The 53,038-nt window shown below is 39.2% G+C and overlaps 4 protein-coding genes across 6 annotated transcripts; 1 reads left to right on the top strand and 3 right to left on the bottom strand.

Moving 5' to 3' along the window:
• Nucleotides 1-2,805: 2,805 nt before the first annotated feature.
• On the top strand, nucleotides 2,806-3,744 carry LOC130990417 (uncharacterized). Its single transcript, XM_057914680.1, has one exon. It carries the CDS (start codon nucleotides 2,806-2,808, stop codon nucleotides 3,742-3,744), a length of 939 nt encoding a protein of 312 aa, XP_057770663.1.
• Nucleotides 3,745-4,649: 905 nt separating this feature from the next.
• On the bottom strand, nucleotides 4,650-12,188 carry LOC131006817 (ubiquitin carboxyl-terminal hydrolase 24-like). Its single transcript, XM_057933970.1, has 7 exons — nucleotides 11,930-12,188; nucleotides 10,130-10,783; nucleotides 9,851-10,038; nucleotides 8,267-8,526; nucleotides 7,525-7,670; nucleotides 6,813-6,989; nucleotides 4,650-5,213 (listed from the first exon to the last, which is right to left on the bottom strand). Exons 1-7 carry the CDS (start codon nucleotides 11,942-11,944, stop codon nucleotides 5,025-5,027), a joined length of 1,629 nt encoding a protein of 542 aa, XP_057789953.1. The 5' UTR covers nucleotides 11,945-12,188; the 3' UTR covers nucleotides 4,650-5,024.
• Nucleotides 12,189-39,909: 27,721 nt separating this feature from the next.
• Nucleotides 39,910-42,541, bottom strand: LOC131006815 (uncharacterized). 3 transcript variants are annotated; one of them, XM_057933965.1, is made up of 4 exons: nucleotides 41,810-42,541; nucleotides 40,875-41,009; nucleotides 40,519-40,666; nucleotides 39,910-40,357 (listed from the first exon to the last, which is right to left on the bottom strand). In XM_057933965.1, exons 1-4 carry the CDS (start codon nucleotides 42,056-42,058, stop codon nucleotides 40,326-40,328), a joined length of 564 nt encoding a protein of 187 aa, XP_057789948.1. In that variant the 5' UTR covers nucleotides 42,059-42,541; the 3' UTR covers nucleotides 39,910-40,325. The 3 variants fall into 3 exon arrangements, with proteins under 3 accessions (XP_057789948.1, XP_057789949.1, XP_057789951.1); XM_057933966.1 differs by having other exon boundaries at nucleotides 40,519-40,654; nucleotides 41,810-42,536; XM_057933968.1 differs by having other exon boundaries at nucleotides 39,910-40,402; nucleotides 41,810-42,533.
• Nucleotides 41,152-41,575, bottom strand: LOC131006816 (patellin-3-like). The gene is made up of 2 exons (XM_057933969.1): nucleotides 41,334-41,575; nucleotides 41,152-41,262 (listed from the first exon to the last, which is right to left on the bottom strand). The coding sequence occupies exons 1-2, from the start codon at nucleotides 41,558-41,560 to the stop codon at nucleotides 41,217-41,219; spliced, it is 273 nt and encodes a 90-aa protein (XP_057789952.1). The 5' UTR covers nucleotides 41,561-41,575; the 3' UTR covers nucleotides 41,152-41,216.
• Nucleotides 42,542-53,038: the final 10,497 nt, after the last annotated feature.

Below are 53,038 nucleotides of genomic sequence, written 5' to 3'. Positions count from 1 at the left end.
TTAAAGTTTGTGAAATTTATTTTGATTCAATATTAGAAAGTTATACTTATCATTTCACTTCTCTGTGTTTATAATTCAATACTTAGCATAAAATGTTTAGATGTAAAAATTAGAAAATGATAATCATTTAACGAAAATGTGTGCATCTTTATATCTTTAAGAGTTGCATACATTTTCGTTAAATGATTATCATCTTTATGTGTGGAATTGTTTGTTACAAATATAATATTATCAAAAGAAATATAATAGTTATTTTTTTAAATAAATTTTCGAGCCCTACTAACCTAAAATTCAAACATTTAGGGTTAGGGTTGAAAATTTCTAACCCGAAAAGTTCTCAACCCAATTAGAACACACCTAAATAACCCGACAATCCAATAGGGTTGGCCCGAAACTTAGTGAGATGGCTCGAATGCTCGATTGAGATCCCTACTTCTATATAATATAGGAGAAACCATATTATATATATTTATATAGGGAGAGGTTCAAGAAAGAACTACTAAATAAAAGAAGACCGGAGAACCATTTTCAGCCATTTGATCATCAAGATCTATGGTAGATGCATCATCTTGTTGGATGAATGCAGATCCTGGGTTCGAATTTTGAAGGGAGCAATTTTTTTTTTATTTTTTTCAGTGCATTAATTTTTACAGTGGATGCATTAGATTTGATGGTTCTCACGTTCTCACAAATAATATAGTTCTCTCTAGAACCACACCCTATATATATACCCCTCATATGTTGTAACAGTATGGGATAAGGTGTGATGTATTTGACTATGATGTCTTATACTACATGTCATATTAAATATCATGTTTGATAAAATGCATTAAAATATCTGTAAAATATAGTATGTTGTTTGATATGATGTATTAAGATTATATAAAGTTAATAATAATTATAATTATTATTTGTATTACGTATACCACCTACGTAGGTGGTATACATAATCCCTCAAATCAATATAACATTTTCGACGTGTTTGGCCTAGAGGATCATGAGATTACAAAAAGGAATGAGGTGAGAGCTCGAATCTTACTTCACTGCAGAAACAAGAATAACTTCCTTGCACAGAAAGCCAAGACCCGGTGGCTCATAGAAGGTGATCTTAACTCTCACTTTTATCACAAAGTCATCAACGGGCAAAGAAAAAAGAATGAAATCGCTGGAATGTGGTTCGAAAATCAGTGGGTAGATAATCCGGCAACTCTAAAATTTAAAGTGACGAAATTCTTCGAGAATTTCTTCAGGAAAAAAAGGAGGATTTTACTGAACCTACCAGAGGATTTCACGGCACGTAGACTTTCAGATACCGACAGAGAATGGCTGGTTAGGGACTTCACGAAGGAAGAAATCAAAGATGCACTATGGAATTGCGATTCCAACAAGAGCCCGGGGCCGGACAACTTCAATTTCAAGTTCTAGAAATCGACATGGGAGACCATCAAAGGGAACCTCATCACCCTCATGAAAGAATTCCACAGGAACGGGAAGATTCCAAGAGGAGGTAATCCGTCATTCATCGTCCTAATACCAAAAAAGGATAAATGCGGCAATATTGATGACTACCGACCGATCTCCCTGATCGGTAGTGGGTACAAAGTGGTTGCTAAAGTGTTGGCGAGCATAATGAAGAAGGTCATGGATACTATCATCTCAGAGAATCAAAGTGCTTTTATTAGCGGGAGGTTTATTCTCGATGGTGTAGTCATTCTTAATGAAGCCATCAACGAAGCTAAGAAGATGAGGAATGGGAGAATGCTCTTCAAGATCGACTTTGCAAAGGCCTATGATTCAGTTGAATGGGACTACCTGGACATCATGCTCGAAAGATTTAACTTCGATCCAAAATGGAGAAGCTAGATCAAGGTCTGTCTTTCCTCAGCCTCGGCAAACATTCTCCTTAATGGATCGTCGGCGGACGAATTTCGCCTTGATAAAGGACTCCGACAAGGGGATCCTTTGTCCCCTTTTCTTTTTCTCATCGCAGCTGAAGGATTGCAGTCCTTAACAGACAGAGCGGTACGGGAAAATCTTTTACAACCGGCAGAAATTGGCAAGGACAAGGTTAAAATTTCACACTTGCAATATGCCGATGATACGATTTTCATCTTGGAGAATCACGACGGGAACGCCCAAGCTATCAGGTATATATTGTGGATCTTTGAACTCTTGTCTGGATTGAAGGTGAATTTCAGCAAAAGTTGTTTAGTGGGCATTGGTGTGGACGATACAACAATAGAATGATTGGCCGAAAAACTGCAATGTTCGGTGGGCAAAACGCCATTCAAATTTGTGAGAATAAAGGTAGGCGGTAGGTTCAATAGCATCATCGATTGGAAGTATTTGGTGGAGAAGGTCAGGAAGAGAATAGTAAGATGGAGGAACTCGCGGTTGTCCTTGGCAGGTAGAATTACATTGGTAAAGGCAGTACTGCAAGCTATACCTATCTATCAACTCTCGTTTTCCTTTATCCCTAAATCAACTGTGAGAGCTCTTACTACTTTGTGCCGTAATTTTGTGTGTGTGGGTGGGGGGGAATGGTGTCAATGATCGCATTGCGTGGGTCAAATGGAGTGATTTGTGTCTTGGTAAAAATGAAGGGGGGTTGGGATTCTGAAACTTAGAATGGATGAATGTTGCTCTTGTGTTCAAGTGGATGTGGAGGTATTGGGGGGGGGGGGAGATTCATTGTGAACTAGGGTAGTAAACTCCATTTACGGTGCTCTTGAATGGAGAGAGGGTGGAGTAGTGTTTAGAGACGGGTGCAGGTGGAAAGCGGGCTGGTGGGCGAAGGTGATTAAAATGGGGGGAATGGATTTAGGGAGATGGTATTTTGAAAAACTGAAAAGGAAACTAGGAGATGGGAACCAAACCAAGTTCTGGGATCATGCGTGGGTGGGCGGGGAACCTCTGAAAGTCTCTTTCCCGAGGCTGTACCACCTAAGCAACAATAGGGAGGCTACTGTGGGCGAATCCGGAAGGTGGGAAGGGGGGAGCTGGGTCTGGGAATTGAAGTGGCGGAGGGATATCAGGGAAAGAGAGAGGGAGGCGGTGTCATCACTAACAAGTATTATTGCAAACTTTTGTCCTTCTGCAGGTATTAAAGATGGGTGGGAATGGACAGAGGCAGCAGATGGCAAATATACCACCAAATCCGCCTATGATGTGATCAAGTCAAGAAGAAACGAGAATACACATCACACTGCCGACAATTGGAGAGTGGCGGCAGTATGGAAGACGCCTGCGCCTCATAAATCCGCGGTAACAGCGTGGAGACTACTTCGGAATCGATTGCTGACGTGTGACAATCTTAGAAAGAGGGGCGTGCTCTTGCGTGAAGAAGATCAGGTGTGTCAACAATGCAATGACCAAGAGGAGACTGGCTCTCATTTGTTTACCACATGCGCAAAAGCTCAAGAGATTTGGGACGAGATACAAAAATGGTGCGGTATTAATATGGCAAGACCAGCATCGACAGCTATGCATTGGGAAATGTTCAGTCATTGTGGTAAAAATAAGAAGGTGCGGAGGCTGCTGCAGATGATATGGATCGGATGTGTTTGGATGCTTTGGAAGAAAAGAAACGAGAGAATATTCGAAGGAAAAGAGTCGGTAGTCGGTGACTTCATCCAGGAAATCAAAGCTAGAACTTGGGGCTGGAATCGTACATTCGGTGTAGTGGATATTGACATGAATTTTGTATCGTGGAGCTCTAACGATCTTATCTCTCGACTTGTATAACTTTTTGGCATCTCTGGTGCCATTTTTAAATGATATTAATTGTCTGATCAAAAAAATATATATATATATAACATTTTCGGGCTTTTAATTTATAAAGAATCGTGTGTTTCGTATTATTTTTTATCAAACAAGATATTAGAGTGTAATATTATATACCTTAATTATTCGTACCAAACGAACCATATACGTGAACTTTCTTGGATTCTATTTGGATGTATTTGTTTTTTTGGCAGTTACCTACGTATTCATAGCTTTATGTGCATTATATTTTTTAACTAATGCTACATGTTAGTGTGTTTAGTATAACTTTTAACTAATGAAATTTGATCGTTTTGGTTAAATCGACCAAAATTGACAATTTTTGCCATCAAAATTGACAGTTTTTGTGGTTCGATTTTAGTACTTCAATCGATGCGATACAGTTCCCATATGTGATATGTAGTTCGATTTTCAATTCCGCAATGCACACCTCTGCCTATGTTATATACTTATATTATATATATGGAAAGATCTTATTGTGCTGTTTCATTAAAATCTTGCATGTTCGTATTTCATCATTTTTCAAAAGACGTGGATAAATATAACTTTTTATTTCAAATCATTCTTCCAGTTGTAACCATCCTTGGACCGTCTTCAAAATATTCGATTTTTTTCTAAGAAAAATTGACCACGGAAAGAAAGATCTTGTATTTAAGTAGCTTCCAAAAGCTTAAAAACATAATATTATAACCTATAAGCTAGCATAATCACCTACTGTGAAAACCCTTCAATAACTACAGCATTTAATCGTACACAAGATCTTCGAAACTGTTGCAAATAGGTTGGAAAAATTAGAACAAAAACAATGCAGCTGGATAGTCATCTTCTAGGTGATCGATGAGTCCAGAATAACACTGCAAAAATAATTCCACCAAACAACCCAACGTTGCTCATTTGAGTTCTCAGATCAATGAATCAACTTTTGAGTTCTCAGATCAATGAATCACGTTACAGCCGTTCCAACAAAATGTCACCCTTCTACCCTGATTTCAGTACAATCAACACGTTTTCAATATACCTGGGCTCATCTCATCACAACCACCATAATCCAAACTGCCAGCAACTGGTTCAAGCTGAATTACATGCTTCTCAATCGTTGAAATCATCAGGGGCCCAGTCTGAGAAATAATGCAATACTATTGTGTTTCTCCGTTTCACTAGCTATTGTCATCAACATCACCAGATTCTATACTCACGCAACCTAATAGAGTACATGTACAATAAATCTGGATACATATCAGCTACAATTGTTTGTAGAAGAGAACGTATGCCTGGTCGTGCAGCACCTTGCTTTTAGGAATGGGTGTGACGGAGGCATCATCATAACGCAGCCATGTACCATTGGGGTGACGTGCATCTGCAGTGTAGTGTCCCTTTGAAGGGTCCCTACCATGATGAGTGATCGTAGCAACCAGTTCGTACCTTCTAGCCTACATCAATCAGTTTGGGGAAGAAGATTGTCATCAACAATGTATATTTCCACGCATTCCAGCACATATTCTATTAGCATCATATAGAAAGCTCGTTGCATTGAGTCACCAAGAAGGTGTTCTACAAATTAGTGTTCTTGAAGATCTAATAGAGTTTCAATATATTTTCAGGAGAAGTCATCAAAGCAACACATGATCAATATATCAGAGCTGGATAATAATGTAAATACACTCCTGCAGTACTAATGCAAAGGCTTCTTCTGCAGTGAAATATCCAGAAGACTACTTCTGCAGTGAAAATATCTAGCCCCCTAGTACCAATATTAAATCTACTGAGGAGAGAGATAAACAGGAACTACCATTTCACTTTCCTACCACTGTCATAGCAAAAGCTCAAACTAATGTCTTAAGACATTTTTACAGGGCATTTCTAGCTCTTCTTAGACATGTCTAATTCTGATGCAACCTTAAATCACCCCACAGGAAAATGCATGTTATTATCCTTCCCAAAAGACTTATTTGATGTTCCACAATTGGAACAATGAGTTCATCAGGGAAGCATTCATAAGTCTTTCTTTTGTCTTATGGGCTCTGTTATCATCTGAAAATTTTCACTGAATCTCAACTCATCAACAGTTCATGCTAACAGAAAACATAAACTATTAAGTAAAAGTTGAAGTTGAGGCCCTCTATGGAAGGAAGGAAACAAATAACAGAAGGCTACAATAGGGTCAATCATATAATGCTAAAAGTCCAATGGAGAAGTGCTATATATATAGTAGGGATGAGTTCCAGTAGGAACCATGTTTTTTTACATACACATTACACAATCATTCTTTTTTATACATACAACAATGATTCTTTGATGATTAACACTTTTTATGTATCACAATAATGCTTTCATTCATGACAATCGCAGATCATAAGAACATCAATGATCAAGATTGGTTCCTAGTTCCTACACTAGTAAAAGTTCTCATATGATCCACTATGGAGGCGTTTTGTTTGAGTGATGAGGCATGATTGATAAATAATCCAACTTAATCAAGTGTTTGATTTGCATGATTTGGTCTATGATGGATAACTCGTCGCACACGCTATATTCATCATATTGGATGATAATTTATCACCCTAGGGTGGATTATTTAATCTTCCTATCAATCTTATCAATCATATCTATCTCATCCACCAAACCAAACGCCTCATTTATACACACACACGGATGGGTAATAGTGAGAATTACACATGAACAAACACCTAAAATCCATTCTCTACACACACACACACACACATATACATATATATATTAAAGATTATATGGTGTAGATCAAATGAAACTTTTCCCCTAAGTTGCCTAGGCACCAACTTTGGACCATTGATCATTGTATGATCTATGGTTGTCACAAACAAAGAGAAGTATTACAGTAACATATAAAAAACATAATCAAAAAATACGCACTATTGTACATAAAGAAGCATGATTCCTAAATTACTACGGGCAGAAAGTTTCAAGAGGATACTATCCCTATTTATAATGTGTACATATATACTTTATATAGTCAACTAAAAAAATAAATCAAAATCAAAAGCAAGTATCACCTCAGAGCTTGGAGATGCGAGCAATTCACGGCCAACAAGCAGCTCCAAAGGAAAATGCACAGTTTTGTGCAATTTGGTGCTTCCTTGGCTTCCGTAGCTAAAGCGCATCAAATGCAAAACCATAATTTCAGAAAGCTCCGAAATCTTAACAGATTTACTGGCAGTTACCACCTCAGCCTGAATATCAGTCAAATTGGGACGAAACATACATCACGTGCTTTCTCATCATAATTAAAATTTAAATAAATAAATAAAATAACTCTTGACATGAGAACTTATAGTATAGCAGTTGAAGATCTAATCTATATGCAAAAAACTACTTATTGCAGGAACTTCTAACTTTACTTGCTGTCTATCATTTGGTTGCAATTGTTATTACATTCCTATCCTACCTGGCTTTCTGATACCGAGTCATATTGGAAAGAATGATCTTAGTAGGAAATTTCATCATGAACAAGAATGTTAACTGAGAAAATGAATCAATTAATCCTGACACCATAGCAGATAGCAGAGAAGTTGCAACCCAACCATTCATTTTAAAACAACTTACTGCTAGACTTGAGGTTGTTCTATATGCTGAAAAAAGATATGTAGAGGAAGTTTAAAGAGCCAAAGAATATGAGATGGACATGAAAAGAAGGGAAATGAATAAAGCAGGGTGCCCCATATCAAACCATTCAAATGCCTATATTAATTATCACATAAGATATACCTTTCCAGCTGCTGATATTCTATACCCTTCAAGTGTTTCTGGCTCAGAAAACAATCTAAGTGCATCTTCTACTGTACAGATAGGCTCAGGACAAATATTAAGGTGGAGCAGGATAAATGGCTGTATGGTAGCAGAGGCCTTGTTACCTGCTAAATACAAGATAAGCTATGAGATTATATACAAATGATAGCAGGCAGTAAGAATATAAACATGAGATGAGGACAGGGTGGATGAAAGTCATCGTTCTATTTCCTAGAGTTCTAGACACTGTCTTTTATGTGGATGAGCACCCATCTCTTGATCATATATTTTACCAGAAAACACAGTAAAAACTCGTTTAAATGCATGTAGTACTTTCCCTTTGTTGAACTTCTCGAAACAAGGTCCACTAGTTTTTGTTCTTTCAAAAGCATGGTTGTTTTGAATGATTTCATCCACCAACAATTATATAGCCTGACTTCCATAGGTTTAAACCGGTTGAATTTTTTATTTTTTTCCCAGCATGATTCTTCTTCTTTGGGTTTACTATTTCAAGAATTGGATCACAGTCTTAAACAGTATACTGTACTGCTGACCCATTCAGCCTATCATTTGATCAAAGTAGCAAGAATAGCTTATTACTGAAGTTCATGGAAAGGCATTTAATTAAGAATGAGAAGCAAGTAGAGAAGGATTACTGATGACATATGAAATGTATATCCATGCAGATTCATTGAGTTAGGAACTCCAAACCCTGACCCACCTCTTGCCTTCACCACACTTTTTAATTGACCACCAAAAATGGAACTCAACTTTGAGGGTAGAAAACTCTGAGTTCTTGTTATTGCAGTTTTATTCCTTGGACCAACAGTCTCCCAGTTGTCATCCTCACTTTCATCATCAGTCGAAGAGACCAATGATGCAGTTTTTCCATTTCCATTTGGAACTTGCCCGTCAAGTTTAAGCAATTCATCATGCATCTGATGCATGACAAAACTTAGGAACTCTTGCGCGTCTTCTTGTCTGAAAGTCAAGCAGAATCCGATGATCAAAAGAAGCTCTTATATTTCAGTGCAAGATGGACTGACACATACATGCTACAGTTCATAAAACATGCTTGAGAAAACAGTTTACTCTTTTACCTACCAATGGAGGTTTAGGAAAGATATAATTCAATGCAGCAACTACACATAAAAAGTACAAAGATGAAAGATCTAGATTTTCATTTTAATTTAATTGGGGAGCGTTTCTTTGATGGGAAAGGGTGGAAATATATATTTTCATCCCTTTTCCACTCTTTACACATGTTCTGTATGATGGATAATTTTTCCCGGGCAGGATGGAAAAGAATTCGGGGAGCACTTTTCTCCCTCATCTTCGCTCCAATTCATGACAAATATTATCATGGGGTAGTGGTGTGATAATATTTTCCCATCTTTTCCTCCTTAGAGTACATGAGATATAAAAATGGTGTGATAAAATTTTCCCAGCTTTGCTTATCCCTCATTTTCTCATGATAAATTTACAATCAAAGAGAACGCACCCTTAATAAAAATTTAAATGATTCAATGTTTAAATTATACTCCCTCCGTCCGCTAAAAGTATTCCACTTTGGCCGGGCACGAAGTTTAATAAAATGTGTGATGATATTGATGTAGTGGAGAAAGGGTCCCACCACTTAATGAGATGTGTGGTTGAGATTGAATTTGGGGTGGGTTTTTTGTAAATAAAGAGTGTTTGTAAGGATAAAATATAAAAATGGATGGTGGGACCATGGCTTAAAAAGGAAAGTGGAATACTTTTTGCGGACGCCAAATATAGTAATTGTGGAATACTTTTGGCGGACGGAGGGAGTAAGTATTAATGTCATCATACCATTGGTCCCAACATCAATTTCTTTAGTAGAAAGCTACAGTAATATGGCACTATCAAATGGGGATCTCAATTGGGTTACACTATTGACTTGCCTTTGATAGTGATTACCAAGAATCTTTATTGGAAAAATAGACATTAGAAATGAAAATTGATTTCCCTAAGTCGTGGCTATAATAATTATGTACTTGCATAAGCAAACATTTAGGGGCACTGTAACCAATGACTGCACTAAAAATGTTGACAAAGTGGGACCCAGCTACTTCCTAAAAGAGGGCACTGTCTAATAGTACTTAGTTTTTACGGATAACAAACAAATCTATTATCCAGTGCAGGAGAAGAGAAAAACTTCCTTAAAAGTGCCCCCATGTTCACCATAATAGAGGTCAAGTAGAAACTGTTGCAATATGAGAGACTACAAAATGACGGCAAACAGAGTAAGACAGAAAAGAATACAGAAGCACAATGCACAAACCTAGGCCTGCCTGATAAGTTATCAGGAATATCAGGAGTGAAACTCTTCAATATGGAGTCAAACATGACAGGCCGAAATGGTATTCCAGTTTGAAGAGCAGTATTCTCATTCCTCTTTTCAACTGAGTCAGGGAGCATGTCGAAGTCAGAAATGAAATCAACAAATGCACGCAATGTTGGATAACCAATCTACAATGTGCAAAAGAAATGGAACTCTTGTGAGCAGGATTACAAGATAAAATTACTTTACTATTCAATAAATGTTGATTCAACAGGCTACCTCTGGTATATTACTATTTCTTAGCTCATGCAGCAGCTCCAGAAAGGGAGAACATGATAGTAGAGCTTGCAGAGTCGCATTGAGAAAGCAAAGGTTTCCCAAGTTGACTAAACCTCTAGGCAAAAAACTCCTACGAATAGGATTTGGCCAATTTGAATCCTTGTAGGTGCTCCATACAGAGTCCACTTGCTGAATACCATTTCCAGAATCATGCAAAACAATATTTTCTGAGTAAAATAACTCCCTCACTCCATTGATATCAGGCAGCTCTGTGGTTGACTTTTTAGATAAATTGTGTGCACTATCAGAACCTACTGATGCATGTCCATCTATTTTGGCGGGCTTCAATTGTTTCAAACCACTATCGCCAGGACAGATGGTACGATTGGGGCACCCATTTTCTTCCACCACAGCAACTTCTGAGACTGGTGTACTTCTGCTATCACAAGGGAGCATTTTATTTGGTGTATTATCAGGTATTGAACTCTCAGATCCATTAGGTGAATGAAGCTCAGTCAATTTTGTACTGAAAATTCCCACAGATCTTAAAGTTTCCAAATCCAAAGAACCAAATATTATCTGTGTATCATTCTTTTGTGGTTGACATTGCATGGATCTGATCTCATCTTCAGTAAAAGATCCAAAAACCAACACCTGAAATACAAAAAATAAGGTCCAAGAGATAACACGCTAATTCCTCAAACAGTCAAATGCATTAGTCATATCCTCCATTGAACAATGCTGCCATATCCTCCATTGAACAATGCTGCATCTGAATTACAGGGAAGATCTCGGGAACATCTTGTTTTGAAACACATAGTAATCATATTCAAGTACCGAATGTGTAAACCAGCGTGCTCACTTAGCATGTAACTGTGTTTTCAGAATAACAGGAACAAACAAGCTTAACATACTTTAACATTAAGCACAACAAATAATACCATCCTAAAAATGATGAAACTAACACCTTCATCATACTGCCTACAAGGTCATACTCATTGCAGAAAAGGCCCACCATGCATATGGTGAAAAATCTCATCTCTGGTGCAATCAGCTTCCTCTTTTAAAAATATACTACAATGTATAAACAAAAAAGTGAATGGGTTGTTGGATTAGTTGCACATCTGGTAATATGTCACTCTTCCCCTCTCTCCACCTTTAGAACTGGTTTATATGATCTTCTATAACAACACTGTAGCCTATTACAAGTGAATTAAATCTATTATATAATAATGTAAATGCAAAAAAGCCATGCTTAAACTACCTATGATGAGAAAAGTACTAGTTTTTCCCAAATCCAATGGCAAAAAATGTTGATAATTGGAAACAATAATCAAATTACAATCTCTTAAGCATGAAATGTTTTCATCTTATAAGCCTATATACATTATTTAGCTCCTTAGCTCTACCCACCAAACTTATCTTTGTGTAAGAGAACTATCCAGATTTTCTCTCATTTCCAAAATCATAAGCAAGCAACCAAGCCAGAATGCCAGACACGAAATCAATTTCAATAGCAAGCCTCAGATTCCCGGCATAAAGAAATATGCTAGTTACATTGACCTGAAATCAGTTTGCAATATTCTATTATCTTCGAAGTATCTAAATTCCAGCAAATGTTCGAGGAAAACATAAAACCCTAGCCCACAGTCATTCTCGAGGCAGCTCAAACATCCACAAAACAAGTTAATCATAGTACCCTATCAACTCCAGATTACCAGTTTCAATGAATAGTTTTTCTCATGCACAAATTACTAGTATAATTTACAGAAAGGAAAAAAACAATCATCTTGCGCGGACCTGATTATCAGTCATGTTGAGAATGGGAGCATCGAGGACCTCATGGAAGAGCACAACGGTTGGGCATCTAGGATGAAACAATGCCGTCTGCTCGAAACGATGTCGGAAGACAGAGAAAGCGAGGACACAGCAGAAGACATTAAAATTTAAGACAGAGAGAGGGGAAGAAAGAGAGCGCCGAGCGCAAAAGCCCTGTGGGGAAAAAGGGTGAAATGTGTGAGAGAGAAAGTGGGAGTAGAAATTAGGAAAAGGAAAACAATTATTGGGTTAAAAAACTATTTTTATTTAGAATAAAATACTTTAACTGTATTGGGAAATTTAGTGGAAATTTAAAATGCTCTCCAGCTTGTGTATGAAAAATACCCCATTTTTAAATTATTTCTCACTTTATTCCAATAATAATGCTTCAAATTTTCTTTTTGAGCGTTACATTTATAACGTCTAGGGATGGCAATTTACCCGCAGGTAATGGATACCCGCGAAAATCCGAACTTATTAGGATGGATTTGAGAGGCATTTGATATCCACGGATAGTTTCGTGATTGCAATTCACTATTCATTTAGTTCGTGGGTATGAGTTTGGATACTTACTATTCATACCCGCGAAACTTATTTACCCGCGAAAAATATCCGCGAAAATACCCGTGAAATACCCGTTAAATTTGTTATAAATTTATAATTAAATTTTATTTCGCGGGTATTCAATGGATAGTGGATAGCGGGTATCTAGCGGATAGTGGGTGGCGGGTATTTGACGGATAGCGGGTGGCGAATACCCGACGGATAGTGGATTCGTGGATACCCGACGGGTAGCGGGTATCCGCGGGTAGCGGGTTTGGATACCATTTGATATCCATGGATAGTTTCGTGGTTAAAAACCACTATCCATTTAGTTCGTGTGTATGGGTATGGATAGTCACTATCCGTACCCGTCGTACCCGATTGTCATCCCTAATAACATCTCAATCTAAAAAAGAAAAAAATATATTTTATCTCTCTCCTCATTTACTTTATATTTCTCTTACTTTTTCACTATTATCTCTATCTCTCTCTTACTTTTTCACTATTCTTTTTATCTCTCTCCTCATTTACTTTATTTCTCTCTTACTTTATCTACATTTTCTTAATTTGTGTGTCCTATTTTTTTTGGAGACGAGCATGATTGAATATTTTTATTTTCAAGAATAGGATTTCTCTAATCTCATTCTTTCAATGAGATAAAAATAAGTAAAGTTAGCTTTAAATAATAGAAATAATTAAACATCTTGGAATATTTCAAAGTTTCAATCCATCAAAATAAATAAGGGATTAGTCTTATAATTTTTATCTATCAAGACTAATCCTTCATAGTAAACACCCCCTAAAGTACTAGAGCATTCTTAATTGTATCGACATCAATTCTATTTTCTTACACATCTTTACACATACCATGCATATTTTTTGTATTTTCGATTTTGACCGATTGATATATTTAAAAAGAATTTTCATATTTTTCAATTTTTTACACGCCTGCCTTTGAGTTTTGATGAGTCCGATAATTTTCACCCTTCGATTATGAGGATAGTAATTCACCTGTTGTGCGTTGGTAAATTGAGAGAAAAAGCAAGAACAACAAGACGGAGAAGAGAGAATTTGTATATTAGAATTCGAATAGCATGTATCTACAGTGGCACTGATAGTGACCCTGGCTGTTAGAGAGAATCTTTTCGAGGTCGTTGTCAACCAGTGGGACCGCCAATCTTCCCAGCGCTGCATCTATCTTCCAACTCTGAAATCCCTTTCTTGACCACGTCCGCTCTGCTTAGTCCCCAGCATTGCTCATTTCTTCTTTTCTTCAGCCATGGCACGCGTAGTGCCTAAATCCCCTCCGAATGACCCTGATGCTTTTATCCTTCACGTTTTTTCCCAAAAACATTATGTGAGCCCTTTCTTACGCCTCAAGTTCCAGCACTGACTAACCCGACGTTGTCGGGTTTCCCTTTCACATATTTTTCTCCTCGTCAGCTATTCCCCCCAGTCTAATTGAGCGTTCTTGTTGCTTACGCTCAATCAGCCCTTATCAACATTTTTCTTTTGTCAGTGCTGCCCCTTCCTCTCTGCAGAGCATTAAATGCTTATCAGTTAGATAGACCTCAGCCGTCTAATCACCACTCTCTTTTCAGAAAAATGCGCCCTTTCAGTTTCTTCATCGGTTCGAAAATGCCACGTGTCATCTCCCGATTGCACTGATGTAAACCCTCGTACTCCGCGTCATCCTCAATGTATAAAAGTCTCTTCGTCCTCCCCCGGTCGCCATTTTCGGCCTCTCCAAGTTTTTACGCAGTTTTCCGACCGTTGTATGCTTCTAACGTTCTCCCGACGACTCCTCGACGTTTTCCGATCTTTGCTTACTACCCTCATGTTCCCACGGCCCGATTTAGGTATTGCTTCCCTCTTTCTTTCCTTGGGTTGTATTTCTGTGAGAAACCGCTGTCATCCCCTCTGTTTTTAGAGAAGTGGTAAATATGATCATCTTAGAAATTATAGAGATGTCTTCTTATTCTGTCCCTTCCTCGGTCATGACTGTGAGAGAGATGAAAAGGCTGGAGAAAGCCTTGCGGGGACCTATCCCTGGATCAACTTTCCGCCTCCCCGATAATAAATCCCTCGAGGGCCCCTCTAACTTAAGAGAGAACAGCATTGCCCTCTGGGAGCAGCAGGTGGCTGCAGGGCTGCGCTTGCCCCCACCTCCCTTCCTTATTACAATCTGCAATCATTTTCGCATCCCCTTCTATCAACTTGCCCCTTCAGCTCTGCGGCGAGCCTTTTTCTTCCAAATATTAGTGAAATACCAGGGCTGCCGAGATACGGCAGAGTTGTTTTGTCAGACCCAAGTCCTCAAGAAAACCAACACCCATTACAGTTTTTTCACCAATAAAAAATATAAAACCACTTTTATGAGTAAGCTGCCCTCTACGGACAAAAATTTTGTAAATAAGTATTGTATAGTTTCTACTGATAAAGGGACCTGGCGTGCTTTGCTGAGGTTGCTAATGTGATCTGGCACCCGGAGAGGCATACCCAGCCACTTCCCTCTCTACCCTCTCCTTCTGACCAGAACCTAGATATTTTTGATCGGCTCAACATCCTTCACTCTAATCAACCCTTCCCTTCCCGGCGCTTAGTAGAAAACAACTCAGTGCTAGCGGCGAACGGGTTGTTCTCCTGTTTCCCCAATTCGAGAATAGGTATTTGTTCGTTTATTGTTGTTGTTGTTTCTCTTCTCTCTCTCTCTCTCTTTTTTACGTGATGGTAAGACATGTTTGATGCTAACCCTCCCCTTACTTGTTTCAGAAATGGATTGGATGGCTGATTGTGAAGGCCTTCTCCCAGCCCCTGAAGCAGAGAACGAGATCAGGACTGGGACTCCTAGAGCTGAAACTCCCAGGGACGACACCCCTCGGGCTACTCCTTCAGAGGCTGACACGTCCAAGACTGTCAGCGAGGTCCAAGAGTTTGGGGGCCCGACAGAGCTCCCGTCCTCCATTAACATTCCTTTGACTGAGGGTTTTTCCTCAGTTCCGATCACATATACGTCCTTCCACCTCGGTTCGCACCGCCCTAGTCCCGTCCTGGAGCAAATCACCCAGGTCTCCACCATCCACACAGGGCTGAGGGATGAGGAGGAGGAAGAGCCGGTCGACGATGATATAGAAGTCCCCGACATAGAGCCTGTTTCTACCCTTCGCCCGGGGGCGGCCAAGACTGCTCCCAAGAGGAAGATGAAAGACCCTTCTAAGGAGAAGGTGGAGGCTCTTGCCCGCAAGAGAAGGGCGATTCACTTCGGCAAGTCGGCGCTCAGGAGCCAGAGCTGCCCCAGGATGGCCCTGAAGAACTTTTAATTTTGATGACTCTTGCATGCATGCCTTTAAATTATTAAAACTGAAGTTGAGCTATGCCCCGGTTGTGATTGCGCCTGACTGGTCTTTGCCCTTTGAAATCATGTGTGATGAGTCTAACTCTGCCGTAGGAGCTGTGTTAGGTCAGCGTGTGGATAGGATGTTACGTGTGATTTACTATGCTAGTTTAACTCTGAACAATGCACAAGTAAATTACACCACTACTGAAAAAAAGATGCTTGCTGTGGTCTTTGCCTTAGATAAATTTCGTGCTTACATCATTGGGTCTAAGGTTATTGTCCATAGTGACCATGCTGCGCTGCGATATTTGATGAATAAACCTCAAGCTAAATCTCGTCTAATCCGTTGGGTTTTGTTGTTGCAAGAGTTTGATGTAGAGATAAGGGATAGGAAAGGGAGTGAGAATCATGTTGCTGATCACCTCTCACGCATGGATAATCATTTGAATGAATCTGACCCTAATTGCATCCCGGAATCCTTTCCTTTTGAACATACATATGTATTAACCTTTGTCAAGTGCAGCACTGCAGAGTCCAATTCTACCGAGTTCACCCCTGCTCTGCTCAGCTCTGCCGAGAGCACCCCTGCTACAGTCAGCGCTGCCGGGTCCAGCTCTTCCGAGCTCTGCTCTGCCGAGCTCTGTTCAGCTTTTTCCAGCTCTGCCGAGCTCTGTTCAGCCATGACCAGCTCTGCCCTGACCAGTTCTGCTGTGTCCAGCTCTGCCGAACTCTGTTCAGTTTTTTCCAGCTCTGCCGAGCTCTGTTCAGCCATGACCAGCTCTGCCGAGATCACCTCTGCCAGCCTTGCCGAAGTCAGCGCTGCTCAGCTCAGCGCTGCTCAGCCCAGCGCTGCCGATATCAGCGCTGCTCAGTTCAGCCCTGCGAGCACTGAACCCTGGTATGCGGACATTGTCAATTACTTAGTTTGTGGTATTTTACGGCCTGATCTGACATCGCAGGAGAGAAAGAGATTTTTAGCTCTGTGCAGGCACTACTATTGGGAGATTCCTCACCTCTTCAAGCTTGGAAAGGACGATGTCATTCGACGGTGTGTGCCGACAGAGGAGCAACAACAAGTGTTGAAAATGTGCCATGAAGATCATTGTGGTGGACACTTTGGGGGGCTGAAAACAGCACATAAAATTCTTCAATCAGGTTTGTTTTGGCCTTCCATTTTCAAAAATGCACACATTTTCACTCTTGCATGCGATAGGTGCCAAAGAGTAGGGAATATCGGCCGCAGGAATGAGATGCCTCTCCAAAGCATATTAATTGTCGAAATTTTTGATGTGTGGGCATTGATTTCATGGGGCCATTTCCTACTTCGCATGGGTTTCAATATATTTTACTTGCTGTAGATTACGTGTCCAAATGGGTTGAGGCTATTCCCACGCGGACATGTGATGCTAATGTGGTGCTTAAGTTTGTGCAAGAGAACATTCTTTCTAGATTCGGATTTCCTAGAGCTATCATTAGCGATGGAGGCAAGCACTTCTGCAACAAGTTGTTTGCAAAGCTCATGAAGAAGAATGGTATCACGCACAAGGTAGCAACTCCTTATCACCCGCAGACTTCTGGCCAAGCTGAGACGAGTAATCGGCAAATCAAGGGAATTTTGGAGAAAACGGTGCAGCCCTCGCGCAAGGACTGGTCCGCAAAGTTGAATGATGCTCTCTGGGCGTACAGAACTGCCTTCAAGGGCGTGCTTGGGATGAGTCCATACCGTCTCGTCTATGGCAAGGCCTGCCATCTGCCGGTGGAAATTGAGCACAAAGCTTATTGGGCGATCAAGGCTGCCAGCTATGACTTGGACTCTGCCGTAAAGTAACGCACGCTGCAAATGGAGGAGTTAGATGAGCTACGCAATGAGGCATATGAGAATGCGAGAATTTACAAGGACAAAGTGAAGCGACTCCACGATCGCCGCATTTGCCATAAGAAGCTTTGCCCCGGAATGAAGGTGCTCTTGTTCAATTCTCGACTTAAGTTATTTCTGGGAAAGCTGAAATCTAGGTGGAGTGGTCCGTTTTTACTCAAAGAGGTGTTCGAGCATGGTGCGGTAGAGCTATTGAACGAACACACAAAGGAGAGTTTCCGAGTGAATGGCCATCGAGTGAAGCCATACTACGAGCACCAGAGCTCGCCTATGGAGGTGGAGTCTCAAGCTCTGCACAACCCTAGCTGAAGATCAGCTCTCAAGTCGGGTTGGAGACTTTAACTTTAGCGCTTGGTGGGAGGCAACCCACCGTTGGTTTGTTTATGTTTTTCTTGTTTGGTTTTTCTTGTTCTTTCCTTGTTTTTAGTTGTTTGTTTTGTGTTTTTCCTAAGTTTCGGTTGCTTTGCGGATACTATGATTCTGGAGGTTTTCATGTTTTCAGTGCTGCCCAGCAGCCAGCACTGCCCAGCTGCCAGCGCTGCCCTGCCAGCGCTATTCTGCCCAGCGCTGCCCTGATTCAGCGTTGCCACTCTCTACTCTGCACAGACCACAAACTCCACTCTTCACCGCCTCTCACGATGCTTCAGTTTTTCATTGCCGATAATCAGGGACGTTTTCTACACTCTTCATATTTCTTTTCTGCCATGAGGACATGGCATGCTTTAAGTGTGGGGGGGTGTTTTGTTGTGCTTATGCTTTCAATTGGGCAAGATTGGTCTTTCTATGCTTAGTTTTTGGTCTTTGAATCGTGCAAATTTTTATGAATTTGTGGAAGAAGAGATGGTTTTCGATGTGAATTTCGGGTTTGTGAATGAATGATGGTTATTCTTGTTTTACTTTTAATAGGTGTCTCTTGATTATGCAAAGAATTATAAGTTTTGTTGCAACACGATTGTAAGTAAGTAAAACATGATTTGTCCGGTAGATGCTAGAAGGAGTGTTGTCATTGTGATTGCCTACGATCGTATCTTATCTGTGAAAAACGCTGGAAATCAGCTCTAATTTTGCCAGCTCTGAAACATCTGGCCTATTCTGAAACGTGACAGCTCTGAGTCTCTGCTCCTCTAGTCTAACTATGAGCATGGGAAACCACGTGAAAAGACTTTGGATTACATTCAAATGGTTTTTATTTCACGAACTATGGCTCAACTGTCGAAACTTTAAGCACACAAAGTATGAAATTGGTGATATCGATTATAAAGGCGATCACATTAGGGAATTCACTTCTAGCGGAGAATTGGGTCTGATCGGCTCTGACGATAGCTTCATACTCAGCCTCATTGTTAGACAAACACTACTCATATTTAATTACAAATTATAAATCGTCATTAGTGGGAGCCTGAATATAGATGCCCACCCCGCATCCTTCCTTCGTGACAGAACCATCCACGAATGCCCTCCAGGGTTTCTATTTTTCAGCCCTGGTAGTTTCTTGTATAAAGTCTGCCAGAGCCTGCGCTTTGATCGCGGTTCGTGGCTTGAAATTCACTTCGTATTCACTCAGCTAGATTGTCCACTTTACCATCCTTCCCGATAGATCTGGTCGCTGATTTATGCTTAATTGTGCTAAATTTTGGGGTTTGTATGAGCTTAATCTTAAGATAATCTTCTGGAAATTGGTGCGTTTTATGTGTTGTTTTATGCTTTGCAGGATATTTAGGTTTTATAGATGGAAGATTGCAATTTTGGAGATTTTTGGGCTAAGAATGGCGTTTTGAGCATAGCTCTGTCGTCAGAGCTGAGCTGCGAGCATAGCTCTATCGCCAGAGCTGAGCTGCGAGTGTAGCTTTGTCTTCAGAGCTGAGCTGCGAGCTCTGCCCATCTCACCAGAGCTGAGCTGCGAGCTCTGCCCATCTCGCCAGAGCTGACTACCTTTCCCGAGCATAATCATCAGAGTTCGCCTTCCAGAGCAGAGTTACTCTCGCCAGAGCTAATTTTCCAGAGCGCGCATCCAGCTGGAGTTGCCTTATCTTGCACGATTTTGTTGCCATTAGAGTTCTACTTTGTATGGCAACTTCCATGGTGATCTAGAGAAAATTGAGGTCTATAAATAGGGCTTAGTTTTTATTGTAAAGAGAATCCTTTGCCCTAGTTTAAGACGCCATGAGATCTGTTGGCATCCGAGACTTAGGAATTTTATTGCTTTCATAATTCTTCAAGATTTCGAGTTTTAGTTCTAGTTTCTTTTTAAATTCGTTCTTTAGTTTTTGTCGAAGGTGTAATCACGTGACAGATTTCATCCTCGTGACGTTTTGGTATTTCGTAATTCAATTTTATTTATTTTGTTTAATCATGTTTATGTTTTTCGTTCATGTTTATGCTTTCTTTTCCATTATGCAATTTAGATTATGCACTTTAGTTTCACGCCTAGATTAGTTGGTTTTTAATTCACAAGTTTTTAATTTTCTTAAGTTAGATTTAATTTAAGTTGTTTAAATTTTACCTAGGGTTAATAATTTATTTCGCCTAGTTAATTTTAAGTTCGGTTTTAATTAAGTTTTTAATTATACGTTTTAGATTAATAATCAAAATCTTTACTGCTTTTCCTACGATACAATTAGAAGCCCTTAAAGACTTTCCTTGTGAGACGACTTGGGTTAGCTTACACGTTACAATAGATCTCGTACTATTGCGAGTCAATCTAGAGTAGTGTTTAGGTTGAGTCAGTCGCCCTAAAGTCTGCTTGAATGGCAGTGATGTGCGCACAATGACTTTGTGTGCCAGAAAGTATGGTCTTAGCCTTCTGGCCGTTACCAACACAATCAGTACTGCCCTTTCAATCTCAGAGTAATTCAGCTCTGCCCCTTGTAGCATTTTACTAACGAAATATATTGGCATCTGTTGCCCCCGTTCTTCCCTAATGAATACTGATCCCAAAGATTCCGTTCCCACCGCTATATATAAGTATAAGGTTTCCCCAGCCCTTGGCTTTGTCAGCACTGGCAGTGCCGCTAGATATTGTTTTAACTATTCAAAAGCGTGCTGACAATTTGGAGTCCATTCGAACTTCGTGCCCTTCCCCAGAATTTTGAAAAAAGGTAAACTTCGATCTGCCAATCGAGAAATGAATCGTCCAAGTGCCGTGAGTCTCTCATTCAATGTTTGTACCTCTCCAACGTTCCTGGGTGGCGTCATGTTTACGATAGCATGTACCTTGTCCTTATTTACCACAATCTAAGACAGAAAAAAAAAAATTTATCTCTCTTCTCATTTACTTTATATTTCTCTTACTTTTTCACTATTATCTCTATCTCTCTATTACTTTTTCACTATTCTTTTTATCTCTTCTCATTTACTTTATTTCTCTCTTACTTTATCTACATTTTCTTAATTTGTGTGACCTATTTTTTTAGAGACGAGCATGATTGAATACTTTTATTTTCAAGAATAGGATTTCTCCAATCTCATTCTTTCAATGAGATAAAAATAAGTAAAGTTAGCTTTAAATAATAGAAATAATTAAACGTCTTGGAATATTTCAAAGTTTCAATCCATCAAAATAAATAAGGGATTAGCCTTATAATTTTTATCTATAAAGACTAATCCTTCATAGTAAACACCCCCTAAAGTACTAGAGCATTCTTAATTGGATCGACATCAATTCTATTTTCTTACACATCTTTACACATACCATACATATTTTTTGCATTTTCAATTTTGACCGATTGATATATTTAAAAAAAAAATTCATATTTTTCAATTTTTTACACGCCTGCCTTTGAGTTTTAAATGGGAGTGAAATTTAATTAAAAAAGTGTGAAAATTCATTTTTTTTACACTTATTTAAATTTTTATTTTAAGTGTATTCAATGGGATTATTTGATATATATATATATATATATATATATATATATATATATATAAATGCTACATAAAAAAAGATATTCAATGATAAAGTTGATACAAAATAAAATTTTCACTTTAATAATAATAAAGTTGATTTAAAATAAAAATTTATACTCTTCCAATGCATAAAGTCGATCCCACTTAGTGTTCCGAGAGTTAATTCACAGGTTTTTTCCCTTCAATATTTCATTTTTCTTTAAAATAATTTATTATCATTTTTTCTTCAATGTTGCACGCCTTTGTGTGTGTGCGTGTGTGTAAATTTGACTATAAATATAGCATACAGAACCGATCACCTACCCACCGTGGGCAAGCGTAACGTGCCCACCATTGATGTAGCAATTTTAATTAGGAAAGATAACTAATAAATCTTACTCTAATTAAAAAAAAAGATATCTATGTTGCACGTTTTTCTCTCGCCTTACACACATAAATCCAACCAAATATTATCTATCTATCTATACTAATATTAAAGCACAGTTTTGTGGGGGACTGTGTTTCCCGCCAATTGCAGCTTCTTTTTATCCAGTGTGTAATTGCTCCAACATAACCGATCACCTACCCACCGTGGGCATGCATAACGTGCCCACCATGATGTGGCAATCGTAATTATAGTAAGATAATTTTAATTAGAGTAAGATTTATTAGTTATCTTTCCTAATTAAAATTGTCACATCAATGGTGGGCACGTTACGCTTGCCCACGGTGGGTAGGTGATCGGTTCTGATTGCTCCAATATTGAGCAGATGTAATTAACCCAGTAGGTTTTGGAGCCAAAATTTGAATTTAAATTTGAATACAACTAATCTTGGAGCCAATTTATTGCTCAATTAGCCTATAAATATCAGATGATTTCAGACCAACATGGATAAAATTTGCAGTACAAACTTTCTCTCTCTATTTTTGGTTAATTTAATTCTTTTTTATGTTTTTTTTTAATTTTTATGCTTTTCATGTTTTATGTCATTTTTATTTTGTTTAGTCGGAGCACTTTTTTTGGCTAGTTACTATTTGTGTCAATTACAATCCAGATACTAACCAATTATTACAATATTTTTTCTACTGTATACATATACTCTAAATCTGTGATACTATTTAAGAATTTTCTACATAGATGAAGAGTTCAATCTGCAGCATAGAAGTGTTACCTCCACAATCCTGGAAAAGCCACAAAAGCAAAATGAAGTTAAGAGTAATTTTTTACCATATAAGTAATATAAGTCATGAGATGCATATGCATATATGTTGAAGTATATAAACCATTGTCTTTTTTTTCTGTGCAATTTCTTTTGCTTATCAAAAGATATTCAAGATGAGCAACCTAGCTATGGTTCTTTGCCGAAAAAAAGAATGGTTTTTATTTTGTTCTTTTTCTTAAGCTTATCAAAACATGTAAGATTAATTTTTTTTGTTCTATTTCTTAAGTACTTAGCTGTGAACAAAGTGGTTTTTTGCTAAAAAAAATACTTTCAAATTTCCAAGCTTCATCATTAAACGAAAATAAAAATACCAAGAATCAATTGAAATATGAAAGTCACCAAGAATCAATTGAAATATGAAAGTCCTTATGAAAATAATAATTTTCAAGAATCAAAAGCCACAAAAAAAATGGTTTGCAAATAATCAAGATTTATAGGAAAAATACGAAGGTTGAGCTACAAGTTCTCAAAAGCATTGTAAGCATTGTTCGAGGTTGTTCCTTTTTGTTAGGTTTAGTAAAGTTATCAATTTAATATAAAGAATTTCAGTTGAGTAAAATATATACTGTACTTTTTACCGAGGAAAAAGAAACTTGATTTAAGATGGAAACACAAACATTTTTATTTTTTTAATATGTATATGTATAAATGGAAAGGGATAGAGAGAATCTGACGATACCTGATTCCACTTTTTGGCTTGAGTTCCACTCTAAGTGGCAAGGGAAATGAAGCTGAGGAATTCTCGGCTACAGTCCTGTGATTATCAGTCAAGGAAAAGTATGATTATCAGTCAAAGAAAAGTATGAGGAGCAAGATGCATAATCATAAAAACAAAAAGAAGTTGGGTATTTCTCTAGAGTTCAAGGATAGGACTTCGCCGCCGCTGTAAAATGAAGCTGCAAAATACCAAGAATCAATTGGAGACCTTGCGATCTAACATGCAGAAAAACTATTATGGATAGAACTTCCTCCACTAATCTGCAAAAAAAAAAAAAAAATCTATTTGAGAAGCCATTTATGTAAATATTCATGGATCTACCGAAATGATACTAAAAATAAATAAAAAAACTTATTTTTGAGAAGCCATTTATGTAAATAATAATAGATCTACCAAAACGGTACTATAAAAACAAATAAAAAACTAAAAAATAAAACACTAATAAGCGGAAAAAAATATAGATCTCACTCAGTATAAAAAAAACTAATCTGCAAGAAAAAAATTGTTATTTTATGAAACAATTTGTGTAGATATTAATAAATCTATCAAAATGATAGCATAAACACACAAAAAAAGGAAAAAATAAAACACAAAATGAAAAACTAATATGCAAAAAATAAAAATAAAGATCTGTCTTAAGAACATTAGGTAGGTCTTTACAGATCTACCAAAAATAATGACATAAATACAAAAAAATTAAAAACTAATTTGCGAAAAAATGAAGATATATTTTTTTGTAGCAACACTTTGTGAAGATATTCACAAATCTGCGAAAAAAACACACACTGACAAGAAACGTCCCATAAACAAGCAGAGAAATTTCCATAAGACAGACTTTCCATACGGAGAAAGCTGGAATTGAAGATAAAAATGAAAGCTGGAATTGAAGATACAGACGAGGGGGAGGTGAATATGGGAAAACTGGAATTGAACGAGGAAGAAGAGGAACGAGTAGGGGAAATAGTGTAAACGAAGAACTTCTACAGATTTAGGTGTATGGCGGCGCCTCATACCCTAAAATGAGATCATAGTAGTTATAATATTCTTATTATGTAACTAATGGGTTTTGCTCATGGGTTTAATATTTTCAGGCCCAATAGTTTTCTGCAGAGGAAATAAATAGTTGAGGCCCAGAGCACTTTATGATCTAACGGTTTAAATAATGCAGTTTTTTTTTATTATTTCAAATATAGAAGGTTAATTATGTAGTTACATATTTGTTGTTAGGTCCGGAGGGTCTCGAATAGGTGTATGTAGGGAATACACCTATAGGCTATTTTCGATCTTTACAAGAGATCAAAACGAAATTTCAAATCTGCGAAAAAAACACACACTGACAAGAAACGTCCCATAAACAAGCAGAGAAATTTCCATAAGACAGACTTTCCATACGGAGAAAGCTGGAATTGAAGATAAAAATGAAAGTTGGAATTGAAGATACAGACGAGGGGGAGGTGAATATGGGAAAACTGGAATTGAACGAGAAAGAAGAGGAACGAGTAGGGGAAATAGTGTAAACGAAGAACTTCTACAGATTTAGGTGTGTGGCGGCGCCTCATACCCTAAAATGAGATCAGAGTAGTTATAATATTCTTATTATGTAACTAATGGGTTTTGCTCATGGGTTTAATATTTTCAGGCCCAATAGTTTTCTGTAGAGGAAATAAATAGTTGAGGCCCAGAGCACTTTATGATCTAACGGTTTAAATAATGCAGTTTTTTTTATTATTTCAAATATAGAAGGTTAATTATGTAGTTACATATTTGTTGTTAGGTCCGGAGGGTCTCGAATAGGTGTATGTAGGGAATACACCTATAGGCTATTTTCGATCTTTACAAGAGATCAAAACGAAATTTCAAACACAAACTCAGACACCTGTTTACTGAAAAGAGTTTTGACCAAAACAGGGATGACGACTGATGCTGAATACTCTTCCAGTAGGAGTTATCAGTTAAGTCAAAAGACCTTAACTGATGCACGTAAGGCTTCAGTCGAGTTTGATAAACAGAGATGTTATAAATCTTTCTGACTATCAGAAGATAGATCAGTCAGACTGATAACACACGCAGCGAAAAACTTTTGTTTCGCAATAGCTTGTGAGTTAAGCACGTTGTTAGTCTTTAGGTTTCTCTTTGCAATTAATCAGTTTTTAGTTTACAAAAGGAAGAGCACAAGTAAGAAAGTAAATACTGAAAGCTGTAAATAACACAGAGATTTTTACGTGGTTCGGAAAAACACTTCCTACATCCACGGTCGGTTGATCAGACCAACAGATTCACTGGGCAAGTGCTTACGGGTGCACTGCAGACCTGAACATGTGCTTACGGGTGCACACAACCGAAACAACCGAAGATCCAATCTTCAGTACCAACACACCTTGTTAGATTTCTCACTTCTAGCACGCACTGGGCACTAGGATCTCACGGAGACAGAACGCCTTTCTGAACTCCTTTGCAACACAAACACTCGATTCAGTCGGTTGAAGGGAGGTTTGAAAACTTGCCAACTAAACTTCAAAGAACAAGTTCTTTGCAGTTAGTTTGACCTAGGCTTTGCAATAAACAAGGTTTGCCTAAGGTCTAAGAGAATTTATGTAATCAGCAGTGACTGATTTTTGGCTTTGGGATTCTCTTCTTCGATTCAAACTTTGGAGAGTCTGGGCTTTAGCTGAGAAACAATTTTGACAGAGTTTCAGCTTATGTCATTGAATCGGTGAAGATTGAAGTGATCCTCGAGCGCTATTTATAGGAGAGGTCTTGAATAGATTCGTTGGCGGAGAAGGTCTTCAAGATTTCTTCCGTTAGAGAGTAATTTGAACTTGGGCTGAGGCTTCAATCTTCGAGGTTCCTTGTTTGGTGAGAACGGCTATGTTGAAGAGCAGGAGATGCGACATCTCTGAAAAAGTAATCACGAAAGAGGAATGACCTCTGCAGAGAAAGGACGATCATGAGATCTCTGCATTTAATGTGGCTGTACTTCTGGAGTGCGTGGCTTCCTTTGAACGTTGGAGGTTCAGTCCGAGGAAGAATGTTTAACTGATACTTGACTTTAGTATCAGTCCGCTGATTCCACGTGGCACGCATTAAGTAATCAGTCAAAACTGATTCTTCGACTAATGCTTCAGTCGGCAACTTCAGTCTTCAGTCATTCGTTCTTCAGTCTTCAGTCTTCAGAGCTGCAACTAAACTAGAAAAAGAACTCTAACACTTGAGTTCGAGCAGTTCTAGTCTATTACAAAAGAAACCTATTGATTTTGGTATCATCAAAACTAGCTCCATTCCATTCCTATTCCTACCTCCATTCCATTCCTATGCTTGGTATAGTTTTATTTTAGGAATCATCATTCTTAAGGGAATTACCATTCCTTTACATATAGGAATCATCATTCCTTCCCTCCAACATGGTATTACCCATTCCATTCAATTTCTAATTCACCTAAATTTAGGTTTTGACAAAATTACCCTTATATATTTTGCACCCCCACCCCACCCCTACTTATACACCCTCCCCTCTACCCAAAAAAATATTTTAAAATTTTTCTCGCCACCCTACCCCTCAATTTTTTTTATTTTTTTAAGTTTTCTCGCCACCCCAACACCTCACCCACCCCTCCCCCCCTCCCCAATTTTTTTTTTGTTTTTCTCCCCACCCCACCTGCCACCCACCCACCCCCACCCTTCAACATTTTATTTTTTTTAATTTTTCTCGCCACCCCCCTATCCCACCCAAAAAAAATTTAACTTTTTATTTTATTTTTCTTGTCACCCCCACCCCAAATTTTTTTTTTTACTTTTTAAAAAAATTTCTCCCCACCCCCACAATTTTTTTTTAAATTGTACTCACCACCCCCACCCCACCCCACCCACACCCACACCCACACCCACCACCACCTGTAGTGACCCGCTCTTTTTATATTATTTAAATCCAGTAATGCGATAGTTAATATCGTTTCTTTCAGTAAATGGAACCCAGTTGCCAGTTATATATATATCCAGTTTATGATCCTGATTTTTTTTATTATTCATAGACGAAGTATTATTTTAGCCTTATGTTTTTTTTTACGCATGAGAAAAACGCGACGAGAATTATTGAGCTATTCAATAATTATTATTTCCAAGTTATAACTGACTTAGCGAAGTCAAGTTATTTTTAATCAAGAAACAGAAGCAGTTATATTTTTAATGCTACTAGAAGTCGAGGAATTATTCCGACTGCAACGCAGATTAAATCTACGGATTTAATTTAAGTTATATTACAGTTTATCAAGTTAGCAGGCAAGGAAAAAGATAGTAAACAGATACAGAAATGCGATAATTAGAAAATCGAAGCCAGTATTTTATTTACAGTTCACAAATTACAGTCTAGTTCCCAGCTTGGGGAAAATCGTTTAGTATATTACAAAGGATTGGACTCTACGTGGCTCACTTAATGCCTTTCACTCAAGTGTGGGCACATTAGTCAAAGAGAAAGAAAATTCAAAAGTAGGAAATGTAGAGGAAAGAGCCGACCACCCTCTGCACTCCATCTCTTCAAGCAGCCTCCAATGGCTGCAATGTTCCCTCAAGCTTTCACCTCCAGCCACCCTATTCCTGCACACCTTAATAGCATACTCAAAAATGCGATGCTCATCTTCCTATTAATGCCAAACACCCAATAAATGCAATACTCACTCTCATCTCGTTTTCATCAAAAAGTTCAGAGAATCAGTTCCAGCTCGGTTCGGCAGAAGCTCTCAAGTTATTTCCTCAGCTAAAATCAGTCGGATATAACAATCCATCAATCCATTTCAGTTCATTCAACAGCCAACGCAAGCATTCAAGGTATTGATTCTATCTCAAATACCCAATTCAGTAAACATTCATACCAAGCATGATCATGAGTAGTTTCAAAGATAGACGACTTTATAAGCATCCTGAACTTAGTAAACACCCCAACTATGCTTTCATGAACAAGTGGCAGTTCATGAAGTTTTAAACGAGCATATGAGTTTATGCAAAGCAAGAAGAGATACACCTTATCCTCGCCTAATTTACGCTAAGAACCAGTAGAAAAGGGGGCGAGATGTAACTTAGCTTTAGAGAGGACGGGGCTGCTGCCCTGTTCGTTCAGACCAAGATACGTCCAGTGGGCGGCAACTCGCGGGGACTGAAGCATCGTCGGCGTCGAGCGGTGAAAGGCAGACGACTCCCGACCTCACGACGACCCTCGCCGATTCTGGACCAGCAGCAACGTGGCGGAAGCTGAACGACGCCGGGTTTCGAACACAGAAGTAACGCTCCGGAATCTCGCCCACCACGACCGGCACCGACTGATTCGCCGGATTCCGAACGAAGGAGCAGCAGCGACAATTTCCAGAAATCTAGGGCACGATTTTGGGGCTCTGCGAAGAGAAAAGGGCGGCGCTGGGATAGATGCGTAGAAGGCTGACGCCGGTGACAACAGACGACGGCTGGACGCCGTGGAAGAGGAAACCGGCCGGATTTGAGAGGTGGCCGAGCGAACAGGCTGGAGAAGAAGGGGCGAGCGGCTCCTTGAAGAGAGAGAGGACCGAGAGTTTTGAGAAGATAGAGAGAGTGGACTTGATTTTAATTTTGGGCTTTCCCCTTTTAAATTGTTTTGGGCTTGAAATATTTTAAAGTTTGGGCCTCACATTTTTAAGTATTGCAGGCCAAGATTGGGCTTTCACATTTAAATTCGAACTGGGCCAGTCTTTTATTTAATTGGGCCATTCTCATTATTTCTATTGGGCTTGAACTATTTAAGGAGTTGGGCTGATGCATATTTTATGATGGGCTATTATTCTAATCCCATTTATATTTCATTGGGCCAGTTTAATTCATCATTTGGGCCGATTAAATTGCCTATTGGACTAAGATTTATTCTTTCCAGCCCATATTATTTATCAGTAGATGAGCCGATTCTTATTCAGTAAATGAGCCGCCCGGTTTATTAATTATTGTTTTGGACTTCGGACTTTAAAGCGAGCCATTATTGGTTATTTCATTAAAGCCACTTATTTACTTAATTAATTGGCTACTCTCTTTTGAACCGGTTAATTATTTGAGGTTACATTAGTAATTATGTTTCTATCGAAAAGCCCGATAGTTTCTACAAGGTCACACCTCGTTTAAAGCCGAGTTAGTCCTTTTCCGATCGGGTACAAATGCGAGGTTTATTTCACAACTAGAATATTCCGATGAGGAACGAAGAATCACAGTTTTATTCGACCGCATTAGACGAGAATTAGCTAAATCTATTAACGAGGATTAATAGTAGAATTCCCGATTTTCGCTCAGAAGATTAGTTCATGCATACCAGATTCATGCATAGTTAATTACGCTTTCTCATTAATTGAGAATTTTCCTCGAGGCAATGTCTTATTTTATATTCTCGTGATTAAGGTCAAGCGCGAAGAGTAAGAACTATTCAAGGAGTCACAGTACCTTAGCAAAACCTTGCTATCAGGTGGGCAATTTCTTACGCGTAAATAAAATGCTATTAAGAACTATGCAAGTTTTAAGCTTTACTTTGCATAAGTGAGCTATGCAAGTTTTATGCTTTACTATGCCAAAATGAGTTAAGCTTTATGCTTCACGCTAAATGATTTACGCTATGCTATTTACGCCTTATGTGAGTTACGCTTGTTATGCTTGAATGCTTTAAGTTATATTAAGTTTATGCCTGTGAATGATGCTTGCGTCTGTTGGGGGAGGCCTCCCTCAACAGTACGATGCCGTGTCCGCTGAGGAGGGCCTTCCTCACGGCGCGATGCCCGTGTCCGCTGACGGAGGCCTTCCTCGCGGCGCGATGCCAGTATGCCAGTATACCAGTGTTACAGCGTCTATTGGGGGAGGCCTCCCTCAATAGTACGATGCCTTGACCGCTGAGGGAGGCCCCTCTCACGGCGCGATGCCCGTGTTCGTTGGGGAAGGCCTTCTCCACGACACGATGCTTGTTTATGAGTGTTTATGTTTGTCAATGATGAAGAATGCCCTTATGCTATTTATGAATTTGAATATGTCTAATGAGCAAAGGATTTGAAAGAAACTTACGCCCCTTATGCGATGCTTGTTTTATGTTTGTTGATGATGTTAAGTTATGCTTTAATTTTGGCAACTGCCCACTAAATACTCTTGTACTTAGCCCTACGTTGTTTATGTTTGTGCAGGTTGAGCTGTGATGGGCGATGAAGTGTTGCTGAGTGGAGTTTTTGTCGAACTTAAAGTAGGCTCAGAAAGGATACATGTCTTCATACATGTATCTCAGTTATGCATTCCGCTGTAAACACTAATTATTTCAGTTACGCCTTCCGTTGCAAACTCTGATAATGTTTTAGCCAAGCCCCTAACGATGCCTTTTCCTTTTAAGGAACATAACGCGTATGCAAGTTCTTTGAGTACCCTTTTTATGCGAACTATGCCTTTTTCCTTTTTAAGGAATATTTCACGCGTATTCAAGCTCTTTGAGTATTCTTTTATGCGCCCTTTTCTAAACCGCTTCTTAATTTTTCCTTCCCCAGTCATGGTTTTCCCGGCTTAATTATCCTTAATTAAGGCCGGTCGTGACACCACCACACTCACACCCACACCCACACCCATCCTTCATGATGCATAAATGCCACAAAGATACATGCCTCATTGGTATTGCAACTCAAGATCCAATTCTTAAGGAAAAGTTTGCTGGTGAACCTGAACATGCAATAAAAAAAAATGGTAAATTTGGTATAAAATCATAATAAATTTCTAAATTTTGGTTTTTCCCACTATATTTCATTCTTGTTTCAAAATTCATAATAAATCATTTTTTTCGAATTTCCCACGATGACAGATTTTGATCAAAAATTTAAATGATGTGGCAATACAATGTAATTACATGGAAATTATGTGACATGACAATCTAATTGCCCCCTGCGTTTTAACGGTGATTGATCCCGTTAGAGATGCGCTTGGGGCGACCGTTAAAACGTGGAGGCGTTTTACTTTAATTTTGAAATGCTGAGGTAGTAAACAACGTCGACCCTGACGTTAGGGTGTTAAAGGCGATAGGGGTGTCAACGTTGAGGGGGAAAGTGGTACCTAACCCTTAAATATGCCACATCATTCAAGTTCGGCGCCACGTCATTTAAAAAATTCGCCAAAAAATCACACTATCGGAAACTCCAAAAAAAGTGATTTATTATGTATTTTGAAACAAGAATGAAAGTTTGTGGGTAGGGGTGAGCAAAAAATCGAACTGAACCGAAAAAACCGATCGAACCGATGATTTTCAATTCGGTTCGATCTAGGAAAAAATGGTTCAGTTTTTGGTTTTCTACCAATGGGTCGGACGGGAACCGAACCGAACCGACCCATATATATATATATATATTATTTAAATATTTTATATATAATATATTTTATAAAATTTAAAACTAAATACATGTATCTCAAACAAAATAAAGGATTTCAAACTCAAACCCTAGAGAACTACCGTTGCGACGCACACCCATATTCTGGAATCTAAACTTTCAAATTGAAACCCTAGAGAACTACTCATTCTACGCTCTGGCCTCCCCTCCGTCGCCATGCCAGAAGACCGGCGCCACCTCCCGCCAGGTCCACGCAACAACAGTAGCCCAGCCCGCGACCTGTGTCCTCCCATCAAGTGCCAGCAGACCGCCGTCTCACAGTAGCAGCAAGCAGCACCCTATCGGCGAGTCGGCGACAACGACTGCTCCCCAGCCTCCCCTCCGCAACAGCAGCAGCCCGCGATCCGCATCGTCACGTCCACGCAGCAGCATTCTTGTTTTAAGAATGAATTGTTACTGTATATTTTTCTTGTTTTATGAATTGACTGATATGTGTGAAATTGAATCGCTGATGTTTATGGATTTTTTTCTCCTCAGATTTCAAGATGTGAGGCAGCAACTTGTTTTTCTTGTTCTTTTAATTTTTTTGTAATTATTTTAAATGAGCCAAATGACAGTAGCATGTTTTTATGATTTGAAAAATAGAAAGTCCAGTTTTAACAATGTAACTTATTGTTTCGGAATTTTCAGTTTATTTATACAATGTATTGATAATTTAGTGATTTAATTTGTATTTTTGAAAAAATAAATAAAAAAATTGATGGTTCAATTCGGTTACCGATCAAAACCGATCGGTTTCGGTCGGTTCGGTTTTAGCAATTTTGGCGGTTCGGTTCTGTCCGATTTCTAAGCATGTCGGTTCAGTTTCAATTTTTATAAATTGGGTCGTTCAGTTCGGTTTTGAACCGATGCTCAGCCATATTTATGGGAAAAACCAAAATTTAGAAATTTAATATTGTTTTAAACTAAATTTATCCTAAAAAATTTGTAGGAAGGGGGTTGGGGGTAGCAAGAAAAATTTAATAAAAATATAGGGTTGGGGGGGGGGGGTGTGGGTGGCAAGAAAAACTTAATTTTTTGGGGGGGTGCATGTTTCTGTGTAGTAATATGCATGGAAAATAAGTCAGCTTTAAAAAAAATTATTAATATTCAATTTTTTTTTCTTTTCGATTTTACCCCAGTGCAGAATTTGGTTTGTCCCTACAAATATAACACAAAAATAGAGATGAGAGATGCAAAATAATGCCAATTTGATAAATCTGTACTATATTAGAAAGGGAGTTCTCAATTTCAAATTGATTTCAAATCAATTTCAAAATTGAGTGGCAAATTTGTGATTATAATAAAATAATTAATGTGAATTATACTTTATTTTTTATATTAAACTAAAATATTTATCATAAATTACAGTATTTTTTATTATATTTAGAATTTTTTTATATAAAAATCAAATTAATATAAATTTTATATATAATAAAATATAAAAATATTTTTCGTGCGTTGCACGAGTGCAAAAGCAAGTTATGATGTAAATGTTAATTTAGTAAAACAAAATAATTTCATTCCATTCCTAGAATTTATTTTTAGATACCAATCATAGGAATTGAATCAAATAAGGAATTACAATTTCATTCCTTTTGTAATCCCTATGCATACCAAGCAAAAGAATCATCAAGGTTTGTCATTCCTTTCCTCTCTTCATTCCATTCCTACCTTCATTCCATTCCATCATACCAATCACCTCCGAAGTGTATTAAGAAAACTGAATCATATCACATCATTCTCGAAAAGTAACCATGATTTAATATCTTATTATTTTATTCCATTAATTTTGAGTAATTGATGTTTCGTCAGTGTATGAATCAATTCGTCAAAACTTTTATATCATCAGACGCAGAGAAGAAAAATTAGAATATAAGGGAACTATTTTACACTAAAAAATAGATTTACTTTAGAGTGGATTTTTAAAATGGCCACTTTCATATTGTAAAATTAAAAATTGTCCACTAAGATAAAAATATTAAAAAATGACCACTGTTACCAAAATACCCTTCCACATTAAAAATTAAAAAAATGTCCACTTTACATCACCCCTTTAAAAATTCCCGCAATTCACAACCAGTGTGAATTCACAACCAAAATTTTTTGGTTGTGAATTCTCAATTCACAACCAGTCGAGTTCACAACCAGAATTTTTTGTTTGTGAATTCACAATTAGTCGAATTCACAGCCAAAATTTAATTCACAACCAGTCAAATTGACAACCAAAATTTAATTCACAACTAGAATTTTTTGGTTGTGAATTCACAACCAAAATTTAATTCACAACCAGATTTATGTTGGTTGTGAATTCACAATCAGTCGAATTCACAACCTGAATTTAATTAACAACTAGAATTTATTTTGGTTGTGAATTCAAGTAGTTGTGAATTTGAGTTTTTAATGTTTGAATTCACAATTAAAACTGTAATTTATTTTGATTGTGAATTTATAGATTTGGTTGTAAATTCAAGAATATTAAGTTGTGAATTCATCGAGCTAGTTGTGAATTCAAGAACATTAAGTTGTGAATTCATCGACTTGGTTGTTAATTCTTAAATCTAGTTGTGAATTATTACGATTGTGAATTCACAACTGAACTGAACTGAAACTAAACTGAACTGAAACATTAAATTCACAACTAAACTGAAACCCTAAACCCTAAACCCTAAACCTAAACCTAAACCCTAGTTGTGAATTCACAACTGAACTGAAACTGAAACTGAAACTGAAACTGAACTCAAATGAACTAAACCCTAAACCCTAAGAACTAAACTCTAACTCTAAAACCTAAACCCTAAACCCTAAACCCAATCTAAACCCTAAACCTAAACCCTCGTTGTGAATTGTTACGATTGTGAATTCACAACTGAATTGAACTGAAACACTAAACCCTAAACCTAAACCCTAGTTGTGAATTCACAACTGAACTGAAACTGAAACTGAACTGAACTGAACCCTAAACCCTAAAAACTAAACCCTAAACCCTAAAACCTAAACCCTAAACCCTAAACCCTAGTTGTGAATTATTACGATTGTGAATTCACAACTGAACTGAAACACTAAACCCTAAACCTAAACCCTAGTTGTGAATTCACAACTGAATTGAAACTGAACTGAACCCTAAACCCTAAACCCTAAACCCAATCTAAACCCTAAACAGTCAAATTCACAACAAGAATTTTTTGGTTGTGTATTTTCAACCAAAATTTAATACATAGCAAGAATTTTTTGGTTGAGAATTCACAACCAGTAAAATTCACAATCAAAATTTAATTTACAACTAGAATTTATTTTGGTTGTGAATTCAAGTAGTTGTGAATTTGAGTTTTTAAAGTTTGAATTCACAATTAAAACTGTAATTTATTTTGATTGTGAATTTATAGATTTGATTGTGAATTCATAAATGTGATCGTGAATTCAAGAACATTAAATTGTGAATTCATAAATTTGGTTGTGAATTTAAGAACATTAAAAAAATAATTATACAGCTCAATCAAATTGTTGATATTAATCCATTTTGCAAATCCAACATTCAATTCAACTCAAAAAAGATGATAATAATAATAATATCAATCTCATCATGTCACGCCCCAATTCCCGAAGGAAGGCACGAATGCCGAAACGTGACTAGGGGTTGGATTTAAGAAGCGGAAAAGAAAGGGGATAATAATAATAATAATAATAATAATAATAATAATAATAATAATAATAATAATAATAATAATAATAATTATTATTATTATTATTATTATTATTATTATTATTATTATAAATATTTAATAATAATATAATAATATATATGTTCATCTCTTTTTGTTAATATTCTTAAAGAATATTAATGTATAGTAATCGTTGTTAGATAATTAAACTAAGTATTATAACATATTTAATATTCAAGTCCTGTTTGGATTGGGATGAAAGAAGAAGTCAATCAGTTGGTAGATGATTCTTATGTTTGTATTGACCGTGGTGAGCATACTTACTTTTGGCGGGATGATTGGCCTGGGTACAAGCTTGTGGATAAACTTAAAATTCCGATTTATATGCATGATTTTCTGAGCTTCTCGGTTAGTGATTATTTTTATGATGGTGTTTGGCATTTCACGACATCCTTTGTTTCTCGTTATCCTGATATTGTGGATGATATTCTGCGTATTCCGATGGGCGGCCAGAGGGATACGAGATATTGGAAACAGTCGGTTAAGGGTGAGGTTTCGGCCTCTTTGGCCTTTTCTAATATTTGCCATCGTTTTCCTGCTGTTAGCTGGGGCAAATGGATCTGGGAGGACTTTATTCCGATGAGGAGATCTATTCTCTGTTGGCGTGTCCTCCATGGGCGATTGCCTACTATTGATGTTCTGATCCGGCAAGGTTTAATTGCGCCCAATGCTTGTTCTTTGTGTCTCCGAGATAGTGAGACGATTTCGCATGTGCTTTGGGAGTGCTCGTGTGTTCGCCCTCTTTGGACTGATTTTTTAGGTTGGTTTGGTAAAGAGAATCTCTTGGGGTGCATGGATATTCATTCCTTCTTAGTTCTGGCTTGGAATCTCTCTTGGAGTTCCCAAATTGGTTCTTTTTGGAAGGCGGGAATTATCACTCTGATGTGGCGTATCTGGTCGGGACGCAATGCGCTTATTTTTGAGGATTTGTGCTTTGATAGACGTGCGGTTTTGGCCTTTGTCAAGGCTTACTTTATGGAGATTGATGGGGTTTTCCGGAAGTTGGGTAATATTTCTAATTCCTGGGCTGACTATTCGATCACTCGTGCGATTGGGGTGAGGAGCCGTGCTGCTCCTCCCCCCTCTATGGTGGAGGTTCACTGGTGGCCTCCCGTTGGTCAATGGATTAAAGTTAATACAGATGGCTCGGCGGCGGGAGCTCCTGGAGTTATTGCTGCGGGTGGGGTTTTTCGAGACAAGTGGTCACATGTCCGAGGTTGTTTTCATTTTAAAGGCGGCAAAGGCTTTGCTTTCGAGGCGGAATTGTTGGCTGTGATCTATGGTATTCACATTGCTCATACCCGAGGCTGGCGGCATTTGTGGGTTGAGGCTGACTCTATGTATGTAGTTCACCTTTTGTACTCTCGCTCGAGTGATGTTCCTTGGAGATTTAGGGCGTTTTGGCAGCATACTCTTCGCCTGCTTCGGGATTTTTCTTTGATGGTCTCGCATATTTACCGTGAGGGTAATCAACCGGCAGATATTATGGCCAATGATGATCGGCAGGAAGGCTGGTGGCCTTTTGCGATTGAGGAGATTCGGATTGCGGTTGCAAGGGATATGTCGACGCATAGTCATATCCGTATGGTTATATAAGCAGGTTCGTTGGTTCCCTTGGGCTTTGGTTGGGTTGTTTTCTTTTGTTGTTGGTCTCCTGTTTTCTTTCTTGGTTCTTATTCTTCCGGTTTTCTTGAGCCGAGCTTCTTAGGGGTGATGGTTAGGCCGGAACTCCTGAAGTTGTCTCTTCCCGCTCCTGAACCGGATGTGAGTCTTTCACGAGTACTCTTTTTCCTTCTAAGGTCTCTTCTTCTTAGAAGGTTTTAATGAGGCTCCGTTTTTTGTTTGCTCTCTTTTGCGCTTTCTTGGATGTTTTGTACTCTTTTTCTTTTCCTTTAATACAAGCCTTATTCTCATCATATTTAATATTCAAGTCGGAAAGCTTGGCTCAGCACGCTGGTGGTTTAGAACCAATCTACAAATACGTGCGGCTAAACAATCGGACATTTAATTACAATTCTAATAAAGCGGTAAATGATGGGGTAACCGAGTCTAGCTCGCCAAAAGGAGTTGACCGACCAGCTCACTCATGAAATTGGCATAGCACAACATGATCATGAGGGCTTTGGTCAAGCGTCCAAGAGGGGCCGACTACATGCACTCTCCATCGAGCGGTAAATAATAAATAATTTGCGTACAAATAATAATAATACCAAACATTAATTCTATATATATAATCTTTGATTATCATTTTTACATACTCAAAATGTATAATAGACTCTTTATAACTCAAACCATCAAGATAAGACTTTTCTATACCCTCCTTTCCATCATTTTCCATGTAGAGTAGCCCTTCGTCATTAGAAAGGTCGAACAACACCTCAAGATATTCCTGTGTGCTAGAAGTCATATCTATCATGCTATCACAAGAGAGTGGAGTTTCCAATTTAAGGTTTGAGGGGCCACAACCATATCCTAATGCATCTGACTCATTTGCAGTCTGGGGAATCATAAATTCATCTCCTAGCTGCAGTTCTGCATCTACAATTTCAATGGGCAGTTCTGTTGCAGAAATGTCCTCGGAACTATGCCAAATTGGCATCTGAGGCATAGGAGGTGAACACCCAAAACTAGGAAATGACTGATCACCAAATTCTGAAACCGCACTAGCCTGGTTCACTAAACCCTCAGTTTCAAACAAGTTACAGAGAGGCAAATCTTTTGATTGGCCAAATCCAGGGATCTCACTGCAATCCCCAGTTAATGAGATATTCTCTTCATATGGATAAGGAAGGTTGTTTGACACATTTTCCCCACCAAGGTCCTCTTGCCCATGATTTTGAACACCACTGAAAGAGGGCGTAAGACCATTTAGTGTACCCAGTGGGTCATGCATTTTTGAAATAATCGTTTCCATATGATAGTCCATGCATGTACGTGAATTATAGAAGATTTTAAAAATAAATATATAACTTCTATAATCACAAAACATTTTCATTCATTGCGCGCGCCATACCGTAGCACCACTGTTACCCTTATCATTTCATTCGTAGTCCCTGGGCGACCCCTGGGAAGTAATCATTCATTCATTCATCATTAACTAGATGGGACCCCGGGACGAACCCATGTCAGCTACACCATCTAGCCGGATTAAGGGCGAACCCAAAATCCTCATTTCGTCTATAAGGCTCATGGGGATCAATCCACTACCTTAAGACCGTGCGCACAACTTTTAATAGGCGTGTTAGACCCATTAAAAGCCACAATTGCTAACATAAGAGCATTAAACAGTGGGAGAACGTGAAAACATTTTATGGACATACCACATTTCATCTAATAATATGAGAGCTTAATAACTCAAACATACTTTGGAAAATATAACCCACCTTATCAAAGATGCAATCAACTTGAAATGTGAATGAGTGTCACGAGCTCAACCTTATTGTATGTACCTAACAATAAGTATTTCCTTTCTTATTCACATAAATAAATCTCTAATATTTAATTAGCATAAAATAATTATTAACAACTAACTAACTATATATATATACACGTGCAAGTGTGTGCATGCATGTGTATTAATTACTAATATGTAAATATGTACATATCTACCTAATATAATTCTACGTATATGTGTGTGCATGAAAATCCTATTATATGTAAGTAATACTTGAAATTAATATTATACCTTAACTTAGTTGTTGGTCTGACACCTTTTGATATATTAGTGTATTATGATTTGTGTGATTTATTTACAAAATCAATCGATCCTATATATAGAGGAAAATTATAGGTATGATTAGTCATTACTATAGACTACTTTATAGACTACTAGCTTAGCTTACTTAGTTTGAGATTTTTTTTTACACGTATATTGTCATTTTTTTATTAACTAGAGATTATCTCTTTAGTATGGATATATATGCAATACGTAGGATTATCACTTTAGACATATATTTACGTCTATATGCTATAAATATTTATACGTATATTGGATCACTAATGATAAAAATAATTATGTATTTATTATATAATATATATTCTAAACAGAATTTTAGGTAAAAGATCTTTAGGAGAAAAATAATATGACAATGCAATGTAGTTGAGCTCATATTGTGACAAATGACGATGCTTAAAGAAATGTCAATGAAATTTTAAAATATAATGAGAAGTGAGTAACCACACATTATGCTGAGATCTAATTTATTCTAGGCTCAAATAAATTCTAAATAAATTCTACCAAATAATCTAATATTATCTTATGGAAAATCGGGGTGTTACACATCATCATCTCAACAAGTAGACAATACAAAGATGAACGGTTGATCGAAGTTACAATACATAAGGAACCAAATCTACGCCAAAAAACCAAATCTACGTCCAAGAAACCAAATCTACGCCAAAAATCACCATTTAAATACAATAATATCATGGAATTCACACCACTCACTATTGCAATGTATTATTTCGACTGAGACAATACTAACACCCTATTAAGCATAACTCAATTCAGTGCTGCAGTCAGTGACAACATATTACATCTAAGCAATCAAAACACAAGAACTTGTTTTTAGCTTTCAACATGTCTAGCAACCTTTTTCACCAAATAGGATGAAAAGCTTGGGCAATGAGTCACGGCCATTTTTCGTAGATCCGGCCATTTTCTTGCTAGCCCATCGCCTCAACACCAAACTTAGTCCCTCTCCTGATACATCAGTAGCTGAACTGTAAACAGGAGTGTTGGAGATCAGATCCCTAATACTTAATCTTCTGCATAGAGATGCAACAGAATTTGATTCAGTTTTTCAATCTTGGTGAAGTGAAATTTGATTCATAATAGATCACTTATCAGCACTGGCACAAGAAACAAAGGATTTGTGACTTACAAACAGCAATAATCGTATATGTATAAGCACTAAAACCGAAGGTTTCATCATTCGCTTTGATGAGTGAGCCCAAGGAGGCTCCGACAATCAACAGGATCAGATAATCTACTGCTTGTGTTTTTACCTCTCGCAGTCGCTGCATACCAACCTTGTGAAATTAATTAGATAGAAAAAAGAGAGTGAATTTCATGGAGATAAACATTTATTTAAGAGGTAAACAGAAAACACAATTTTAGAGCATCAATAGTTTTCAGGTACAACATAAACAAACAATATTATCGAAGCCAGTCCTCATCCTCCTTAAGCATGGCTAAATGAAAAGTTTTTGAAAGCATAAATGAAGGTTTTTAACCAACCTTAGCAATTGGCACTTCAATTGTGTGCTTGCTTGTTGGCTTAATAGTTTCCTCTATTGCCGCATCGGCGCTCGTGAATCCCTCCTCGCCGGCCTTGCTAAGACCGCCGTATTGACTTGCTCCGCCGCAATGTATCTAAACATAAATCCGAAAATAGGGCGTTTACTTTTTATGGATTGAAACTTTAGGATATCACGAGACCCTCGATCATTTGAGCTAATAATAATTGATTCATATTCTATTAAAAGAGATGTGAAATATGTATGTTATCAATCATGAAAAGTAAAGGCGGACTAGCAAACACAAACTTGCTCTTAGTCCTCTGAGTCAAGAATGGACTGATCATCCTATTGTAAGCAACGTACCACCATGGCACATTGATGAACACCTGCATCCATAACGATTACTCATCAACAAATTAAATCCCATAGCTACACAACTCGCAATCACAACACATACCTGTTTGGCAACGAACTCTGGATAATATCCTGCAGCAGTTGCAGGGCTTGATTTACCGCCTGCCTCAGTTCCTTCTTGAACATGAACAACCCAGGCGAGTTCTTGAGATCAGTTACCTGCACAATCGTGCAAGCCCCCTCGGGGCTGAAATCAAGCTTCCTGATGTTCTTCTCCAAGAACTGAATGTAGAACCTCAAAAACTTCTCCAAGAAATCAATCGACACCATCAGTTAGCCTTTAACTATTTGCATGAAGAAATTGGGAAATTTGAAACTCAGCTAGCACTAGTATTATCATTTCAGATTGTGATGAGACAAGTCACTATTCATTGCACATAAAAGTGAAAACACAAACAAACAAGAATAACTAATATCTGAGGCATATATAATTTCCAGAAAACTGAGATATAATCGCATTGTTGAGATCAAAAAACGAAATTACGAAGAAGACGAGGGCATAAATCCTTGTTGACGAACCTGAGGTATTAAAATCCGATGGAATTGGATATAAAACATCCAATTACTCCTCAATTTGAGAAAGAAAGAAAAGTGGTCTGCCCGTATCTGCTTTGACCGGGGAAGAGAGAGAGAGACAGAGATTGATATAGAATTCGACCGGATCTGCTTTGACCGGACTGCCCAGCCGGATCTACACTGGATCTGCCCAGCTGCTGCAGCCACCCACCGCCGTCCGACCCCACGCCACCCACCGCCGTCCGACCCCATCCTCTATTGCCCGCGCCAGATCTGCCGTTCAGTGGGTAGCTCACGGCCGCGCCAGATCTGCCCAGCCGCTGCAATGACTCCGGCGAGGCGAATTGGAATTCAGGGGTGGGGCGGACTCGAATTCAGGTGTACAGAGGAGGCGCTGATGTAGGCGAACGGAGGGGGAGGCTTCCGAGGGAGCGTCGAACCAGGGAGGCGGCGAGTCGGACCGGGGAATGCGGAGCGTCGGACTGGTGGAGGCGGTGCGGCGGAGTCAAATGTGCCGAGCCAGAAGAGCGTCTTCTTCCCCGGCGAGTCAGCAGTGGCGTAGCAACGCTGCCGCGTGCGTAGCTCCCTCCGTCTCAGAACAGCAGTGTAGCGGTGGTGGTGGGCGGCAACTGTGGAGCGGCGGCGAGGACGAGAAGGAGAGGGAGAGAGAGAGAGAGAGACCTGAATGTGAAGAGAGAGAGAGAGGAGAGAAAGAGAGAAATGAGTGGTCATTTTTTTAAATTTTAAAGTAAGGGGTATTTCTGTCTTTTCAATCAAAAAGTGGACAGATTTTATTATTTTTATCTTAGTGGACAATTTTTATCTTTACAATATGAAAATGGATAGTTTTATATATTAACTCTTTAGTTTAAATTTGCGTAACTATTTTATACTAAAAAATAGATTTACTCCGAAACATAAAGCAACTTGTAACATCAAACAATTAAATAACTGAGTAGACAATTTATCTTTATTATTATTATTATTATTATTATTATTATTATTATTATTATTATTATTATTATTATTATTATTATTATTATTATTATTATTATTATTATTATTATTATTATTCCAATTTCCTCCAATAACTGAGGTGCAAACGACGGTGTAGGTGAATTAGAGGTGATTTCTATGGTCTGGGAAAAGAGGAAATTTACGGCTCAAGATGTGGGTGGCGCAGCTAATTTTTTGTGTGTAAACCCTAAATTGAGTAGAGATGTGTATTTATAGTATGATTATTATTTAAATGGGCTATTAGCATGTGGCCCATGTGGGCTTTAAGTGTGCGGCCCAATGGATCTTTATCGTATGATTTATAATTAATGTATAATTTCTTTGTGTAGGAGTTTATGATCTTAATATAAATTATGAAGTTATTGAGTCAATTCCACAAATCACGCGAGTAATTAAACCATTTTTCTTACTTTATTATTTTATTTCATTATTTAATCTATTTGGCATAATTTTTGGTCTATATAAAATTATGGGTTAAGTATCAATTTAGCCCCTAACGTAGAGGCCCCTGTAGCCAATACAACCCTATGCGCAGGGGTGTCTCAACTAAACCCCTAAGGTCCATGTTTTGCGTCAAGTAGACCCCTCCGTCTAACGGAGAGTTAACTCCGTCTGAATTTTAATTTTTTTTTAATTTTTTTATTGCGTGGGGCCCACCAGTAAGGGCAAAACATGGACCTCATTTTCTCCCTCTCGGTCTCCCTCCTGCTGCCGCCTCCAGACGGCAGCGCTGCCACCGGAGCCGACGGCCCTGCCTCCTCTCCCTTTCCCCTTCTTCCTATCTCCCTTCTTCCCTCATCTCTCGCCCCCTTCGACCTCTCTCTCTCTCTCTCGTTCTCCCTCTGTTTTCTCCTCACCACAGCTGCGCCCAGCCGCCACTGCCTCCTTCTCCGGCGTCATTCTCCGCCAGCCGCCGCCTGCTCCTGTGTAGTGACCCGCTCTTTTAATTATTATTATTATTATTATTATTATTATTATTATTATTATTATTATTATTATTATTATTATTATTATTATTATTATTATCCAGTATCGCGATATTAAAATCGCATCTTTTAGTGAATGGAATCCAGTTGACAGTTTATTAGAATTCAGCTTATGATCCTGATTTAATTATCAGACGGAGTTATTATTTTAGCTTTATGCTTTTGTATCGCATGAGCAAATCGCGATGAGAATTATCGAACCATTCAGTAATTATTTCCAAGTTATAACTGACTTAGCGAAGTCATGTTATTTACTAATTGAAAAGCAGATGCAGTTATATTTTATTAGTGCCACTAGAAGTCTTGGAATTATTTCCAAGTTTGCAGATTTAATCCACAGATTTAATTTAGGTATATTACAGTTTATCGTTTTTAGCAGACAAGAAAGCAGATATTAAACGAATGCAGAAACGCGATGTTTAGAAACTCGAACCAGTATTTTATTTACAGTTTACAGATTACAGATTAGTTCCCAGCCCGGGAAATTCGTAGTATATTACAAGATGGGACTTACATGGCCCACCTCTCATGTTTGGAACACAAAAGTCAAAGAGAGAGAAAGGTAAAAGTGGAGTGCAGAAGCATCAGCAGGAGCATCAGCCGACCACCCCTCTGCACTCCCATCTCATCCACCTTCAACAAAAGCTTCCAGCCACCTTCCATGGTTGCTCGGTTCCCTCCAGCCTCTACCTCCAGCCACCCTATCTCTGCTCATTTCCCTAGTATACTCAAGTATGCAGCAATATATTCTTCTATTAATACCCACCCAGCCAGCAAATGCTATTTCTTCACTCTCAGTTCACTCCAGCGGAAACTTGAAGAGCAGCCCCCATGTTTCTACCAAAGCTCTCAAGGTAAAGCTTGGCTTCAATAATTTCATCTCTTTTCATCAAAGTTCACCTGCATTAACAGAAGGACCAATTCATTTCAGTTATCTCCCTAGTTAAAACTACTCAAGTTCAGCAAATAGTTCATCAATCAAACGAAGCAACTTCACGGTGAGTTTTATACTTTAACTCTACCATTTCAGTCCAAAGTCTCCTTCATTCATTAAGCATCGGCACCTTCAATTCATTTCAGTTATTACCCATTCCTTTCAACTCCAACAGCAAGTAATCAGTTCGAACACATTCAAGGTATTCTACTATCTTGAATATTCAATTCAGTTCGCATCAATATTTAGCATAATCACAGTTCATCTACCTCAAATAGCCATGAGATGCTTTACATCAGGAAGATTTATACTTCACTCACTGTACTCTAGAGTAGTAATCACGAGAACCCACACCCTCAGAAACCAGAACATTGATTGGAGTTGAGAAAGTAAGACTTAGCTTTGGGAAAAAGGGGCCGACTGCCCAAGCGTCTGCCGAAACCCAACAGCCGGAACGGAGGGAGAATGCGGCGAACTCTCATCGTCTCGCCGCATCAGAATAGCCACGACGCCGGCCGAAGAAAGAGGAGCCGACCGGAGTTGAGAAGGGAGGGCCGATCGTATTTTGAAGGAGAACGCCCGGTTTGAAACTTCAGGGGGGTGGGCTAGGGCTTTTGATTTCCCATTCACGCTGGGGACGAAGAAAGAGAGGCGGGCGCGACCGGCGCCGGCTGATTCGCCGGATTCCAGGCAAAGGCGTGACAGCGGCGGCGACCTACCAGATTAGTCTAGGGCTCGATTTTGGGCTATGCGATGAAGGTAGAGGACAGCGCCGGGGTTAGACGCTTCAATAGCCAACGCCGGTGGTGGCAGGCGACAGCTGGCTGGCCGGAAAAGAAGAGGCCGAGCGTCGGCCTTGAGAAAAAAAGAAGAGAGAGCTTCGGCCTTTGAGTTGAAAGAGAGAGAGAACGTGTTCTGCTTGGAGAGAAAGAGATAGCCGAGAATTAGTGGGAGGATGGGTTTTGATTATTTTTCAGTATGGGCTTTTCTTTTAATTATTTTAATGTTTTGGGCCTCACCTTTTAATTGATTTTGGGCTTTAAATTTTTTAAAAGAGTTGGGCTGGATGATTTATTTCCATTTGGGCTTTTAATTATTTTAATGTTTTGGGCTGATGTGTAGTTTGTGATAGACTTTTTATTCCGAATCCCAAATAAATTCGTCGGGCCTATTTATTGCTTTATTTGGGCCGATTTATTTACTTATTGAGCTCCTTAATTAATGAGCTTATTACTATCTCCTTCAAGCCCAAATAATTTAAAATGGACTGTTATCGTTTATTTCATTAAAGCCACTTGTTTTATTTAATTAATCGGCTACCTTATTTTGAGCCATTAATTAATTGAAGTTACATTAGTGATTATATTCTACTGTCAAGCCCGATAAATTCTTACGGGGTTACTTATGGGATGAACCGAGTCAGTTCATTCTATTTATCGAATACAAGAGCGAGATTATTTTATTTTACGAATTTAGAATGTTCCGATGGGGAAGGAAGAATTACAGATTTATTCGACCGCGGTAAACGAGAGTTAGCTAAATCTTTTAACAAGGATTAACAGTAGGAATTCCCGACTATCGCTCAGAGGATTAGTTCATGCATACCAGTTTCATGCATGGTTATTTATGCATTCTCATTCTGAGAATTTTCCCCGAGTAAGTACCTTATGTTTTTCTCGAAATCAAGGTCAAGGTCGGGAATAACCATCAATCAAGGAATCACCGAATCACCAAGATCTCAAATCAGGTGGGTTTAGTTTCAGATATATCAAATCAGTTTAATGTTACTTTCAAGCAAGTTATTTCATTACAGAATCTATGAACGAAAAGTTATCTCAGTTATCTCAGTTATTGTCTTGCCATAAAATGTTTCAGTTTAGTATGATATCTATCTGATGAGGCAATGCCAGTTAAAGTAATCGAATTCGGGTCCTGAGCAGTTGATAGCTATCCTGCCAGGGCTAGTGTACACCCAGGGCCGTGAGTCATCTAACGGGTTGGCCGGTCAGGTGTCCGTGAGAGGTGGCCACCTCTCCGGCACACAAGCTTCAGATATGATAAAATACAAGAAGAACTTAGACTGATCAGTCGATCTTTAAGAATCACAAAAGAATTTAGTAAGCTTGGGCTTATTTAACGAAAACTCCCTTGCTGTACTGTTAAGATGGCATGACAATTTATGTTTTCAATACAAGTTTCTATAGGCATATGTACCCACTGAGTACTTTCGTACTCAGCCCTGCATGTATTTCTAAATGTGCAGGTTGAGCAGTAGCTGGTGGTGATGAAGTGACGAGCAGGAAATCCCTTTTGTCTGAAGTCATATGTATTAAAGAACTCTTGAGTACATGTCTTCATACATGTAATCAGAACCTTCTTCCGCTGCGTACTCAAAAGAATTTCATATTATTTTTGGCTAAGTCGGAGCTACCCGAACTTACTAGTTTGACTAAGTCATCACGACTCTAACTCCGTTGTAAATGTTCCCTTCGTTGTTAATATTTAAGTATGTTTCTTCGTTGTTTATTATTCATTTGTTCATCCCCTTTCTATCCCGCTTCTTATCTCCAACCCTTGGTCATGATTTCCCGGCTTAATTATCCTTAATTAAGTCCGGTCGTGACAGAATATGGTATCAGAGCAGTTCATTTGCTCTGAACTCAAGAGTTATCCAATTTCTCCCAGTGTGATCCCTAAAATGGAAAGTCAGTTGACAAAAGCTCAACACTTCATCACGTCACCATGCTCAACAGAAATGAAGGCAACAGAAGTTTCAGATGTTAAAGTTTATATTTCGCCTTTATGCAAGTATTTATTTTACTTATGCCTTTTATGGAGAGGTTACTCAATGAACTTAGATGCGCTAAGGATGCATGATCACTTTTGTAATAGAACAGTAGAAGCAAGTTAGCAAGAACACTGTTGCTTTTCTCTGTAGATTGGGGTGATGAGTAAGTTACAAGGTTTGTGAATCAAACGAGAAATCGACAAACAAAATACAATGTGGAATAAAGAAATTAAGGTGTCACGTATGAGGTAGTGACACGGGCATAGATCTTCGTTCGGATTATTCACGCGAGGCGGAATACCGAATCAACTATTGCCTTAATTAGTATGTCTTGAACACTTCTCATGACAATGAGAGTGCTACACATAGTTAGCTAGTACTAGCAATCATGATAGAGATTACATGACGAAGACTCAAGTCTAGCGTTAAACCTTACTATGTTACGATATGCAGTGGTTAGAATTGCGATGTCCTGAGTAGAATTATTACCTTACAGCTTTAAGATTTGGAACCTTACTGTTCATGTTACTTGTTACGTCATACGTGACTTGATTATACAACCTTTGTGTGTAGATGGCGAGAAGACGTTTCACCAGGCGACGACCGTTACGCCGAGATGCGAGTCCGGAGGCTGTTCGGAACTCATATTTCACATACCGCCGATGCCACGGCGACGATTTGGGCCAATTCTTGGCAGGTTTCCATCGACACTGGGTCGCTGCGAGAGACCACGGGATATCAGACTATGATGGGATTCAGCGGTTGACTGAGTTGCTGCCATTGGAATGGCAAGGTTGGGCGAGGATGATCTCGACTCGTTTCGCCACTCGCTCTGGCATGACCTACGACCTACAATATGATTTTCCTGGATTTATGGCTGAGATTCAGACCCGCTTCACTCGTTGGGGAAGAGCCCCTCGAGGACCATACTTGTGCCCAGGGGATTCTGCACCGGTTGGAATACCTTCATCAGATGAGCCATCGGCGACACTTCCACAGCCGACCCCACCAGTAGTCCTCATCCCATGGCACCTTCAGAGGCACGACGCAGAAGCAGGCCCCTCTAGGCCTCAAGCCCAAAGAGATTTTCCTTTTGACATGGACTCAGTACCCTTAGCCCTGGGATCACCACGACCATCGAGGCGGATGAGTGATACAGAGATAACAGCCGCCATGGCTGACATCGACAGAGTCTTAGCCGATGCTAAGAATTATATCAACAAAGGCAAGGCCCCGGCCCAGGATAATCACTCAGCTTTACGTGCCACCTTGGATATGGTTCGCTTGGGATTCTCATCACCTATCGCCCCGCACCAGCCCAGGGACATTATGACCAGGATTCGCACAGGAGACGACCCGAACAGCAGGGTCACAGAGGAATTAGCACTTGGCTACCATTGCTCAGGCTGTGGGCAGGAGAGATGGGAGTTGCACCCCTCTGGTGGAGGAATAGAGGAAGATCCGGAAGAGGACCCCGAGGAGGACATACCTGCCACACCAACTAGCGACCAGGCCCCGACTCAGGGATCGTACACTTGACCTTCGTAGATAGAACCTTATGTACCTAGTAGGTTGTTATGTAATTATTCCAGAAGCATATGTAGTACTGATGTTTTGTACGCCTTATGATGGCGCAGTCTTTATGTAATAGTAGTACGGAAATGCGAGATGTGGAGACGTTCTGTGAACTAAGTACTTTTGTGATGGCTTAGCCAGTTAGCCAGTACATCATGAGTTGTACTTGGATGAATCTAGATCCTTATGCAGATGTAAAGTCCTCACTGAGGCAATTTTCCTATGTTATAAAGCGACCTTACCGGTCTTTCGCGATGAGTTGCCCACCAATGTTTATTCTATATGTCTTGTCGATGTTTGATCATGAATAAAATATGAGAAGTTGGATAGAACGATAAGAATGATAGTATGCATTGTGATGTTGCATTAACAACTTGTGTTTTGACCTAATAGAATGCCACCAAAACGAGGACGACCAAGAGGAGGGGGCAGGATTCCCCGAAATGAAGAAAGAGGCCCAGAAACAGGGCCAGAACCAGAAATAGTCCCACCACTTGTACAGCCGGAACGGCGAATTGAGGAATTATTCCTGCGACAGAATCCACCCACCTTTAACGGAACAGGGGACCCGGCAGAAGCCGAGACTTGGATACGCGCTATTGAGCGCATCTTCAACTTTTTGCGTTGCACTAACCAAGAGCGCTTGGCTTGCATGTCTTTTCAGCTGACTGGGTCAGCCGATTTTTGGTGGGAAGCAAGGAAGAAAACAATGACAGATGAGCAATTGGAAAATTTGACTTGGGAACAATTCAAGGCAAGTATATATGACAAGTACATACCCAAGAGCTATCGTAAGAAGAAAGAAGCCGAATTTTACAACCTGAAGCAAGGAAGGATGTCGGTAACACAATACGACAGAATGTTCTGTGATATGTCTAGGTATGCACCAGATCAGGTTGATACGGATGGGAAGATGGCTGAGAAGTTTTGTGCTGGTCTGAGGCACGAGATTAGGATGACTTTAGCAAGCCATGGAGGATTGTCCTATACTGAGTCACTCAGTCGAGCGCTAGACATTGAGGCAGCAATGCCGGGAGAAAGACCAGCAACGGCAACTGCATCTGCACCGCCGCATAACCAGAGTCATGATCAGAATTTCAAAGGAAAGAGAAAATGGGATAACAATAACCCTAGCCAAGCCGAGAGGAGGCCATGGCAAGGACAAACCTTCCAGTCACCAGGTTTTGGGAACCAAAATGCACAGAGACCGATAGGAGGTAACCAGCAAAGGGCTCCACCATGTCCCAAGTGTAACAAGAATCATGGGGGAATTTGTAAGGTTGGCAGTGATGGCTGCTATATTTGCCACCAGAAGGGACACTACGCGAAGTAGTGCCCGAACAAGCAGTACGGAACAAGTTCAAAGCCGAACATACCTATTCAGGCTTCACACCTGCGAGCAATCCATGCTCAACCCCAACCACACATTGGGCACCCACAACAGTATCAGTCTCAGCAGCAACAACCGTTTCAACAACAGCCTCGACAACCACCGCAGCAACAGCAGAAGCAGCATGGACGACCTCGTCATGCTAGAGCTTATGCAATGAGACAGAAACAACCCGAGAACAACCAGGGGAACCTGGCAGGTATGGGCATGCTGCACAATACTCATGTTGTACTCCTTTTTGATACGGGCGCATCGCATACTTTCATTGCAAGTGCATGTGTTGATGCATTAAGACTTAAGACGGGAAGAGCCAATCAGGAGTTGAGTATATCGTCACCAATAGGAGGGATGACGACAGTAGATCATGTGTGCTTGAACCTAGAACTGAACATAGGGTCACTCAAGATTGTGATAAACAACTCGTATGTTATACCAATGAGAGACGTGGATATAATCCTAGGAATGGATTGGCTAGCTGAGAACTACGCCACCATCTTGTGCAATGAAAGACGAATATCCTTTCGACCCCCAGGGAAGGAACCGACACATTTCCATGGGATCGGCATGGGAAGACGAAAAATGATCATCTCCGCCCTACAAGCAACGAAAATGATGAAAAAGGGATACCCAACTTACCTCGTGTACCTACACAGAGAACCTGGAGCGGAGAAGAGCATAGACGATGTAGCAATCGTGCGGGAATTTCCAGACGTATTTCCAGAAATCTTACCTGGACCACCACCGGACAGACAAATCGAGTTCACCATTGATTTGGAGCCCGGGTCAACTCCCATTTCAAAGGCACCATACCGGATGGCTCCAAAGGAGTTGGAAGAACTCAAGATACAACTGCAAGAACTTTTGGATCTGGGATTCATTAGACCAAGTGTGTCACCTTAGGGCGCACCCGTGCTCTTCGTGAAGAAGAAGGATGGCACATTGCGAATGTGTATAGACTACAGAGAGTTGAATAAAGTAACACTCAAGAACAAGTACCCCTTGCCAAGGATAGACGACCTCTTTGACCAGCTCAAGGGAGCAAGTGTATTTTCAAAGATTGATTTGCGGTCTGGTTATCATCAGTTGAAGATTCGTCCAGAAGACGTACCTAAGACAGCCTTTCGGTCTAGGTATGGTCACTATGAATTTTTGGTGGTACCATTCGGACTAACCAACGCACCGGCCGTGTTCATGGACCTCATGAATCGAGTTTTCCATCCATACTTAGACAAATTTGTCTTAGTATTCATAGATGACATCTTGATATACTCGAAGAACAAAAAGGACCATGAGGAACATCTGAGAATTGTCCTAGAGACATTGAGGGCAGAGCGCCTGTATGCCAAGTTCAGTAAGTGCGAATTTTGGCTCAGCGAAGTCATGTTCTTAGGACATATTGTGTCATCGGAAGGGATCAAAGTGGACCCTGAAAAAGTACAAGCCGTGAGAGAATGGAGATCGCCAACTAACCCCAATGAGATAAGGAGTTTCTTGGGATTAGCAGGATACTATCGGAGGTTCATAGAAGGATTTTCCAAAATCGCCAGACCAATGACGCAATTGCTCAGGAAAGGGATAAAGTATTCTTGGACAGAAGAGTGCGAGAAGAGTTTCCAAGAACTTAAGGAAAAATTGACTACTGCACCAGTGTTAGCAGTCCCAACAGCCGATAAGGAATACGTGATCTACACGGACGCGTCCAAGAACGGACTTGGTTGCGTGCTAATGCAAGAAGGGAAGGTAATAGCATACGCATCACGGCAGTTAAGGCCACATGAACTGAATTACCCAACCCATGATCTGGAATTAGCCGCAGTAGTGCATGCACTGAAGATTTGGAGACACCACCTATATGGAGTCAGGTGTGAAATATTCACGGATCACAAAAGCCTGAAGTACTTTTTCGAGCAAAAGGACCTTAACATGAGACAAAGAAGATGGCTCGAACTAGTGAAGGATTATGACTGCGGTATTAACTACCACCCGGGTAAGGCCAATGTAGTAGCTGATGCATTGAGCTGTAAGACTCAATCTAGGTTGGGATATCTCGTCACCCAAAAGAATGAGCTCATCAAGGAGTTTGGAAAAATGAGCATAGAAGTGGTTAAACCACCGGGAACGATAGCGAGCGTTGTTGCAACGATACCCGACTTGAGGAAAATGATAATAGAAGCACAAAGAAAGGACGAGAAAATGGAAGAACTTCGAGAAGCAATAAGGAAAGGAGACCTCAAGAACTATAGGGAAGCATCGGATAATGCTATCTTCTTTGAGGAAAGAATATGTATTCCCCACGATGAGGAGCTTAAAGATAAAATCATGAGTGAAGCTCACGATACCCCTTATACTGCCCACCCAGGTAGCACTAAGATGTACCAAGATCTGAAGAAGTATTTTTGGTGGGAAGGCATTAAACGAGACATAGCATCATTTGTAGAGAGATGCCTAGCATGCCAGCAAGTGAAGGCTTTACACCAAAGGCCATGTGGAAAGTTGCAACCTTTAGAAATTCCGGAATGGAAGTGGAAACACATTGCAATGG

This window comes from Salvia miltiorrhiza, chromosome 1 (genome assembly GCF_028751815.1).
Source record: "Salvia miltiorrhiza cultivar Shanhuang (shh) chromosome 1, IMPLAD_Smil_shh, whole genome shotgun sequence".
Lineage (NCBI taxonomy): Eukaryota > Viridiplantae > Streptophyta > Magnoliopsida > Lamiales > Lamiaceae > Salvia > Salvia miltiorrhiza.
This window is presented reverse-complemented; position numbering and strand designations above follow the sequence as displayed.

Coding starts and splice junctions, on each gene's coding strand:
- LOC130990417 (XM_057914680.1), top strand. CDS start 2,806: ATGGGGGGAATGGATTTAGGGAGATGGTATTTTGAAAAACTGAAAAGG.
- LOC131006817 (XM_057933970.1), bottom strand. Junction 10,039..10,129: donor GAAATAGTAATATACCAGAG/GTAGCCTGTTGA, acceptor TGCACATTGTAG/ATTGGTTATCCAACATTGCG. Junction 5,214..6,812: donor TCGCATCTCCAAGCTCTGAG/GTGATACTTGCT, acceptor TGATTGATGTAG/GCTAGAAGGTACGAACTGGT.
- LOC131006816 (XM_057933969.1), bottom strand. CDS start 41,560: ATGGTGTCGATTGATTTCTTGGAGAAGTTTTTGAGGTTCTACATTCAG. Junction 41,263..41,333: donor CAGAGTTCGTTGCCAAACAG/GTATGTGTTGTG, acceptor TTATGGATGCAG/GTGTTCATCAATGTGCCATG.
- LOC131006815 (XM_057933965.1), bottom strand. CDS start 42,058: ATGGGGTCGGACGGCGGTGGGTGGCGTGGGGTCGGACGGCGGTGGGTG. Junction 41,010..41,809: donor ATCGGATTTTAATACCTCAG/GTTCGTCAACAA, acceptor ATTTATGTTTAG/ATACATTGCGGCGGAGCAAG. Junction 40,667..40,874: donor TTGAAGTGCCAATTGCTAAG/GTTGGTTAAAAA, acceptor TAATTTCACAAG/GTTGGTATGCAGCGACTGCG.